Source organism: Globicephala melas, chromosome X, assembly GCF_963455315.2.
Source record: "Globicephala melas chromosome X, mGloMel1.2, whole genome shotgun sequence".
NCBI lineage: Eukaryota > Metazoa > Chordata > Mammalia > Artiodactyla > Delphinidae > Globicephala > Globicephala melas.
The window spans coordinates 124,847,478-124,919,566 of record NC_083335.1 but is presented as its reverse complement, the minus strand read 5'-3'; positions in this window follow the sequence as shown (position 1 = coordinate 124,919,566).

Sequence of the window (72,089 nt, the reverse complement as noted above, 5' to 3'; positions counted from 1 at the left end):
CCCTCAATGTGACTGAATGCACAGCCTGAACCAGCACACACACATACAAAAACTCACACATGGTTGTGACTCAATGTACAATCCACACCAGCACATACACACACACGACACCTGTGTGAGTCAATGCTCAGTTTATACCAGCACAACAACACGGCTCACTGTGACTCAGTGCACAGCGTATGACATCACACACACACACACACACATACACCTCACTGTGACTCAATGCACAGCCTGTAGCTGCACATAAACACACACACACATCACTGTGATGCGATATGCAGCTTATACCAGCACACACACATACACACCAAAGTGTGACTAAATGGTCAGCCTATATGAGAACACACAGACACACACATCCCTCACTGTGACACAATGCACAGTCTATACCAGCCTGCACACACTCACACGACACTGTGACTCAATGCAAAATCTGTAATAGCTCACACACGCACACATACACACCTTATTGTGAATCAATGCACAGCCTATATGTGAACACACACACATACTAACATGCACTCACACATGTCTCACGGTGACTCAATCGCCTATACAAGCACACACACATGGCTCACTGTGAGTCAGGCCCACTCCATACCAGCACCAAACACACAACACAGCTCACTGTGACTCAAGGCACAGTGTATGGCAGCACACACACACACAGACACACTCATACCCACATCTCATTGTGCTTCTAAGCCTGTGAAAGCACACGCACAACGAAACAAACACCCCTCACTGTGACTCACTGCACATCCTATACCAGTGCACTCACACACACACACACATGGATGACTGTGAATCAATGCACACTCTATACCAGGACACACACACACACACACATGGCTCCCTGTGACTCAGTACACAGGATATGCTAGCAGACATACACACACAGAGAAGCACATACGGCAAACTGTGAGTCAATCCACAGCCCATACCTCCACACACGCACACATAGTGACACTCAAAAACACAGCTCAGTGTGATTCAATGCAAATCCTATACCAGAAAATGCACACACACACACACACACACAAACCTCCCCATGAATCAGTGCATAGCACATAACATCACACACATACACCTCACTGTGACTCAATGTGTTGCCTCTACCTGCACATACACACAAACAACTCAATATGACTCAATGTGCAGGCTGTACCAGCACACACACACACACATGTGCACACACACCTCAGTTTGCCTCAATTGACAGCCTATACCAGAACACACAGATACACACACCTCTCACTCTGACTCAATGCACAACCTATACCAGCATGCACACACACTCACATGGCACAGTGAATCAAGGCACAATTTTACCAGCACATGCACACACACCTGAGAGGGACTCAAAGCTCAGCCTATACCAGAACACACACACACACACACACACACGTACAGATGCAGACCTCACTGCGACTCTATGCACAGCCTATACCAGTACACACACACACACCAACACGCACTCACACGTGGCTCACTGGTACTCAATCAATCGCCTATACCAGCACACACACACACAGCTTGCTGTGACTCAATGCAGTCTGTATCACCACACACTCACACACACATCCATGTGTCAATAAAGCCCATACCAGCACACAAACTCACATGCACACACACACACACCTGACTGTGACTGAAAATGCTTCCTGTACCAGCACACACACACACAAACACCTCACTGTGACTCAATGCACAGCCTATATGAGCACACACATACACACACAGCTCACAGTGACTCAATACAGAGTCTATACCAGCACACACACAGACACACACACACACAGCCCACTCTGTCTCAATGGTCATCCAGTGACAGCACACACACACACACACACACACACACAGACACACACTCGTTCAGGTAAAAGTGGATAAAACCACAGTCCACACCATCACAGACACACACACACTGCACTACTCACTGTGACACAATGCACAGTCTACACCAGGAAATAAACACACACACATACACACACACCTCCCACACATTTAATTCTGACTCAGTGCTGTGACTATACCAGCTCCCCACACACACATGGTTCACTGTGACTCAATGAACGGCCAATAACTGTACAGAAACATACACATACACACACATATGGCTGAGTTTGACCTAAAGAACAGTCTGTAGCACCACATACACACATGCACACCTCAGTGACTCAATGTTTAGCCTATACCATCACACACACACACATTTACACAAATACACATACACACACAAATACAGCTCGCTGTGATTCAATGCACAGCCTATAACACAACACAGAGACACCCGTCTCCGTGACTCGAACCGCATTCTGTACCTGCACATACACACAAAAAGACCCACGTTCTCTGACTCAATTCACAGCCTAATGCAGCACACACACACACACACAAACACAACCATCACTGTGACTCAATGCACCTCCTATACCAGCATAAACACATGGCTCACTGTGAATCAATGCACAACCTATACAAGAACACACACACACTCACTCACACATACCTGACTGTGACTCATTGAACCACCTACTGCAGCACCCAAACACACACAAACATACACGGCTCACTTAGACTTAATGCACTGCCTATACCAGTACACACAAACACACACACACACATATATGACTCACTGACTCAATGCACAGCCTGTACTGGCACACACACAAGGCTTACTGTGACTCAATGCAGAGTCTACACCATCTATACAAAAACATGGCTCACTGTGACTCAATGTAATGCCTATGCCAGCACACACACACAGAGACACATGCATGTCTCTCTCTGATTCAATGCATGTCCTATACCATCACATACACACAACCACACACACACGCACAGTCACTGTGACAAAATGCACAGCCTATACCACAACACCCATGCAAAGACACATATGCACGGCTCATTGTGACTCCATGCACACCCTATACTATCACATACACACATTCACACATGGCTCATTGTGAATCAGTGCACAGTCTGTAGTTCCAGGTGTACACACACAGACACACACCTCAGTGGCTCTATGTAAAGACCATACCATCACACACACACATACACACACAGCTCACTGTGAATCAGTGTACACTGTTCAGCTCCATGTACATACACACACAACACACCTTAGTGAATCAATGCAGAGACCATACCAGCATACACACACACATACACACACCTGAGACACAATGCTCTGCCTATTCCAGCACAGACACACACACATGCACTCACACGGCTCACAGTGATTCAATACCAGCCTGTACCTGCACACACACACACTCTCACACACACCGCCGTGTGACTCAATGCAGTTTATACCACCACACAGACACACACACACACCTCATTGTGACTCAATGCCAAGCCCATACAAGTAAACAGACACACACAACCATGGCTCACTGACATTCAATGAACAGTGTATACTAGCACATACAAACACATGACTCATTGTGAGTCAATGCATAGCCTATACCCACACACACACACACAGAAACACACCTTAATGTGGCTCAGTGCACAGCCTATTGCAGTACACAGACACACACACACACACACACTGCTCAGTGATTCAATGCAAATCCCATATCAGTATACACATACACATACACTCACCTAGGTGTGACTCAATTCTCAGCCTATAGCAGCACACACACACACCTTACTGTGACTCATGCAGACTCTACAGCACCAAATACACAAACACTAACACAGGGCTGGGATTCAATGCACAGTCCATCCCAGCAAAGTCAAACACACCACACCACACTGTGACTCAATGCTCAGATTATACCAGCACTCACACACGGCTCACTGTGTCCTAGTGCACAGCATATAACATCACACACACACACACCACACACTGTGACTCAATGCGCAGCCTGTACCTGCACATTCACACACACACACGTGTCACTGTGAAAAAGTGCAGCCTATTCCAGCACACACACACACATCCCTCAATGTGACTGAATGCACAGCCTGAACCAGCACACACACATACAAAAACTCACACATGGTTGTGACTCAATGTACAATCCACACCAGCACATACACACACACGACACCTGTGTGAGTCAATGCTCAGTTTATACCAGCACAACAACACGGCTCACTGTGACTCAGTGCACAGCGTATGACATCACACACACACACACACACATACACCTCACTGTGACTCAATGCACAGCCTGTAGCTGCACATAAACACACACACACATCACTGTGATGCGATATGCAGCTTATACCAGCACACACACATACACACCAAAGTGTGACTAAATGGTCAGCCTATATGAGAACACACAGACACACACATCCCTCACTGTGACACAATGCACAGTCTATACCAGCCTGCACACACTCACACGACACTGTGACTCAATGCAAAATCTGTAATAGCTCACACACGCACACATACACACCTTATTGTGAATCAATGCACAGCCTATATGTGAACACACACACATACTAACATGCACTCACACATGTCTCACGGTGACTCAATCGCCTATACAAGCACACACACATGGCTCACTGTGAGTCAGGCCCACTCCATACCAGCACCAAACACACAACACAGCTCACTGTGACTCAAGGCACAGTGTATGGCAGCACACACACACACACTCATACCCACATCTCATTGTGCCTCTAAGCCTGTGAAAGCACACGCACAACGAAACAAACACCCGTAACTGTGACTCACTGCACATCCTATACCAGTGCACTCACACACACACACACGGCTGACTGTGAATCAATGCACACTCTATACCAGGACACACACACACACACACACGGCTCCCTGTGACTCAGTGCACAGGATATGCTAGCAGACATACACACACAGAGAAGCACATACGGCAAACTGTGAGTCAATCCACAGCCCATACCTCGACACACGCACACATACTGAAACTCAAAAACATAGCTCAGTGTGATTCAATGCAAATCCTATACAAGAAAATGCACACACACACACACACAAACCTCCCAATGAATCGGTGCATAGCACATAACATCACACACATACACCTCACTGTGACTCAATGTGTTGCCTCTACCTGCACATACACACACAAACAACTCAATATGACTCAATGTGCAGGCTGTACCAGCACACACACACACACATGTGCACACACACCACAGTTTGCCTCAATTGTCAGCCTATACCAGAACACACAGACACACACACCTCTCACTCTGACTCAATGCACAACCTATACCAGCATGCACACACACTCACATGGCACAGTGAATCAAGGCACAATTTTACCAGCACATGCACACACACCTCAGAGGGACTCAAAGCTCAGCCTATAACAGAACACACACACACACACACACACGTACAGATGCAGACCTCACTGCGACTCTATGCACAGCCTATACCAGTACACACACACACACCAACACGCACTCACACGTGGCTCACTGGTACTCAATCAATCGCCTATACCAGCACACACACACACAGCTCGCTGTGACTCAATGCAGTCTGTATCACCACACACTCACACACACATCCATGTGTCAATAAAGCCCATACCAGCACACAAACTCACATGCACACACACACACACGAGACTGTGACTGAAAACGCTTCCTGTACCAGCACACACACACACAAACACCTCACTGTGACTCAATGTACAGCCTATATGAGCACACACATACACACACAGCTCACAGTGACTCAATACAGAGTCTATACCAGCACACACACAGACACACACACACACAGCCCACTCTGTCTCAATGGTCATCCAGTGCCAGCACACACACACACACACACACACACAGACACACACTCGTTCAGGTAAAAGTGGATAAAACCACAGTCCACACCATCACAGACACACACACACTGCACTACTCACTGTGACACAATGCACAGTCTACACCAGGAAATAAACACACACACATACACACACACCTCCCACACATTTAATTCTGACTCAGTGCTGTGACTATACCAGCTCCCCACACACACATGGTTCACTGTGACTCAATGAACGGCCAATAACTGTACAGAAACATACACATACACACACATATGGCTGAGTTTGACCTAAAGAACAGTCTGTAGCACCACATACACACATGCACACCTCAGTGACTCAATGTTTAGCCTATACCATCACACACACACACGTTTACACAAATACACATACACACACAAATACGGCTCGCTGTGATTCAATGCACAGCCTATAACACAACACAGAGACACCCGTCTCCGTGACTCGAACCGCATTCTGTACCTGCACATACACACAAAAAGACCCACGTTCTCTGACTCAATTCACAGCCTAATGCAGCACACACACACACACACAAACACAACCATCACTGTGACTCAATGCACCTCCTATACCAGCATAAACACATGGCTCACTGTGAATCAATGCACAACCTATACAAGAACACACACACACTCACTCACACATACCTGACTGTGACTCATTGAACCACCTACTGCAGCACCCAAACACACACAAACATACACGGCTCACTTAGACTTAATGCACTGCCTATACCAGTACACACAAACACACACACACACATATATGACTCACTGACTCAATGCACAGCCTGTACTGGCACACACACAAGGCTTACTGTGACTCAATGCAGAGTCTACACCATCTATACAAAAACATGGCTCACTGTGACTCAATGTAATGCCTATGCCAGCACACACACACAGAGACACATGCATGTCTCTCTCTGATTCAATGCATGTCCTATACCATCACATACACACAACCACACACACACGCACAGTCACTGTGACAAAATGCACAGCCTATACCACAACACCCATGCAAAGACACATATGCACGGCTCATTGTGACTCCATGCACACCCTATACTATCACATACACACATTCACACATGGCTCATTGTGAATCAGTGCACAGTCTGTAGTTCCAGGTGTACACACACAGACACACACCTCAGTGGCTCTATGTAAAGACCATACCATCACACACACACATACACACACAGCTCACTGTGAATCAGTGTACACTGTTCAGCTCCATGTACATACACACACAACACACCTTAGTGAATCAATGCAGAGACCATACCAGCATACACACACACATACACACACCTGAGACACAATGCTCTGCCTATTCCAGCACAGACACACACACATGCACTCACACGGCTCACAGTGATTCAATACCAGCCTGTACCTGCACACACACACACTCTCACACACACCGCCGTGTGACTCAATGCAGTTTATACCACCACACAGACACACACACACACCTCATTGTGACTCAATGCCAAGCCCATACAAGTAAACAGACACACACAACCATGGCTCACTGACATTCAATGAACAGTGTATACTAGCACATACAAACACATGACTCATTGTGAGTCAATGCATAGCCTATACCCACACACACACACACAGAAACACACCTTAATGTGGCTCAGTGCACAGCCTATTGCAGTACACAGACACACACACACACACACACTGCTCAGTGATTCAATGCAAATCCCATATCAGTATACACATACACATACACTCACCTAGGTGTGACTCAATTCTCAGCCTATAGCAGCACACACACACACCTTACTGTGACTCATGCAGACTCTACAGCACCAAATACACAAACACTAACACAGGGCTGGGATTCAATGCACAGTCCATCCCAGCAAAGTCAAACACACCACACCACACTGTGACTCAATGCTCAGATTATACCAGCACTCACACACGGCTCACTGTGTCCTAGTGCACAGCATATAACATCACACACACACACACCACACACTGTGACTCAATGCGCAGCCTGTACCTGCACATTCACACACACACACGTGTCACTGTGAAAAAGTGCAGCCTATTCCAGCACACACACACACATCCCTCAATGTGACTGAATGCACAGCCTGAACCAGCACACACACATACAAAAACTCACACATGGTTGTGACTCAATGTACAATCCACACCAGCACATACACACACACGACACCTGTGTGAGTCAATGCTCAGTTTATACCAGCACAACAACACGGCTCACTGTGACTCAGTGCACAGCGTATGACATCACACACACACACACACACATACACCTCACTGTGACTCAATGCACAGCCTGTAGCTGCACATAAACACACACACACATCACTGTGATGCGATATGCAGCTTATACCAGCACACACACATACACACCAAAGTGTGACTAAATGGTCAGCCTATATGAGAACACACAGACACACACATCCCTCACTGTGACACAATGCACAGTCTATACCAGCCTGCACACACTCACACGACACTGTGACTCAATGCAAAATCTGTAATAGCTCACACACGCACACATACACACCTTATTGTGAATCAATGCACAGCCTATATGTGAACACACACACATACTAACATGCACTCACACATGTCTCACGGTGACTCAATCGCCTATACAAGCACACACACATGGCTCACTGTGAGTCAGGCCCACTCCATACCAGCACCAAACACACAACACAGCTCACTGTGACTCAAGGCACAGTGTATGGCAGCACACACACACACAGACACACTCATACCCACATCTCATTGTGCTTCTAAGCCTGTGAAAGCACACGCACAACGAAACAAACACCCCTCACTGTGACTCACTGCACATCCTATACCAGTGCACTCACACACACACACACATGGATGACTGTGAATCAATGCACACTCTATACCAGGACACACACACACACACACATGGCTCCCTGTGACTCAGTACACAGGATATGCTAGCAGACATACACACACAGAGAAGCACATACGGCAAACTGTGAGTCAATCCACAGCCCATACCTCCACACACGCACACATAGTGACACTCAAAAACACAGCTCAGTGTGATTCAATGCAAATCCTATACCAGAAAATGCACACACACACACACACACAAACCTCCCCATGAATCAGTGCATAGCGTATAACATCACACACAAACACCTCACTGTGACTCAATGTGTTGCCTCTACCTGCACATACACAAAAACAACTCAATATGACTCAATGTGCAGGCTGTACCAGCACACACACACACACATGTGCACACACACCTCAGTTTGCCTCAATTGACAGCCTATACCAGAACACACAGATACACACACCTCTCACTCTGACTCAATGCACAACCTGTAGCAGCATGCACACACACTCACATGGCACAGTGAATCAAGGAACAATTTTACCAGCACATGCACACACACCTCAGAGGGACTCAAAGCTCAGCCTATACCAGAACACACACACACACACACACACATGCACAGATGCAGACCTCACTGTGACTCTATGCACAGCCTATACCAGTACACACACACATACCAACATGCACTCACACGTGGCTCACTGGTACTCAATCAATCGCCTATACCAGCACACACACACACAGCTCGCTGTGACTCAATGCAGTCTGTATCACCACAAACTCACACACACAACCATGTGTCAATAAAGCCCATACCAGCACACAAACTCACATGCACACACACACTTGACTGTGACTGAAAACGCTTCCTGTACCAGCACACACACACACAAACACCTCACTGTGACTCAATGCACAGCCTATATGAGCACACACATACACACACAGCTCACAGTGACTCAATACAGAGTCTATACCAGCACACACACAGATACACACAGCCCACTCTGTCTCAATGGTCATCCAGTGCCAGCACACACACACACACACACACACACTCACACACACTCGTTCAAGTCAAAGTGGATAAAACCACAGTCACACCATCAAAGACACACACACACCGCACTACTCACTGTGACACAATGCACAGTCTACACCAGCAAATACACACACACACATACACACACACCTCCCACACATTTAACTCTGACTCAGTGCTGTGACTATAACAGCTCCACACACACACATGGTTCACTGTGACTCAATGCACAGCCAATAACTGTACACAAACACACATATACACACACATATGGCTGAGTTTGACCTAAAGAACAGTCTGTAGCACCACATACACACATGCACACCTCAGTGACTCAATGTTCAGCCTGTACCATCACATACACACACGCATACACAAATACACATACACACACAAATACGGCTCGCTGTGATTCAATGCACAGCCTATAACACAACACAGAGACACCCGTCACTGTGACTCAAACCGCATTCTGTACCTGCACATACACACAAAAAGACCCACGTTCTCCGACTCAATTCACAGCCTAATGCAGCACACACACACACAAACACAACCATCACTGTGACTCAATGCACCTCCTATACCAGCATAAACACATGGCTCACTGTGAATCAGTGCACAACCTACACAAGAACACACACACACTCACTCACACATACCTGACTGTGACTCATTGAACCACCTACTGCAGCACACAAACACACACAAACATACACGGCTCACTTAGACTTAATGCACTGCCTATACCAGCACACACACACACACACACACACTCATATATGACTCACTGACTCAATGCACAGCCTGTACTGACACGCACACAAGGTTTACTGTGACTCAATGCAGAGTCTACACCATCTATACAAAAACATGGCTCACTGTGGCTCAATGTAATGCCTATACCAGAAGACACACACAGAGACACATGCATGGCTCTCTCTGATTCAATGCATGTCCTATACCATCACATACACACACACACACACGCACAGTCACTGTGACACAATGCACAGCCTATACTACAACACCCATGCAAAGACACATATGCACGGCTCATTGTGACTCCATGCACACCCTATACTATCACATACACACATTCACACATGGCTCATTGTGAATCAGTGCACAGTCTGTAGTTCCAGGTGTACACACACAGACACACACCTCAGTGCCTCTATGCAAAGCCCATACCATCACACACACACACATACACACACAGCTCACTGTGAATCAGTGTACAGTCTTCAGCTCCATGTACATACACACACAACACACCTTAGTGAATCAATGCAGAGACCATACCAGCATACACACACACATACACACACCTGAGACACAATACTCTGCCTATTCCAGCACAGACACACACACATGCACTCACACGGCTCACAGTGATTCAATACCAGCCTGTACCTGCACACACACACACTCTCACACACACCGCCGTGTGACTCAATGCAGTTTATACCACCACACAGACACACACACACACCTCATTGTGACTCAATGCCAAGCCCATACAAGTAAACAGACACACACAACCATGGCTCACTGACACTCAATGAACAGTGTATACTAGCACATACAAACACATGACTCATTGTGAGTCAATGCATAGCCTATACCCACACACACACACACAGAAACACACCTTAATGTGGCTCAGTGCACAGCCTATTGCAGTACACAGACACACACACACACACACACTGCTCAGTGATTCAATGCAAATCCCATATCAGTATACACATACACATACACTCACCTAGGGGTGACTCAATTCTCAGCCTATAGCAGCACACACACACACCTTACTGTGACTCATGCAGACTCTACAGCACCAAATACACAAACAGTAACACAGGGCTGGGGTTCAATGCACAGTCCATACCAGCAAAGGCACACACACCACACCACACTGTGACTCAATGCTCAGATTATACCAGCACACACACACGGCTCACTGTGTCCTTGTGCACAGCATATAACATCACACACAAACACACACCACACACTGTGACTCAATTCGCAGCCTGTACATGCACATACACACACACACACCTCACTGTGACAAAAAGTGCAGCCTATACCAGCACACACACACACACACACACACACACCTCAATGTGACTGAATGCACAGTCTGTACCAGCACACACACATACAAAAACTCACACATGGTTGTGACTCAATGTACAATCCACACCAGCACATACACACACACGACACCTCAGTGGGAGTCAATGCTCAGTTTATACCATCACAACCACACGGCTCACTGTGACTCAGTGCACAGCGTATGACATCACACACACACACACACATACACCTCGCTGTGACTCAATGCACAGCCTGTACCTGCACATAAACACACACACACATCACTGTGATTCGATATGCAGCCTATACCAGCACACACACACACACCAAAGTGTGACTAAATGGTCATCCTATATGAGAACACACAGACACACACATCTCTCACTGTGACACAATGCACAGTCTATACCAGCCTGCACACACTCACACGACACTGTGACTCAATGCACAATCTGTAATAGCCCACACACGCACACATACACACCTTATTGTGAATCAATGCACAGCCTATATGTGAACACACACACATACTAACATGCACTCACACATGTCTCACGGTGACTCAATCGCCTATACAAGCACACACACATGGCTCACTGTGCGTCAGTGCCCACTCCATACCAGCACCAAACACACAACACAGCTCACTGTGACTCAAGGCACAGTGTATGGCAGCACACACACACACAGACACACTCATACCCACATCTCATTGTGCCTCTAAGCCTGTGAGAGCGCACGCACAACGAAACAAACACCCGTAACTGTGACTCACTGCACATCCTATACCAGGGCACTCACACACACACACACATGGCTGACTGTGAATCAATGCACACTCTATACCAGGACACACATACACACACACACACACACACACACCTCCCTGTGACTCAGTGCACAGGATATGCTAGAAGACATACACACACAGAGAAGCATATATGGCAAACTGTGAGTCAATCCACAGCCCATATCTCCACACACGCTCACATACTGACACTGAAAAACACAGCTCAGTGTGATTCAATGCAAATCCTATACCAGAAAGTACACACACACACACACACAAACCTCTCTATGAATCAGTGCATAACGTATAACATCACACACATACACCTCACTGTGACTCAATGTGCTGCCTCTACCTGCACATACACACACAAACAACTCAATATGACTCAATGTGCAGGCTGTACCAGCACACACACAACACATGTGCACACACACTTCGGTGTGCCTCAATTGTCAGCCTATACCAGAACACACAGACACACACACCTCTCATTGTGATTCAATGCACAACCTATACCAGCGTGCACACACACTCACATGGCACAGTGAATCAAGGCACCATTTTACCAGCACATGCACACACACCTCAGAGTGACTCAAAGCTCAGCCTATACCAGCGCACACACACACACACACACACATGCACAGATGCAGGCCTCACTGTGACTCTATGCACTGCCTATACCAGAACACAAACACACACCAATCGCACTCACACATGGTTCACTGGTACTCAGTCAATCGCCTATACAAGCACACACAGCTCACTGTGACTCAATGCAGTCTGTATCACCACACACTCACACACACACCCATGAGTCAATAAAGCCCATACCAGAACACAAACTCACATGCACACACACACACACGAGACAGTGACTGAAAACGCTTCCTGTACCAGGTCACACACACACAAACACCTCACTGTGACTCAGTGCACTGCCTATACGAGCACACACATACACACACAGCTCACAGTGACTCAATACAGAATCTATACCAGCCTACACACAGACACACACACACATAGCCCACTCTGTCTCAATGGTCATCCAGTGCCAGCACACACACACACACACACTTGTTCAGATCAAAGTGGATAAAACCACAGTCCACACCATCACAGACATACACACACCGCACTACTCACTGTGACTCAATGCACTGTCTACACCAGCAAATACACACTCACACATACACACACACCTCCCACACATTTAACTGTGAGTCAGTGCTGTGACTATTCCAGCTCCCCACACACACATGGCTCACTGTGACTCAATGCACAGCCAATAACTGTACACACACACACATATACACACACATATGGCTCAGTTTGACCTAACGAGCAGTCTGGAGCACCACATACACACATGCACACCTCAGTGACTCAATATGCAGCCTGTATCATAACAGACACACAGGCATACCCAAATACACATACATAAACAAATACGGCTCGCTGTGATTCAATGCACAGCCTATAACACCACCCAGAGACACCCATCACTGTGACTGAAACCGCAGCCTGTACCTGCACATACACACACAAAGACCCACCTTCTGTGACTCAATTCACAGCCTATTGCAGTACACACACACACACTCACACAAAACAAACATCACTGTGACTCAATGCACCTCCTATACCAGCATACACACATGGCTCACTGTGAATCAATGCACAGCCTATACAAGAACACACACACACTCACTCACACATACCTGACTGTGACTCAGTGAACCACCTGTAGCAGCACACACACACACACATATATACATGGCTCACTTGGACTCAATGTACTGCCTATACCATCACACACACACACACACACACACATATATGACTCACTGACCCAATGCACAGCCTGTACTGGCACACACACAAGGCTTACTGTGACTCAATGCAGAGTCTAAACCAGCATACAAACACATGGCTCACTGTGACTTAATGTAATGCCTATGCCAGCACACAGACACAGAGACACATGCATGGCTCTCTCTGATTCAATGCACGTCCTATACCATCACACACACACACACAACACAGTCACTGTGACACAATTCACAGCCTATACCACAACACCCATGCAAAGACACATATGCACGGCTCATTGTGACTCCATGCACACCCTATACTATCACATACACACATTCACACATGGCTCATTGTGAATCAGTGCACAGTCTGTAGTTCCAGGTATACACACACAGACACACACCTCAGTGACTCTATGCAAAGCCCATACCATCACACACACACACACATACACACACAGCTCACTGTGAATCAGTGTGCACTCTTCAGCTCCATGTACATACACACAAAACACACCTTAGTGAATCAATGCAGAGACCATACCAGCATACACACACACATACACACACCTGAGACTCAATGCTCTGCCTATTCCAGCACACACACGCACACACACGGATCACTGTGATTCAATACCAGCCTGTATGTGCACACACACACACTCTCACACACACCGCCGTGTGAATCAATGCAGTTTGTACCACCACACAGACACACACACACACCTCACTGTGTCTCAGTGCCAAGCCCATACAAGTAAACAGACACACAGAACCATGGCTCACTGAGACTCAATGAACAGTGTATACTAGCACATACAAACACAAGGCTCAATTTGAGTCAATGCATAGCCTATACCCGCACACACACACACAGAAACACCCCTTAATGTGGCTCAGTGCACAGCCTATTGCAGTACACAGACACACACACACCGCTCAGTGATTCAATGCAAATCCCATATCAGCATACACATTCACATACACTCACCTAGGTTTGACTCAATTCTCAGCCTATAGCAGCACACACACACACCTTACTGTGACTCATGCAGACTCTACAGCACCAAATACACAAACAAACACTAACACAGGGCTGTGATTGAATGCACAGTCCATACCAACAAAGGCACACACACCAAACCACACTGTGACTCAATTCTCAGGTTATACCAGCACACACACATGGCTCACTGTGTCCTAGTGCACAGCATATAACATCACACACACACACCCCACACTGTGACTCAATGTGCAGTCTGTACCCGCTCATACACACACACACCCCTCAATGTGAAAAAAAGTGCAGACTATACCAGCACACACACACACACACACCTCAGTGTGACACAATGGTCAGCCTATACCAGAACACACACACACACATGCACAGATACAGGGCTCAGTGTGACTCAATGCACAGCCTATACGAGAATACACACACATACCAACATGCACACACACATGGCTCACTGTGACTCAATCATTCACCTATACCAGCACACACACACATGGCTCACTGTGACTAAATGCAGTCGGTAGCACAACACACACACACGCACACACCCCAGTGAGTCAATGAAAGCCCACCAGCGCACACTCTCTCATACACACACATACTTGCTCACTGTGACTCAACGAACACACACATACACCTCAGTGACTCAGTGAAAGACCATGTGAGCACACACACACACACACATAACTGATTAAATCCTCCACCCATACCACTGTACACACACACACACACGAACACAGACATGCTCACTGTGACTCAGTGCACAATCTATACGAGTACATTAACACACAAACAACTCTTTCTGACTCAATGCTCAGTCTATACCAGCACACACACACACACACACACACACCTCACTGTGACTGAATCAGCTCACAGACACACACAATGCTCACTGTGACACAATGAAATATGTAGCACCGCACACACACATACACACACAAACACACACATACACCTCCGTGACTCAATGCAAAGCCCATACCAGCACATACACACACACGATTCAATGCTCAGCCTCTACCAGCACACACACACACACACACACACAACTACAGCTCACTGTGCCTCAACGCCTATACAAGCACACGCACAAAGACAAAATAACCCCTCACAGTGACTCACTGCACAGCCTATACCAGTGCGCAGAGACACACACACACACACACAGAGCTGATTGTGAATCAATATACAGTCTATACCTGGACACACACACATGGCTCCCTGAGACTCAGTGCACAGTCTATGCTTGCAGACATACACACCCACAGAGGCACACATGGCTCATCGCCTATACCACCACACACCAACATGGCTCACTGTGACTCAATGCAGTCTCTAGCACCACACACACACACACACACACACACGGCTCACTGTGACCCAGTGTACAGCCTATACCTGCAGACAAACACACAAATACACATACATAGCTCACTGACTTCAGTCTGTACTTGCACACACACAAGGCTTACTGTGAATCAATGCACAGCCTATACCTACACACACACACACACATACAGACACTCACACACATAGCTCAGTGTGAGTCAATGGAAAGCCTATAGCAGCACATTTACCCCCACACACACACATCTCCCTGTGACTCAGCTCATAGCGTATTGTATCACACACACACACATACACCTCACTGTGACTCAATGCACAGCCTGTACCTGCACACACACACACACACACCTCACTGTGACTCTGTGCAGCCTATACCAGCACACACATACACACACACACAGAGCTCACTGTAACTCAATGGTCAGCTAATAACATTGCACACACACAAACACACTCACTCTGTTCAATGTGGATAAAACCAAATCCATACCAGCACAGACACACACACCACACAACACACTGTGACTCAATTCACAGTCTATACCAACATACACACACACACACACACACACACACACAAATCTGTGACTCAGTGCTCAGATGATCCCAGCCCCCCACATACGCACTGCTCACTGTGACTCAATGCACAGCCAATACCAGTACACACACACACACATACACACACATACGGCTCAGTTTGACCTAACGAACAGTCTGTAGCACCACACACACACATGCACACCTCAGTGACACAATTTTCAGCCTGTACCATCACACACACGTACACAAATACGCATACAAACACAAATATGGCTCACTGTGATTCAATGCACAGCCTATAGCAGCACACACTCACAGGCAACTGTCACTGTGACTCAAAGCGTAGCCTATACCAGCACATACACACACAAAGACCTACCTTCTGTGACTCAATGCACAGCCTATTGCAGCACACACACACACACACACACACACAATGGTCACTGTGACTCAATACACCTCCTATAGCAGCATACACACTAGGTTCACTGTGACTCAATGCACAGCCTGTACAAGAACACACAAACACGCACTGACACATGCCTCACTGTGACTCAGTGAACCACCTATAGCAGCACACATACACACACAAGCATACACGGCTCACTGGGACTCAGTGCACTGCCTATATCACACACACACACACACACATACATAGCTCACTGACGCAACACACAGCCTGTACTAGCACACACACAAGGCTCACTGTGACTCAATGTACAGCCTGTAACTCCACACACACACACATACAAACACTCACACACAGCTTAGTGTGACTCAATGCAAAGCATATACCAGCACGTGCACTCACACACACACTCACCACCCTGTGACTCAGTGCATAGCATATAACATTCCACACACACACACACACACCTCACTGTGACTGAATGCACAGCCTGGACCAGCACACACACATGCAAAAACTCACACATGGTTGTGACTCAATGTACAATCCACACCAGCACATACACACACACGACACCTGTGTGAATCAATGCTCAGTTTATACCAGCACAACCACACGGCTCACTGTGACTCAGTGCACAGTGTATGACATCACACACACACACACACACATACACCTCGCTGTGACTCAATGCACAGCCTATACCTGCACATAAACACATACACACATCACTGGGATGCGATATGCAGCCTATACCAGCACACACACACACACCAAAGTGTGACAAAATGGTCAGCCTATAAGAGAACACACAGACACACACATCCCTCACTGTGACACAATGCACAGTCTATACTAGCCTGCACACACTCACACGACACTGTGACTCAATGCACAATCTGTAATAACCCACACTCGCACACATACACACCTTATTGTGAATCAATGCACAGCCTATATGTGAACACACACACATACTAACATGCACTCACACATGTCTCATGGTGACTCAATCGCCTATACAAGCACACACACATGGCTCACTGTGAGTCAGGCCCACTCCATACCAGCACCAAACACACAACACAGCTCACTGTGACTCAAGGCACAGTGTATGGCAGCACACACACACACACTCATACCCACATCTCATTGTGCCTCTAAGCCTGTGAAAGCACACGCACAACGAAACAAACACCCGTAACTGTGACTCACTGCACATCCTATACCAGTGCACTCACACACACACACACGGCTGACTGTGAATCAATGCACACTCTATACCAGGACACACACACACACACACACGGCTCCCTGTGACTCAGTGCACAGGATATGCTAGCAGACATACACACACAGAGAAGCACATACGGCAAACTGTGAGTCAATCCACAGCCCATACCTCGACACACGCACATATACTGAAACTCAAAAACATAGCTCAGTGTGATTCAATGCAAATCCTATACAAGAAAATGCACACACACACACACACAAACCTCCCAATGAATCGGTGCATAGCACATAACATCACACACATACACCTCACTGTGACTCAATGTGTTGCCTCTACCTGCACATACACACATAAACAACTCAATATGACTCAATGTGCAGGCTGTACCAGCACACACACACACACATGTGCACACACACCACAGTTTGCCTCAATTGTCAGCCTATACCAGAACACACAGACACACACACCTCTCACTCTGACTCAATGCACAACCTATACCAGCATGCACACACACTCACATGGCACAGTGAATCAAGGCACAATTTTACCAGCACATGCACACACACCTCAGAGGGACTCAAAGCTCAGCCTATACCAGAACACACACACACACACACACACGTACAGATGCAGACCTCACTGCGACTCTATGCACAGCCTATACCAGTACACACACACACACCAACACGCACTCACACGTGGCTCACTGGTACTCAATCAATCGCCTATACCAGCACACACACACACAGCTCGCTGTGACTCAATGCAGTCTGTATCACCACACACTCACACACACATCCATGTGTCAATAAAGCCCATACCAGCACACAAACTCACATGCACACACACACACACGAGACTGTGACTGAAAACGCTTCCTGTACCAGCACACACACACACAAACACCTCACTGTGACTCAATGTACAGCCTATATGAGCACACACATACACACACAGCTCACAGTGACTCAATACAGAGTCTATACCAGCACACACACAGACACACACACACACAGCCCACTCTGTCTCAATGGTCATCCAGTGCCAGCACACACACACACACACACACACACACAGACACACACTCGTTCAGGTAAAAGTGGATAAAACCACAGTCCACACCATCACAGACACACACACACTGCACTACTCACTGTGACACAATGCACAGTCTACACCAGGAAATAAACACACACACATACACACACACCTCCCACACATTTAATTCTGACTCAGTGCTGTGACTATACCAGCTCCCCACACACACATGGTTCACTGTGACTCAATGAACGGCCAATAACTGTACAGAAACATACACATACACACACATATGGCTGAGTTTGACCTAAAGAACAGTCTGTAGCACCACATACACACATGCACACCTCAGTGACTCAATGTTTAGCCTATACCATCACACACACACACGTTTACACAAATACACATACACACACAAATACGGCTCGCTGTGATTCAATGCACAGCCTATAACACAACACAGAGACACCCGTCTCCGTGACTCGAACCGCATTCTGTACCTGCACATACACACAAAAAGACCCATGTTCTCTGACTCAATTCACAGCCTAATGCAGCACACACACACACACACAAACACAACCATCACTGTGACTCAATGCACCTCCTATACCAGCATAAACACATGGCTCACTGTGAATCAATGCACAGCCTATACAAGAACACACACACACTCACTCACACATACCTGACTGTGACTCATTGAACCACCTACTGCAGCACCCAAACACACACAAACATACACAGCTCACTTAGACTTAATGCACTGCCTATACCAGTACACACAAACACACACACACACATATATGACTCACTGACTCAATGCACAGCCTGTACTGGCACACACACAAGGCTTACTGTGACTCAATGCAGAGTCTACACCATCTATACAAAAACATGGCTCACTGTGACTCAATGTAATGCCTATGCCAGCACACACACACAGAGACACATGCATGTCTCTCTCTGATTCAATGCATGTCCTATACCATCACATACACACAACCACACACACACGCACAGTCACTGTGACAAAATGCACAGCCTATACCACAACACCCATGCAAAGACACATATGCACGGCTCATTGTGACTCCATGCACACCCTATACTATCACATACACACATTCACACATGGCTCATTGTGAATCAGTGCACAGTCTGTAGTTCCAGGTATACACACACAGACACACACCTCAGTGGCTCTATGTAAAGACCATACCATCACACACACACATACACACACAGCTCACTGTGAATCAGTGTACACTGTTCAGCTCCATGTACATACACACACAACACACCTTAGTGAATCAATGCAGAGACCATACCAGCATACACACACACATACACACACCTGAGACACAATACTCTGCCTATTCCAGCACAGACACACACACATGCACTCACACGGCTCACAGTGATTCAATACCAGCCTGTACCTGCACACACACACACTCTCACACACACCGCCGTGTGACTCAATGCAGTTTATACCACCACACAGACACACACACACACCTCATTGTGACTCAATGCCAAGCCCATACAAGTAAACAGACACACACAACCATGGCTCACTGACATTCAATGAACAGTGTATACTAGCACATACAAACACATGACTCATTGTGAGTCAATGCATAGCCTATACCCACACACACACACACAGAAACACACCTTAATGTGGCTCAGTGCACAGCCTATTGCAGTACACAGACACACACACACACACACTGCTCAGTGATTCAATGCAAATCCCATATCAGTATACACATACACATACACTCACCTAGGTGTGACTCAATTCTCAGCCTATAGCAGCACACACACACACCTTACTGTGACTCATGCAGACTCTACAGCACCAAATACACAAACACTAACACAGGGCTGGGATTCAATGCACAGTCCATCCCAGCAAAGTCAAACACACCACACCACACTGTGACTCAATGCTCAGATTATACCAGCACTCACACACGGCTCACTGTGTCCTAGTGCACAGCATATAACATCACACACACACACACCACACACTGTGACTCAATGCACAGCCTGTACCTGCACATTCACACACACACACGTGTCACTGTGAAAAAGTGCAGCCTATTCCAGCACACACACACACATCCCTCAATGTGACTGAATGCACAGCCTGAACCAGCACACACACATACAAAAACTCACACATGGTTGTGACTCAATGTACAATCCACACCAGCACATACACACACACGACACCTGTGTGAGTCAATGCTCAGTTTATACCAGCACAACAACACGGCTCACTGTGACTCAGTGCACAGCGTATGACATCACACACACACACACACACATACACCTCACTGTGACTCAATGCACAGCCTGTAGCTGCACATAAACACACACACACATCACTGTGATGCGATATGCAGCTTATACCAGCACACACACATACACACCAAAGTGTGACTAAATGGTCAGCCTATATGAGAACACACAGACACACACATCCCTCACTGTGACACAATGCACAGTCTATACCAGCCTGCACACACTCACACGACACTGTGACTCAATGCAAAATCTGTAATAGCTCACACACGCACACATACACACCTTATTGTGAATCAATGCACAGCCTATATGTGAACACACACACATACTAACATGCACTCACACATGTCTCACGGTGACTCAATCGCCTATACAAGCACACACACATGGCTCACTGTGAGTCAGGCCCACTCCATACCAGCACCAAACACACAACACAGCTCACTGTGACTCAAGGCACAGTGTATGGCAGCACACACACACACAGACACACTCATACCCACATCTCATTGTGCTTCTAAGCCTGTGAAAGCACACGCACAACGAAACAAACACCCCTCACTGTGACTCACTGCACATCCTATACCAGTGCACTCACACACACACACACATGGATGACTGTGAATCAATGCACACTCTATACCAGGACACACACACACACACACATGGCTCCCTGTGACTCAGTACACAGGATATGCTAGCAGACATACACACACAGAGAAGCACATACGGCAAACTGTGAGTCAATCCACAGCCCATACCTCCACACACGCACACATAGTGACACTCAAAAACACAGCTCAGTGTGATTCAATGCAAATCCTATACCAGAAAATGCACACACACACACACACACAAACCTCCCCATGAATCAGTGCATAGCGTATAACATCACACACAAACACCTCACTGTGACTCAATGTGTTGCCTCTACCTGCACATACACACAAACAACTCAATATGACTCAATGTGCAGGCTGTACCAGCACACACACACACACATGTGCACACACACCTCAGTTTGCCTCAATTGACAGCCTATACCAGAACACACAGATACACACACCTCTCACTCTGACTCAATGCACAACCTGTAGCAGCATGCACACACACTCACATGGCACAGTGAATCAAGGAACAATTTTACCAGCACATGCACACACACCTCAGAGGGACTCAAAGCTCAGCCTATACCAGAACACACACACACACACACACACATGCACAGATGCAGACCTCACTGTGACTCTATGCACAGCCTATACCAGTACACACACACATACCAACATGCACTCACACGTGGCTCACTGGTACTCAATCAATCGCCTATACCAGCACACACACACACAGCTCGCTGTGACTCAATGCAGTCTGTATCACCACAAACTCACACACACAACCATGTGTCAATAAAGCCCATACCAACACACAAACTCACATGCACACACACACTTGACTGTGACTGAAAACGCTTCCTGTACCAGCACACACACACACAAACACCTCACTGTGACTCAATGCACAGCCTATATGAGCACACACATACACACACAGCTCACAGTGACTCAATACAGAGTCTATACCAGCACACACACAGATACACACAGCCCACTCTGTCTCAATGGTCATCCAGTGCCAGCACACACACACACACACACACACTCACACACACTCGTTCAAGTCAAAGTGGATAAAACCACAGTCACACCATCAAAGACACACACACACCGCACTACTCACTGTGACACAATGCACAGTCTACACCAGCAAATACACACACACACATACACACACACCTCCCACACATTTAACTGGGACTCAGTGCTGTGACTATAACAGCTCCACACACACACATGGTTCACTGTGACTCAATGCACAGCCAATAACTGTACACAAACACACATATACACACACATATGGCTGAGTTTGACCTAAAGAACAGTCTGTAGCACCACATACACACATGCACACCTCAGTGACTCAATGTTCAGCCTGTACCATCACATACACACACGCATACACAAATACACATACACACACAAATACGGCTCGCTGTGATTCAATGCACAGCCTATAACACAACACAGAGACACCCGTCACTGTGACTCAAATCGCATTCTGTACCTGCACATACACACAAAAAGACCCACGTTCTCTGACTCAATTCACAGCCTAATGCAGCACACACACACACAAACACAACCATCACTGTGACTCAATGCACCTCCTATACCAGCATAAACACATGGCTCACTGTGAATCAGTGCACAACCTACATAAGAACACACACACACTCACTCACACATACCTGACTGTGACTCATTGAACCACCTACTGCAGCACACAAACACACACAAACATACACGGCTCACTTAGACTTAATGCACTGCCTATACCAGCACACACACACACACACACACTCATATATGACTCACTGACTCAATGCACAGCCTGTACTGACACGCACACAAGGCTTACTGTGACTCAATGCAGAGTCTACACCATCTATACAAAAACATGGCTCACTGTGGCTCAATGTAATGCCTATACCAGAAGACACACACAGAGACACATGCATGGCTCTCTCTGATTCAATGCATGTCCTATACCATCACATACACACACACACACATGCACAGTCACTGTGACACAATGCACAGCCTATACTACAACACCCATGCAAAGACACATATGCACGGCTCATTGTGACTCCATGCACACCCTATACTATCACATACACACATTCACACATGGCTCATTGTGAATCAGTGCACAGTCTGTAGTTCCAGGTGTACACACACAGACACACACCTCAGTGCCTCTATGCAAAGCCCATACCATCACACACACACACATACACACACAGCTCACTGTGAATCAGTGTACAGTCTTCAGCTCCATGTACATACACACACAACACACCTTAGTGAATCAATGCAGAGACCATACCAGCATACACACACACATACACACACCTGAGACACAATACTCTGCCTATTCCAGCACAGACACACACACATGCACTCACACGGCTCACAGTGATTCAATACCAGCCTGTACCTGCACACACACACACTCTCACACACACCACCGTGTGACTCAATGCAGTTTATACCACCACACAGACACACACACACACCTCATTGTGACTCAATGCCAAGCCCATACAAGTAAACAGACACACACAACCATGGCTCACTGACACTCAATGAACAGTGTATACTAGCACATACAAACACATGACTCATTGTGAGTCAATGCATAGCTTATACCCACACACACACACACAGAAACACACCTTAATGTGGCTCAGTGCACAGCCTATTGCAGTACACAGACACACACACACACACACACTGCTCAGTGATTCAATGCAAATCCCATATCAGTATACACATACACATACACTCACCTAGGGGTGACTCAATTCTCAGCCTATAGCAGCACACACACACACCTTACTGTGACTCATGCAGACTCTACAGCACCAAATACACAAACAGTAACACAGGGCTGGGGTTCAATGCACAGTCCATACCAGCAAAGGCACACACACCACACCACACTGTGACTCAATGCTCAGATTATACCAGCACACACACACGGCTCACTGTGTCCTTGTGCACAGCATATAACATCACACACACACACACACCACACACTGTGACTCAATTCGCAGCCTGTACATGCACATACACACACACACACCTCACTGTGACAAAAAGTGCAGCCTATACCAGCACACACACACACACACACACCTCAATGTGACACAATTGTCAGCCTATACCAGAACACGCAGACACACACACACATCACTGTGACTCAATGCACAGACTATCCCTGCGTGCACACAAACACACAGCACTCTGACTCAATGTACAATGTATACCAAAACACACAAGCATACACACACACCTCAGTGTGACTCAATGCACAGCCTATACCAGCACACACACATACACACCTGCACAGATACAGGATTCACTGCGACTCAATGCACAGCCTATAGAAGAACACACACTCATACCAACATGCACACACACATGGCTGACTGTGACTCAATCAATCGCCTATACCAGCACACACACACATGACTCACTGTGACTCAATGCAGTCTTTAGCACAACAAACACAGACACACACACCCCATTGAATCAATGAAAGCGCACCAACACACACACTCTCATACACACACACACATGGCTCACTGTGACTGAATGCACAGTTTGTATCACCACACACACACATACACCTCAGTTGCTCAATGCAAAGACCATACGAGCACACACACACACACACACATAACTGATTAAATGCTCCACACAAACTAGTGCACACACACACAGATATGCTCACTGTGATTCAAGGCACAGTCTATATGATCACATTTACACACAAACAACTCATTTTCACACAATGCGCAGTCTACAGCAGCACACAGACACACATAACTCACTGTGACTCAATCCACAGCCTATATTATCACACAGACACACACAAGGCTCACTGTGACTCAATGACGTTTGTAGCACCACACACACACACACAAACACACACATACACCTCAGTGGCTCAATGCAAACGCATACACTCACAGACACATACCTAACTGTGATTCAGTGCTCAACCTCTACCAGCACACACACGCACACACAGACACACACACACATGTATGGCTCATTCTGACATAATGTACAGTTCTTACCAGCACAAACACAAGCAACATATCTCACTGTAACTCAATGCTCAGACTGTACTTGCACACACACAAGGCTCCCTGTGAGTCAATGCACAGCCTATACCAGCAGAGACACACACACACTGCTCTCTATGACACAGTGCACATCCTGTACCATCACACACACACACAGCTTATTGTGATGCAATACAGACTCTACACAACCAAATACACACACACATGCACAGCTCACTGTGATTCCATGCAGACTCCATACCAGTGCACAAAAACACACAGCACACAACTCAGTGTGATTCAATGCTCACTTTATAATAAAACACACATAGACACACACACGGTTCTCTGTGACTCAGTGCACAGTCCATACCAGCACCGCACACATACTCACAGCTCACCTTGAATCAATGCACAGCCTGCCCCAGCAAACACACACACACAGTTCACTGTGACTCAATGCACAGGCTATACCAGCACACACACATATACACACACAGCTTACTGCGACACAATACAGTCTCTACACCACCAAATACACACACACACATGCACAGCTCCATGTGATTCCATGCACATTCCATGCCAGTGCATACAGACACACAGAACACACCTCAGTTTGACTCAATGCTTACAGTATGCCAAAACATATATAGACACACACACACGGCTCCCTGTTACTCAGTGCACAGTGTATGCTAGCAGAGTTACACACACAAAGAAACACACATGGCTCACTGTGAATCAATACACAGCCTGTACCTCCACACACACACACATACAAACACTCACACACAGCTTACTGTGACTCAATGCAAAGCATATACCAGCACGTGCACTCACACACACACTCACCTCCCTGTGACTCAGTGCATAGCATATAACATTACACACACACAGACACACACACACCTCATTGTGACTGAATGCACAGTCTGTACCAGCACACACACATACAAAAACTCACACATGGTTGTGACTCAATGTACAATCCACACCAGCACATACACACACACGACACCTCAGTGGGAGTCAATGCTCAGTTTATACCATCACAACCACACGGCTCACTGTGACTCAGTGCACAGCGTATGACATCACACACACACACACACATACACCTCGCTGTGACTCAATGCACAGCCTGTACCTGCACATAAACACACACACACATCACTGTGATTCGATATGCAGCCTATACCAGCACACACACACACACCAAAGTGTGACTAAATGGTCATCCTATATGAGAACACACAGACACACACATCTCTCACTGTGACACAATGCACAGTCTATACCAGCCTGCACACACTCACACGACACTGTGACTCAATGCACAATCTGTAATAGCCCACACACGCACTCATACACACCTTATTGTGAATCAATGCACAGCCTATATGTGAACACACACACATACTAACATGCACTCACACATGTCTCACGGTGACTCAATCGCCTATACAAGCACACACACATGGCTCACTGTGCGTCAGTGCCCACTCCATACCAGCACCAAACACACAACACAGCTCACTGTGACTCAAGGCACAGTGTATGGCAGCACACACACACACAGACACACTCATACCCACATCTCATTGTGCCTCTAAGCCTGTGAAAGCACACGCACAACGAAACAAACACCCGTAACTGTGACTCACTGCACATCCTATACCAGGGCACTCACACACACACACATGGCTGACTGTGAATCAATGCACACTCTATACCAGGACACACATACACACACACACACACACCTCCCTGTGACTCAGTGCACAGGATATGCTAGAAGACATACACACACAGAGAAGCATATATGGCAAACTGTGAGTCAATCCACAGCCCATATCTCCACACACGCTCACATACTGACACTGAAAAACACAGCTCAGTGTGATTCAATGCAAATCCTATACCAGAAAGTACACACACACACACACACAAACCTCTCTATGAATCAGTGCATAACGTATAACATCACACACATACACCTCACTGTGACTCAATGTGCTGCCTCTACCTGCACATACACACACAAACAACTCAATATGACTCAATGTGCAGGCTGTACCAGCACACACACAACACATGTGCACACACACTTCGGTGTGCCTCAATTGTCAGCCTATACCAGAACACACAGACACACACACCTCTCACTGTGACTCAATGCACAACCTATACCAGCGTGCACACACACTCACATGGCACAGTGAATCAAGGCACCATTTTACCAGCACATGCACACACACCTCAGAGTGACTCAAAGCTCAGCCTATACCAGCGCACACACACACACACACACATGCACAGATGCAGGCCTCACTGTGACTCTATGCACTGCCTATACCAGAACACAAACACACACCAATCGCACTCACACATGGCTCACTGGTACTCAGTCAATCGCCTATACAAGCACACACAGCTCACTGTGACTCAATGCAGTCTGTATCACCACACACTCACACACACACCCATGAGTCAATAAAGCCCATACCAGAACACAAACTCACATGCACACACACACACACGAGACAGTGACTGAAAACGCTTCCTGTACCAGGTCACACACACACAAACACCTCACTGTGACTCAGTGCACTGCCTATACGAGCACACACATACACACGCAGCTCACAGTGACTCAATACAGAATCTATACCAGCCTACACACAGACACACACACACATAGCCCACTCTGTCTCAATGGTCATCCAGTGCCAGCACACACACACACACACACACACACACTTGTTCAGATCAAAGTGGATAAAACCACAGTCCACACCATCACAGACATACACACACCGCACTACTCACTGTGACTCAATGCACAGTCTACACCAGCAAATACACACTCACACATACACACACACCTCCCACACATTTAACTGTGAGTCAGTGCTGTGACTATTCCAGCTCCCCACACACACATGGCTCACTGTGACTCAATGCACAGCCAATAACTGTACACACACACACATATACACACACATATGGCTCAGTTTGACCTAACGAGCAGTCTGGAGCACCACATACACACATGCACACCTCAGTGACTCAATATGCAGCCTGTATCATAACAGACACACAGGCATACCCAAATACACATACATAAACAAATACGGCTCGCTGTGATTCAATGCACAGCCTATAACACCACCCAGAGACACCCATCACTGTGACTGAAACCGCAGCCTGTACCTGCACATACACACACAAAGACCCACCTTCTGTGACTCAATTCACAGCCTATTGCAGCACACACACACACACACTCACACAAAACAAACATCACTGTGACTCAATGCACCTCCTATACCAGCATACACACATGGCTCACTGTGAATCAATGCACAGCCTATACAAGAACACACACACACTCACTCACACATACCTGACTGTGACTCAGTGAACCACCTGTAGCAGCACACACACACACATATATACATGGCTCACTTGGACTCAATGTACTGCCTATACCATCACACACACACACACACACACACATATATGACTCACTGACTCAATGCACAGCCTGTACTGGCACACACACAAGGCTTACTGTGACTCAATGCAGAGTCTAAACCAGCATACAAACACATGGCTCACTGTGACTTAATGTAATGCCTATGCCAGCACACAGACACAGAGACACATGCATGGCTCTCTCTGATTCAATGCACGTCCTATACCATCACACACACACACACAACACAGTCACTGTGACACAATTCACAGCCTATACCACAACACCCATGCAAAGACACATATGCACGGCTCATTGTGACTCCATGCACACCCTATACTATCACATACACACATTCACACATGGCTCATTGTGAATCAGTGCACAGTCTGTAGTTCCAGGTATACACACACAGACACACACCTCAGTGACTCTATGCAAAGCCCATACCATCACACACACACACACATACACACACAGCTCACTGTGAATCAGTGTACACTCTTCAGCTCCATGTACATACACACAAAACACACCTTAGTGAATCAATGCAGAGACCATACCAGCATACACACACACATACACACACCTGAGACTCAATGCTCTGCCTATTCCAGCACACACACGCACACACACGGATCACTGTGATTCAATACCAGCCTGTATGTGCACACACACACACTCTCACACACACCGCCGTGTGAATCAATGCAGTTTGTACCACCACACAGACACACACACACACCTCACTGTGTCTCAGTGCCAAGCCCATACAAGTAAACAGACACACAGAACCATGGCTCACTGAGACTCAATGAACAGTGTATACTAGCACATACAAACACAAGGCTCAATTTGAGTCAATGCATAGCCTATACCCGCACACACACACACAGAAACACCCCTTAATGTGGCTCAGTGCACAGCCTATTGCAGTACACAGACACACACACACCGCTCAGTGATTCAATGCAAATCCCATATCAGCATACACATTCACATACACTCACCTAGGTTTGACTCAATTCTCAGCCTATAGCAGCACACACACACACCTTACTGTGACTCATGCAGACTCTACAGCACCAAATACACAAACAAACACTAACACAGGGCTGTGATTGAATGCACCGTCCATACCAACAAAGGCACACACACCAAACCACACTGTGACTCAATGCTCAGGTTATACCAGCACACACACATGGCTCACTGTGTCCTAGTGCACAGCATATAACATCACACACACACACCCCACACTGTGACTCAATGTGCAGTCTGTACCCGCTCATACACACACACACCCCTCAATGTGAAAAAAAGTGCAGACTATACCAGCACACACACACACACACACACCTCAGTGTGACACAATGGTCAGCCTATACCAGAACACACACACACACATGCACAGATACAGGGCTCAGTGTGACTCAATGCACAGCCTATACGAGAATACACACACATACCAACATGCACACACACATGGCTCACTGTGACTCAATCATTCACCTATACCAGCACACACACACATGGCTCACTGTGACTAAATGCAGTCGGTAGCACAACACACACACACGCACACACCCCAGTGAGTCAATGAAAGCCCACCAGCGCACACTCTCTCATACACACACATACTTGCTCACTGTGACTCAACGAACACACACATACACCTCAGTGACTCAGTGAAAGACCATGTGAGCACACACACACACACACATAACTGATTAAATCCTCCACCCATACCACTGTACACACACACACACACGAACACAGACATGCTCACTGTGACTCAGTGCACAATCTATACGAGTACATTAACACACAAACAACTCTTTCTGACTCAATGCTCAGTCTATACCAGCACACACACACACACACACACACACACCTCACTGTGACTGAATCAGCTCACAGACACACACAATGCTCACTGTGACACAATGAAATATGTAGCACCGCACACACACATACACACACAAACACACACATACACCTCCGTGACTCAATGCAAAGCCCATACCAGCACATACACACACACGATTCAATGCTCAGCCTCTACCAGCACACACACACACACACACACACACAACTACAGCTCACTGTGCCTCAACGCCTATACAAGCACACGCACAAAGACAAAATAACCCCTCACAGTGACTCACTGCACAGCCTATACCAGTGCGCAGACACACACACACACACACACAGAGCTGATTGTGAATCAATATACAGTCTATACCTGGACACACACACATGGCTCCCTGAGACTCAGTGCACAGTCTATGCTTGCAGACATACACACCCACAGAGGCACACATGGCTCATCGCCTATACCACCACACACCAACATGGCTCACTGTGACTCAATGCAGTCTCTAGCACCACACACACACACACACACACACGGCTCACTGTGACCCAGTGTACAGCCTATACCTGCAGACAAACACACAAACACACATACATAGCTCACTGACTTCAGTCTGTACTTGCACACACACAAGGCTTACTGTGAATCAATGCACAGCCTATACCTACACACACACACACACATACAGACACTCACACACATAGCTCAGTGTGAGTCAATGGAAAGCCTATAGCAGCACATTTACCCCCCCACACACACATCTCCCTGTGACTCAGCTCATAGCGTATTGTATCACACACACACACATACACCTCACTGTGACTCAATGCACAGCCTGTACCTGCACACACACACACACACACCTCACTGTGACTCTGTGCAGCCTATACCAGCACACACATACACACACACACAGAGCTCACTGTAACTCAATGGTCAGCTAATAACATTGCACACACACAAACACACTCACTCTGTTCAATGTGGATAAAACCAAATCCATACCAGCACAGACACACACACCACACAACACACTGTGACTCAATTCACAGTCTATACCAACATACACACACACACACACACACACACACAAATCTGTGACTCAGTGCTCAGATGATCCCAGCCCCCCACATACGCACTGCTCACTGTGACTCAATGCACAGCCAATACCAGTACACACACACACACATACACACACATACGGCTCAGTTTGACCTAACGAACAGTCTGTAGCACCACACACACACATGCACACCTCAGTGACACAATTTTCAGCCTGTACCATCACACACACGTACACAAATACGCATACAAACACAAATATGGCTCACTGTGATTCAATGCACAGCCTATAGCAGCACACACTCACAGGCAACTGTCACTGTGACTCAAAGCGTAGCCTATACCAGCACATACACACACAAAGACCTACCTTCTGTGACTCAATGCACAGCCTATTGCAGCACACACACACACACACACACAATGGTCACTGTGACTCAATACACCTCCTATAGCAGCATACACACTAGGTTCACTGTGACTCAATGCACAGCCTGTACAAGAACACACAAACACGCACTGACACATGCCTCACTGTGACTCAGTGAACCACCTATAGCAGCACACATACACACACAAGCATACACGGCTCACTGGGACTCAGTGCACTGCCTATATCACACACACACACACACACACACATACATAGCTCACTGACGCAACACACAGCCTGTACTAGCACACACACAAGGCTCACTGTGACTCAATGTACAGCCTGTAACTCCACACACACACACATACAAACACTCACACACAGCTTAGTGTGACTCAATGCAAAGCATATACCAGCACGTGCACTCACACACACACTCACCACCCTGTGACTCAGTGCATAACATATAACATTCCACACACACACACACACCTCACTGTGACTGAATGCACAGCCTGGACCAGCACACACACATGCAAAAACTCACACATGGTTGTGACTCAATGTACAATCCACACCAGCACATACACACACACGACACCTGTGTGAATCAATGCTCAGTTTATACCAGCACAACCACACGGCTCACTGTGACTCAGTGCACAGTGTATGACATCACACACACACACACACATACACCTTGCTGTGACTCAATGCACAGCCTATACCTGCACATAAACACATACACACATCACTGGGATGCGATATGCAGCCTATACCAGCACACACACACACACCAAAGTGTGACAAAATGGTCAGCCTATAAGAGAACACACAGACACACACATCCCTCACTGTGACACAATGCACAGTCTATACTAGCCTGCACACACTCACACGACACTGTGACTCAATGCACAATCTGTAATAACCCACACTCGCACACATACACACCTTATTGTGAATCAATGCACAGCCTATATGTGAACACACACACATACTAACATGCACTCACACATGTCTCATGGTGACTCAATCGCCTATACAAGCACACACACATGGCTCACTGTGAGTCAGGCCCACTCCATACCAGCACCAAACACACAACACAGCTCACTGTGACTCAAGGCACAGTGTATGGCAGCACACACACACACACTCATACCCACATCTCATTGTGCCTCTAAGCCTGTGAAAGCACACGCACAACGAAACAAACACCCGTAACTGTGACTCACTGCACATCCTATACCAGTGCACTCACACACACACACACGGCTGACTGTGAATCAATGCACACTCTATACCAGGACACACACACACACACACACGGCTCCCTGTGACTCAGTGCACAGGATATGCTAGCAGACATACACACACAGAGAAGCACATACGGCAAACTGTGAGTCAATCCACAGCCCATACCTCGACACACGCACATATACTGAAACTCAAAAACATAGCTCAGTGTGATTCAATGCAAATCCTATACAAGAAAATGCACACACACACACACACAAACCTCCCAATGAATCGGTGCATAGCACATAACATCACACACATACACCTCACTGTGACTCAATGTGTTGCCTCTACCTGCACATACACACACAAACAACTCAATATGACTCAATGTGCAGGCTGTACCAGCACACACACACACACATGTGCACACACACCACAGTTTGCCTCAATTGTCAGCCTATACCAGAACACACAGACACACACACCTCTCACTCTGACTCAATGCACAACCTATACCAGCATGCACACACACTCACATGGCACAGTGAATCAAGGCACAATTTTACCAGCACATGCACACACACCTCAGAGGGACTCAAAGCTCAGCCTATACCAGAACACACACACACACACACACACGTACAGATGCAGACCTCACTGCGACTCTATGCACAGCCTATACCAGTACACACACACACACCAACACGCACTCACACGTGGCTCACTGGTACTCAATCAATCGCCTATACCAGCACACACACACACAGCTCGCTGTGACTCAATGCAGTCTGTATCACCACACACTCACACACACATCCATGTGTCAATAAAGCCCATACCAGCACACAAACTCACATGCACACACACACACACGAGACTGTGACTGAAAACGCTTCCTGTACCAGCACACACACACACAAACACCTCACTGTGACTCAATGCACAGCCTATATGAGCACACACATACACACACAGCTCACAGTGACTCAATACAGAGTCTATACCAGCACACACACAGACACACACACACACAGCCCACTCTGTCTCAATGGTCATCCAGTGCCAGCACACACACACACACACACACACAGACACACACTCGTTCAGGTAAAAGTGGATAAAACCACAGTCCACACCATCACAGACACACACACACTGCACTACTCACTGTGACACAATGCACAGTCTACACCAGGAAATAAACACACACACATACACACACACCTCCCACACATTTAATTCTGACTCAGTGCTGTGACTATACCAGCTCCCCACACACACATGGTTCACTGTGACTCAATGAACGGCCAATAACTGTACAGAAACATACACATACACACACATATGGCTGAGTTTGACCTAAAGAACAGTCTGTAGCACCACATACACACATGCACACCTCAGTGACTCAATGTTTAGCCTATACCATCACACACACACACGTTTACACAAATACACATACACACACAAATACGGCTCGCTGTGATTCAATGCACAGCCTATAACACAACACAGAGACACCCGTCTCCGTGACTCGAACCGCATTCTGTACCTGCACATACACACAAAAAGACCCACGTTCTCTGACTCAATTCACAGCCTAATGCAGCACACACACACACACACAAACACAACCATCACTGTGACTCAATGCACCTCCTATACCAGCATAAACACATGGCTCACTGTGAATCAATGCACAACCTATACAAGAACACACACACACTCACTCACACATACCTGACTGTGACTCATTGAACCACCTACTGCAGCACCCAAACACACACAAACATACACAGCTCACTTAGACTTAATGCACTGCCTATACCAGTACACACAAACACACACACACACATATATGACTCACTGACTCAATGCACAGCCTGTACTGGCACACACACAAGGCTTACTGTGACTCAATGCAGAGTCTACACCATCTATACAAAAACATGGCTCACTGTGACTCAATGTAATGCCTATGCCAGCACACACACACAGAGACACATGCATGTCTCTCTCTGATTCAATGCATGTCCTATACCATCACATACACACAACCACACACACACGCACAGTCACTGTGACAAAATGCACAGCCTATACCACAACACCCATGCAAAGACACATATGCACGGCTCATTGTGACTCCATGCACACCCTATACTATCACATACACACATTCACACATGGCTCATTGTGAATCAGTGCACAGTCTGTAGTTCCAGGTATACACACACAGACACACACCTCAGTGGCTCTATGTAAAGACCATACCATCACACACACACATACACACACAGCTCACTGTGAATCAGTGTACACTGTTCAGCTCCATGTACATACACACACAACACACCTTAGTGAATCAATGCAGAGTCCATACCAGCATACACACACACATACACACACCTGAGACACAATGCTCTGCCTATTCCAGCACAGACACACACACATGCACTCACACGGCTCACAGTGATTCAATACCAGCCTGTACCTGCACACACACACACTCTCACACACACCGCCGTGTGACTCAATGCAGTTTATACCACCACACAGACACACACACACACCTCATTGTGACTCAATGCCAAGCCCATACAAGTAAACAGACACACACAACCATGGCTCACTGACATTCAATGAACAGTGTATACTAGCACATACAAACACATGACTCATTGTGAGTCAATGCATAGCCTATACCCCCCCACACACACACAGAAACACACCTTAATGTGGCTCAGTGCACAGCCTATTGCAGTACACAGACACACACACACACACACACTGCTCAGTGATTCAATGCAAATCCCATATCAGTATACACATACACATACACTCACCTAGGTGTGACTCAATTCTCAGCCTATAGCAGCACACACACACACCTTACTGTGACTCATGCAGACTCTACAGCACCAAATACACAAACACTAACACAGGGCTGGGATTCAATGCACAGTCCATCCCAGCAAAGTCAAACACACCACACCACACTGTGACTCAATGCTCAGATTATACCAGCACTCACACACGGCTCACTGTGTCCTAGTGCACAGCATATAACATCACACACACACACACCACACACTGTGACTCAATGCGCAGCCTGTACCTGCACATTCACACACACACACGTGTCACTGTGAAAAAGTGCAGCCTATTCCAGCACACACACACACATCCCTCAATGTGACTGAATGCACAGCCTGAACCAGCACACACACATACAAAAACTCACACATGGTTGTGACTCAATGTACAATCCACACCAGCACATACACACACACGACACCTGTGTGAGTCAATGCTCAGTTTATACCAGCACAACAACACGGCTCACTGTGACTCAGTGCACAGCGTATGACATCACACACACACACACACACATACACCTCACTGTGACTCAATGCACAGCCTGTAGCTGCACATAAACACACACACACATCACTGTGATGCGATATGCAGCTTATACCAGCACACACACATACACACCAAAGTGTGACTAAATGGTCAGCCTATATGAGAACACACAGACACACACATCCCTCACTGTGACACAATGCACAGTCTATACCAGCCTGCACACACTCACACGACACTGTGACTCAATGCAAAATCTGTAATAGCTCACACACACACACATACACACCTTATTGTGAATCAATGCACAGCCTATATGTGAACACACACACATACTAACATGCACTCACACATGTCTCACGGTGACTCAATCGCCTATACAAGCACACACACATGGCTCACTGTGAGTCAGGCCCACTCCATACCAGCACCAAACACACAACACAGCTCACTGTGACTCAAGGCACAGTGTATGGCAGCACACACACACACAGACACACTCATACCCACATCTCATTGTGCTTCTAAGCCTGTGAAAGCACACGCACAACGAAACAAACACCCCTCACTGTGACTCACTGCACATCCTATACCAGTGCACTCACACACACACACACATGGATGACTGTGAATCAATGCACACTCTATACCAGGACACACACACACACACACGGCTCCCTGTGACTCAGTACACAGGATATGCTAGCAGACATACACACACAGAGAAGCACATACGGCAAACTGTGAGTCAATCCACAGCCCATACCTCCACACACGCACACATAGTGACACTCAAAAACACAGCTCAGTGTGATTCAATGCAAATCCTATACCAGAAAATGCACACACACACACACACACAAACCTCCCCATGAATCAGTGCATAGCGTATAACATCACACACAAACACCTCACTGTGACTCAATGTGTTGCCTCTACCTGCACATACACACAAACAACTCAATATGACTCAATGTGCAGGCTGTACCAGCACACACACACACACATGTGCACACACACCTCAGTTTGCCTCAATTGACAGCCTATACCAGAACACACAGATACACACACCTCTCACTCTGACTCAATGCACAACCTATAGCAGCATGCACACACACTCACATGGCACAGTGAATCAAGGAACAATTTTACCAGCACATGCACACACACCTCAGAGGGACTCAAAGCTCAGCCTATACCAGAACACACACACACACACACACACATGCACAGATGCAGACCTCACTGTGACTCTATGCACAGCCTATACCAGTACACTCACACATACCAACATGCACTCACACGTGGCTCACTGGTACTCAATCAATCGCCTATACCAGCACACACACACACAGCTCGCTGTGACTCAATGCAGTCTGTATCACCACAAACTCACACACACAACCATGTGTCAATAAAGCCCATACCAGCACACAAACTCACAACACACACACACACACCTGACTGTGACTGAAAACGCTTCCTGTACCAGCACACACACACACAAACACCTCACTGTGACTCAATGCACAGCCTATATGAGCACACACATACACACACAGCTCACAGTGACTCAATACAGAGTCTATACCAGCACACACACAGATACACACAGCCCACTCTGTCTCAATGGTCATCCAGTGCCAGCACACACACACACACACACACACTCACACACACTCGTTCAAGTCAAAGTGGATAAAACCACAGTCACACCATCAAAGACACACACACACCGCACTACTCACTGTGACACAATGCACAGTCTACACCAGCAAATACACACACACACATACACACACACCTCCCACACATTTAACTCTGACTCAGTGCTGTGACTATAACAGCTCCACACACACACATGGTTCACTGTGACTCAATGCACAGCCAATAACTGTACACAAACACACATATACACACACATATGGCTGAGTTTGACCTAAAGAACAGTCTGTAGCACCACATACACACATGCACACCTCAGTGACTCAATGTTCAGCCTGTACCATCACATACACACACGCATACACAAATACACATACACACACAAATACGGCTCGCTGTGATTCAATGCACAGCCTATAACACAACACAGAGACACCCGTCACTGTGACTCAAACCGCATTCTGTACCTGCACATACACACAAAAAGACCCACGTTCTCTGACTCAATTCACAGCCTAATGCAGCACACACACACACAAACACAACCATCACTGTGACTCAATGCACCTCCTATACCAGCATAAACACATGGCTCACTGTGAATCAGTGCACAACCTACACAAGAACACACACACACTCACTCACACATACCTGACTGTGACTCATTGAACCACCTACTGCAGCACACAAACACACACAAACATACACGGCTCACTTAGACTTAATGCACTGCCTATACCAGCACACACACACACACACACACTCATATATGACTCACTGACTCAATGCACAGCCTGTACTGACACGCACACAAGGCTTACTGTGACTCAATGCAGAGTCTACACCATCTATACAAAAACATGGCTCACTGTGGCTCAATGTAATGCCTATACCAGAAGACACACACAGAGACACATGCATGGCTCTCTCTGATTCAATGCATGTCCTATACCATCACATACACACACACACACACGCACAGTCACTGTGACACAATGCACAGCCTATACTACAACACCCATGCAAAGACACATATGCACGGCTCATTGTGACTCCATGCACACCCTATACTATCACATACACACATTCACACATGGCTCATTGTGAATCAGTGCACAGTCTGTAGTTCCAGGTGTACACACACAGACACACACCTCAGTGCCTCTATGCAAAGCCCATACCATCACACACACACACATACACACACAGCTCACTGTGAATCAGTGTACAGTCTTCAGCTCCATGTACATACACACACAACACACCTTAGTGAATCAATGCAGAGACCATACCAGCATACACACACACATACACACACCTGAGACACAATACTCTGCCTATTCCAGCACAGACACACACACATGCACTCACACGGCTCACAGTGATTCAATACCAGCCTGTACCTGCACACACACACACTCTCACACACACCGCCGTGTGACTCAATGCAGTTTATACCACCACACAGACACACACACACACCTCATTGTGACTCAATGCCAAGCCCATACAAGTAAACAGACACACACAACCATGGCTCACTGACACTCAATGAACAGTGTATACTAGCACATACAAACACATGACTCATTGTGAGTCAATGCATAGCCTATACCCACACACACACACACAGAAACACACCTTAATGTGGCTCAGTGCACAGCCTATTGCAGTACACAGACACACACACACACACACACTGCTCAGTGATTCAATGCAAATCCCATATCAGTATACACATACACATACACTCACCTAGGGGTGACTCAATTCTCAGCCTATAGCAGCACACACACACACCTTACTGTGACTCATGCAGACTCTACAGCACCAAATACACAAACAGTAACACAGGGCTGGGGTTCAATGCACAGTCCATACCAGCAAAGGCACACACACCACACCACACTGTGACTCAATGCTCAGATTATACCAGCACACACACACGGCTCACTGTGTCCTTGTGCACAGCATATAACATCACACACAAACACACACCACACACTGTGACTCAATTCGCAGCCTGTACATGCACATACACACACACACACCTCACTGTGACAAAAAGTGCAGCCTATACCAGCACACACACACACACACACACACACACCTCAATGTGACTGAATGCACAGTCTGTACCAGCACACACACATACAAAAACTCACACATGGTTGTGACTCAATGTACAATCCACACCAGCACATACACACACACGACACCTCAGTGGGAGTCAATGCTCAGTTTATACCATCACAACCACACGGCTCACTGTGACTCAGTGCACAGCGTATGACATCACACACACACACACACATACACCTCGCTGTGACTCAATGCACAGCCTGTACCTGCACATAAACACACACACACATCACTGTGATTCGATATGCAGCCTATACCAGCACACACACACACACCAAAGTGTGACTAAATGGTCATCCTATATGAGAACACACAGACACACACATCTCTCACTGTGACACAATGCACAGTCTATACCAGCCTGCACACACTCACACGACACTGTGACTCAATGCACAATCTGTAATAGCCCACACACGCACACATACACACCTTATTGTGAATCAATGCACAGCCTATATGTGAACACACACACATACTAACATGCACTCACACATGTCTCACGGTGACTCAATCGCCTATACAAGCACACACACATGGCTCACTGTGCGTCAGTGCCCACTCCATACCAGCACCAAACACACAACACAGCTCACTGTGACTCAAGGCACAGTGTATGGCAGCACACACACACACAGACACACTCATACCCACATCTCATTGTGCCTCTAAGCCTGTGAGAGCGCACGCACAACGAAACAAACACCCGTAACTGTGACTCACTGCACATCCTATACCAGGGCACTCACACACACACACACATGGCTGACTGTGAATCAATGCACACTCTATACCAGGACACACATACACACACACACACACACACACACCTCCCTGTGACTCAGTGCACAGGATATGCTAGAAGACATACACACACAGAGAAGCATATATGGCAAACTGTGAGTCAATCCACAGCCCATATCTCCACACACGCTCACATACTGACACTGAAAAACACAGCTCAGTGTGATTCAATGCAAATCCTATACCAGAAAGTACACACACACACACACACAAACCTCTCTATGAATCAGTGCATAACGTATAACATCACACACATACACCTCACTGTGACTCAATGTGCTGCCTCTACCTGCACATACACACACAAACAACTCAATATGACTCAATGTGCAGGCTGTACCAGCACACACACAACACATGTGCACACACACTTCGGTGTGCCTCAATTGTCAGCCTATACCAGAACACACAGACACACACACCTCTCATTGTGATTCAATGCACAACCTATACCAGCGTGCACACACACTCACATGGCACAGTGAATCAAGGCACCATTTTACCAGCACATGCACACACACCTCAGAGTGACTCAAAGCTCAGCCTATACCAGCGCACACACACACACACACACACACATGCACAGATGCAGGCCTCACTGTGACTCTATGCACTGCCTATACCAGAACACAAACACACACCAATCGCACTCACACATGGTTCACTGGTACTCAGTCAATCGCCTATACAAGCACACACAGCTCACTGTGACTCAATGCAGTCTGTATCACCACACACTCACACACACACCCATGAGTCAATAAAGCCCATACCAGAACACAAACTCACATGCACACACACACACACGAGACAGTGACTGAAAACGCTTCCTGTACCAGGTCACACACACACAAACACCTCACTGTGACTCAGTGCACTGCCTATACGAGCACACACATACACACACAGCTCACAGTGACTCAATACAGAATCTATACCAGCCTACACACAGACACACACACACATAGCCCACTCTGTCTCAATGGTCATCCAGTGCCAGCACACACACACACACACACACACACTTGTTCAGATCAAAGTGGATAAAACCACAGTCCACACCATCACAGACATACACACACCGCACTACTCACTGTGACTCAATGCACTGTCTACACCAGCAAATACACACTCACACATACACACACACCTCCCACACATTTAACTGTGAGTCAGTGCTGTGACTATTCCAGCTCCCCACACACACATGGCTCACTGTGACTCAATGCACAGCCAATAACTGTACACACACACACATATACACACACATATGGCTCAGTTTGACCTAACGAGCAGTCTGGAGCACCACATACACACATGCACACCTCAGTGACTCAATATGCAGCCTGTATCATAACAGACACACAGGCATACCCAAATACACATACATAAACAAATACGGCTCGCTGTGATTCAATGCACAGCCTATAACACCACCCAGAGACACCCATCACTGTGACTGAAACCGCAGCCTGTACCTGCACATACACACACAAAGACCCACCTTCTGTGACTCAATTCACAGCCTATTGCAGTACACACACACACACTCACACAAAACAAACATCACTGTGACTCAATGCACCTCCTATACCAGCATACACACATGGCTCACTGTGAATCAATGCACAGCCTATACAAGAACACACACACACTCACTCACACATACCTGACTGTGACTCAGTGAACCACCTGTAACAGCACACACACACACACATATATACATGGCTCACTTGGACTCAATGTACTGCCTATACCATCACACACACACACACACACACATATATGACTCACTGACCCAATGCACAGCCTGTACTGGCACACACACAAGGCTTACTGTGACTCAATGCAGAGTCTAAACCAGCATACAAACACATGGCTCACTGTGACTTAATGTAATGCCTATGCCAGCACACAGACACAGAGACACATGCATGGCTCTCTCTGATTCAATGCACGTCCTATACCATCACACACACACACACACACAACACAGTCACTGTGACACAATTCACAGCCTATACCACAACACCCATGCAAAGACACATATGCACGGCTCATTGTGACTCCATGCACACCCTATACTATCACATACACACATTCACACATGGCTCATTGTGAATCAGTGCACAGTCTGTAGTTCCAGGTATACACACACAGACACACACCTCAGTGACTCTATGCAAAGCCCATACCATCACACACACACACACATACACACACAGCTCACTGTGAATCAGTGTACACTCTTCAGCTCCATGTACATACACACAAAACACACCTTAGTGAATCAATGCAGAGACCATACCAGCATACACACACACATACACACACCTGAGACTCAATGCTCTGCCTATTCCAGCACACACACGCACACACACGGATCACTGTGATTCAATACCAGCCTGTATGTGCACACACACACACTCTCACACACACCGCCGTGTGAATCAATGCAGTTTGTACCACCACACAGACACACACACACACCTCACTGTGTCTCAGTGCCAAGCCCATACAAGTAAACAGACACACAGAACCATGGCTCACTGAGACTCAATGAACAGTGTATACTAGCACATACAAACACAAGGCTCAATTTGAGTCAATGCATAGCCTATACCCGCACACACACACACAGAAACACCCCTTAATGTGGCTCAGTGCACAGCCTATTGCAGTACACAGACACACACACACCGCTCAGTGATTCAATGCAAATCCCATATCAGCATACACATTCACATACACTCACCTAGGTTTGACTCAATTCTCAGCCTATAGCAGCACACACACACACCTTACTGTGACTCATGCAGACTCTACAGCACCAAATACACAAACAAACACTAACACAGGGCTGTGATTGAATGCACAGTCCATACCAACAAAGGCACACACACCAAACCACACTGTGACTCAATTCTCAGGTTATACCAGCACACACACATGGCTCACTGTGTCCTAGTGCACAGCATATAACATCACACACACACACCCCACACTGTGACTCAATGTGCAGTCTGTACCCGCTCATACACACACACACCCCTCAATGTGAAAAAAAGTGCAGACTATACCAGCACACACACACACACACACCTCAGTGTGACACAATGGTCAGCCTATACCAGAACACACACACACACATGCACAGATACAGGGCTCAGTGTGACTCAATGCACAGCCTATACGAGAATACACACACATACCAACATGCACACACACATGGCTCACTGTGACTCAATCATTCACCTATACCAGCACACACACACATGGCTCACTGTGACTAAATGCAGTCGGTAGCACAACACACACACACGCACACACCCCAGTGAGTCAATGAAAGCCCACCAGCGCACACTCTCTCATACACACACATACTTGCTCACTGTGACTCAACGAACACACACATACACCTCAGTGACTCAGTGAAAGACCATGTGAGCACACACACACACACACATAACTGATTAAATCCTCCACCCATACCACTGTACACACACACACACACGAACACAGACATGCTCACTGTGACTCAGTGCACAATCTATACGAGTACATTAACACACAAACAACTCTTTCTGACTCAATGCTCAGTCTATACCAGCACACACACACACACACACACACACCTCACTGTGACTGAATCAGCTCACAGACACACACAATGCTCACTGTGACACAATGAAATATGTAGCACCGCACACACACATACACACACAAACACACACATACACCTCCGTGACTCAATGCAAAGCCCATACCAGCACATACACACACACGATTCAATGCTCAGCCTCTACCAGCACACACACACACACACACACACAACTACAGCTCACTGTGCCTCAACGCCTATACAAGCACACGCACAAAGACAAAATAACCCCTCACAGTGACTCACTGCACAGCCTATACCAGTGCGCAGAGACACACACACACACACACAGAGCTGATTGTGAATCAATATACAGTCTATACCTGGACACACACACATGGCTCCCTGAGACTCAGTGCACAGTCTATGCTTGCAGACATACACACCCACAGAGGCACACATGGCTCATCGCCTATACCACCACACACCAACATGGCTCACTGTGACTCAATGCAGTCTCTAGCACCACACACACACACACACACACACGGCTCACTGTGACCCAGTGTACAGCCTATACCTGCAGACAAACACACAAATACACATACATAGCTCACTGACTTCAGTCTGTACTTGCACACACACAAGGCTTACTGTGAATCAATGCACAGCCTATACCTACACACACACACACACATACAGACACTCACACACATAGCTCAGTGTGAGTCAATGGAAAGCCTATAGCAGCACATTTACCCCCACACACACACATCTCCCTGTGACTCAGCTCATAGCGTATTGTATCACACACACACACATACACCTCACTGTGACTCAATGCACAGCCTGTACCTGCACACACACACACACACACCTCACTGTGACTCTGTGCAGCCTATACCAGCACACACATACACACACACACAGAGCTCACTGTAACTCAATGGTCAGCTAATAACATTGCACACACACAAACACACTCACTCTGTTCAATGTGGATAAAACCAAATCCATACCAGCACAGACACACACACCACACAACACACTGTGACTCAATTCACAGTCTATACCAACATACACACACACACACACACACACACACACAAATCTGTGACTCAGTGCTCAGATGATCCCAGCCCCCCACATACGCACTGCTCACTGTGACTCAATGCACAGCCAATACCAGTACACACACACACACATACACACACATACGGCTCAGTTTGACCTAACGAACAGTCTGTAGCACCACACACACACATGCACACCTCAGTGACACAATTTTCAGCCTGTACCATCACACACACGTACACAAATACGCATACAAACACAAATATGGCTCACTGTGATTCAATGCACAGCCTATAGCAGCACACACTCACAGGCAACTGTCACTGTGACTCAAAGCGTAGCCTATACCAGCACATACACACACAAAGACCTACCTTCTGTGACTCAATGCACAGCCTATTGCAGCACACACACACACACACACACACACAATGGTCACTGTGACTCAATACACCTCCTATAGCAGCATACACACTAGGTTCACTGTGACTCAATGCACAGCCTGTACAAGAACACACAAACACGCACTGACACATGCCTCACTGTGACTCAGTGAACCACCTATAGCAGCACACATACACACACAAGCATACACGGCTCACTGGGACTCAGTGCACTGCCTATATCACACACACACACACACACATACATAGCTCACTGACGCAACACACAGCCTGTACTAGCACACACACAAGGCTCACTGTGACTCAATGTACAGCCTGTAACTCCACACACACACACATACAAACACTCACACACAGCTTAGTGTGACTCAATGCAAAGCATATACCAGCACGTGCACTCACACACACACTCACCACCCTGTGACTCAGTGCATAGCATATAACATTCCACACACACACACACACACCTCACTGTGACTGAATGCACAGCCTGGACCAGCACACACACATGCAAAAACTCACACATGGTTGTGACTCAATGTACAATCCACACCAGCACATACACACACACGACACCTGTGTGAATCAATGCTCAGTTTATACCAGCACAACCACACGGCTCACTGTGACTCAGTGCACAGTGTATGACATCACACACACACACACACACATACACCTCGCTGTGACTCAATGCACAGCCTATACCTGCACATAAACACATACACACATCACTGGGATGCGATATGCAGCCTATACCAGCACACACACACACACCAAAGTGTGACAAAATGGTCAGCCTATAAGAGAACACACAGACACACACATCCCTCACTGTGACACAATGCACAGTCTATACTAGCCTGCACACACTCACACGACACTGTGACTCAATGCACAATCTGTAATAACCCACACTCGCACACATACACACCTTATTGTGAATCAATGCACAGCCTATATGTGAACACACACACATACTAACATGCACTCACACATGTCTCATGGTGACTCAATCGCCTATACAAGCACACACACATGGCTCACTGTGAGTCAGGCCCACTCCATACCAGCACCAAACACACAACACAGCTCACTGTGACTCAAGGCACAGTGTATGGCAGCACACACACACACACTCATACCCACATCTCATTGTGCCTCTAAGCCTGTGAAAGCACACGCACAACGAAACAAACACCCGTAACTGTGACTCACTGCACATCCTATACCAGTGCACTCACACACACACACACGGCTGACTGTGAATCAATGCACACTCTATACCAGGACACACACACACACACACACGGCTCCCTGTGACTCAGTGCACAGGATATGCTAGCAGACATACACACACAGAGAAGCACATACGGCAAACTGTGAGTCAATCCACAGCCCATACCTCGACACACGCACATATACTGAAACTCAAAAACATAGCTCAGTGTGATTCAATGCAAATCCTATACAAGAAAATGCACACACACACACACACAAACCTCCCAATGAATCGGTGCATAGCACATAACATCACACACATACACCTCACTGTGACTCAATGTGTTGCCTCTACCTGCACATACACACACAAACAACTCAATATGACTCAATGTGCAGGCTGTACCAGCACACACACACACACATGTGCACACACACCACAGTTTGCCTCAATTGTCAGCCTATACCAGAACACACAGACACACACACCTCTCACTCTGACTCAATGCACAACCTATACCAGCATGCACACACACTCACATGGCACAGTGAATCAAGGCACAATTTTACCAGCACATGCACACACACCTCAGAGGGACTCAAAGCTCAGCCTATACCAGAACACACACACACACACACACACGTACAGATGCAGACCTCACTGCGACTCTATGCACAGCCTATACCAGTACACACACACACACCAACACGCACTCACACGTGGCTCACTGGTACTCAATCAATCGCCTATACCAGCACACACACACACAGCTCGCTGTGACTCAATGCAGTCTGTATCACCACACACTCACACACACATCCATGTGTCAATAAAGCCCATACCAGCACACAAACTCACATGCACACACACACACACGAGACTGTGACTGAAAACGCTTCCTGTACCAGCACACACACACACAAACACCTCACTGTGACTCAATGTACAGCCTATATGAGCACACACATACACACACAGCTCACAGTGACTCAATACAGAGTCTATACCAGCACACACACAGACACACACACACACAGCCCACTCTGTCTCAATGGTCATCCAGTGCCAGCACACACACACACACACACACACACACAGACACACACTCGTTCAGGTAAAAGTGGATAAAACCACAGTCCACACCATCACAGACACACACACACTGCACTACTCACTGTGACACAATGCACAGTCTACACCAGGAAATAAACACACACACATACACACACACCTCCCACACATTTAATTCTGACTCAGTGCTGTGACTATACCAGCTCCCCACACACACATGGTTCACTGTGACTCAATGAACGGCCAATAACTGTACAGAAACATACACATACACACACATATGGCTGAGTTTGACCTAAAGAACAGTCTGTAGCACCACATACACACATGCACACCTCAGTGACTCAATGTTTAGCCTATACCATCACACACACACACGTTTACACAAATACACATACACACACAAATACGGCTCGCTGTGATTCAATGCACAGCCTATAACACAACACAGAGACACCCGTCTCCGTGACTCGAACCGCATTCTGTACCTGCACATACACACAAAAAGACCCACGTTCTCTGACTCAATTCACAGCCTAATGCAGCACACACACACACACACAAACACAACCATCACTGTGACTCAATGCACCTCCTATACCAGCATAAACACATGGCTCACTGTGAATCAATGCACAGCCTATACAAGAACACACACACACTCACTCACACATACCTGACTGTGACTCATTGAACCACCTACTGCAGCACCCAAACACACACAAACATACACAGCTCACTTAGACTTAATGCACTGCCTATACCAGTACACACAAACACACACACACACATATATGACTCACTGACTCAATGCACAGCCTGTACTGGCACACACACAAGGCTTACTGTGACTCAATGCAGAGTCTACACCATCTATACAAAAACATGGCTCACTGTGACTCAATGTAATGCCTATGCCAGCACACACACACAGAGACACATGCATGTCTCTCTCTGATTCAATGCATGTCCTATACCATCACATACACACAACCACACACACACGCACAGTCACTGTGACAAAATGCACAGCCTATACCACAACACCCATGCAAAGACACATATGCACGGCTCATTGTGACTCCATGCACACCCTATACTATCACATACACACATTCACACATGGCTCATTGTGAATCAGTGCACAGTCTGTAGTTCCAGGTATACACACACAGACACACACCTCAGTGGCTCTATGTAAAGACCATACCATCACACACACACATACACACACAGCTCACTGTGAATCAGTGTACACTGTTCAGCTCCATGTACATACACACACAACACACCTTAGTGAATCAATGCAGAGACCATACCAGCATACACACACACATACACACACCTGAGACACAATGCTCTGCCTATTCCAGCACAGACACACACACATGCACTCACACGGCTCACAGTGATTCAATACCAGCCTGTACCTGCACACACACACACTCTCACACACACCGCCGTGTGACTCAATGCAGTTTATACCACCACACAGACACACACACACACCTCATTGTGACTCAATGCCAAGCCCATACAAGTAAACAGACACACACAACCATGGCTCACTGACATTCAATGAACAGTGTATACTAGCACATACAAACACATGACTCATTGTGAGTCAATGCATAGCCTATACCCACACACACACACACAGAAACACACCTTAATGTGGCTCAGTGCACAGCCTATTGCAGTACACAGACACACACACACACACACACTGCTCAGTGATTCAATGCAAATCCCATATCAGTATACACATACACATACACTCACCTAGGTGTGACTCAATTCTCAGCCTATAGCAGCACACACACACACCTTACTGTGACTCATGCAGACTCTACAGCACCAAATACACAAACACTAACACAGGGCTGGGATTCAATGCACAGTCCATCCCAGCAAAGTCAAACACACCACACCACACTGTGACTCAATGCTCAGATTATACCAGCACTCACACACGGCTCACTGTGTCCTAGTGCACAGCATATAACATCACACACACACACACCACACACTGTGACTCAATGCACAGCCTGTACCTGCACATTCACACACACACACGTGTCACTGTGAAAAAGTGCAGCCTATTCCAGCACACACACACACATCCCTCAATGTGACTGAATGCACAGCCTGAACCAGCACACACACATACAAAAACTCACACATGGTTGTGACTCAATGTACAATCCACACCAGCACATACACACACACGACACCTGTGTGAGTCAATGCTCAGTTTATACCAGCACAACAACACGGCTCACTGTGACTCAGTGCACAGCGTATGACATCACACACACACACACACACATACACCTCACTGTGACTCAATGCACAGCCTGTACCTGCACATAAACACACACACACATCACTGTGATGCGATATGCAGCTTATACCAGCACACACACATACACACCAAAGTGTGACTAAATGGTCAGCCTATATGAGAACACACAGACACACACATCCCTCACTGTGACACAATGCACAGTCTATACCAGCCTGCACACACTCACACGACACTGTGACTCAATGCAAAATCTGTAATAGCTCACACACGCACACATACACACCTTATTGTGAATCAATGCACAGCCTATATGTGAACACACACACATACTAACATGCACTCACACATGTCTCACGGTGACTCAATCGCCTATACAAGCACACACACATGGCTCACTGTGAGTCAGGCCCACTCCATACCAGCACCAAACACACAACACAGCTCACTGTGACTCAAGGCACAGTGTATGGCAGCACACACACACACAGACACACTCATACCCACATCTCATTGTGCTTCTAAGCCTGTGAAAGCACACGCACAACGAAACAAACACCCCTCACTGTGACTCACTGCACATCCTATACCAGTGCACTCACACACACACACACATGGATGACTGTGAATCAATGCACACTCTATACCAGGACACACACACACACACACATGGCTCCCTGTGACTCAGTACACAGGATATGCTAGCAGACATACACACACAGAGAAGCACATACGGCAAACTGTGAGTCAATCCACAGCCCATACCTCCACACACGCACACATAGTGACACTCAAAAACACAGGTCAGTGTGATTCAATGCAAATCCTATACCAGAAAATGCACACACACACACACACACAAACCTCCCCATGAATCAGTGCATAGCGTATAACATCACACACAAACACCTCACTGTGACTCAATGTGTTGCCTCTACCTGCACATACACACAAACAACTCAATATGACTCAATGTGCAGGCTGTACCAGCACACACACACACACATGTGCACACACACCTCAGTTTGCCTCAATTGACAGCCTATACCAGAACACACAGATACACACACCTCTCACTCTGACTCAATGCACAACCTGTAGCAGCATGCACACACACTCACATGGCACAGTGAATCAAGGAACAATTTTACCAGCACATGCACACACACCTCAGAGGGACTCAAAGCTCAGCCTATACCAGAACACACACACACACACACACACACATGCACAGATGCAGACCTCACTGTGACTCTATGCACAGCCTATACCAGTACACACACACATACCAACATGCACTCACACGTGGCTCACTGGTACTCAATCAATCGCCTATACCAGCACACACACACACAGCTCGCTGTGACTCAATGCAGTCTGTATCACCACAAACTCACACACACAACCATGTGTCAATAAAGCCCATACCAGCACACAAACTCACATGCACACACACACTTGACTGTGACTGAAAACGCTTCCTGTACCAGCACACACACACACAAACACCTCACTGTGACTCAATGCACAGCCTATATGAGCACACACATACACACACAGCTCACAGTGACTCAATACAGAGTCTATACCAGCACACACACAGATACACACAGCCCACTCTGTCTCAATGGTCATCCAGTGCCAGCACACACACACACACACACACACTCACACACACTCGTTCAAGTCAAAGTGGATAAAACCACAGTCACACCATCAAAGACACACACACACCGCACTACTCACTGTGACACAATGCACAGTCTACACCAGCAAATACACACACACACATACACACACACCTCCCACACATTTAACTGGGACTCAGTGCTGTGACTATAACAGCTCCACACACACACATGGTTCACTGTGACTCAATGCACAGCCAATAACTGTACACAAACACACATATACACACACATATGGCTGAGTTTGACCTAAAGAACAGTCTGTAGCACCACATACACACATGCACACCTCAGTGACTCAATGTTCAGCCTGTACCATCACATACACACACGCATACACAAATACACATACACACACAAATACGGCTCGCTGTGATTCAATGCACAGCCTATAACACAACACAGAGACACCCGTCACTGTGACTCAAATCGCATTCTGTACCTGCACATACACACAAAAAGACCCACGTTCTCTGACTCAATTCACAGCCTAATGCAGCACACACACACACAAACACAACCATCACTGTGACTCAATGCACCTCCTATACCAGCATAAACACATGGCTCACTGTGAATCAGTGCACAACCTACATAAGAACACACACACACTCACTCACACATACCTGACTGTGACTCATTGAACCACCTACTGCAGCACACAAACACACACAAACATACACGGCTCACTTAGACTTAATGCACTGCCTATACCAGCACACACACACACACACACACACTCATATATGACTCACTGACTCAATGCACAGCCTGTACTGACACGCACACAAGGCTTACTGTGACTCAATGCAGAGTCTACACCATCTATACAAAAACATGGCTCACTGTGGCTCAATGTAATGCCTATACCAGAAGACACACACAGAGACACATGCATGGCTCTCTCTGATTCAATGCATGTCCTATACCATCACATACACACACACACACACGCACAGTCACTGTGACACAATGCACAGCCTATACTACAACACCCATGCAAAGACACATATGCACGGCTCATTGTGACTCCATGCACACCCTATACTATCACATACACACATTCACACATGGCTCATTGTGAATCAGTGCACAGTCTGTAGTTCCAGGTGTACACACACAGACACACACCTCAGTGCCTCTATGCAAAGCCCATACCATCACACACACACACATACACACACAGCTCACTGTGAATCAGTGTACAGTCTTCAGCTCCATGTACATACACACACAACACACCTTAGTGAATCAATGCAGAGACCATACCAGCATACACACACACATACACACACCTGAGACACAATACTCTGCCTATTCCAGCACAGACACACACACATGCACTCACACGGCTCACAGTGATTCAATACCAGCCTGTACCTGCACACACACACACTCTCACACACACCACCGTGTGACTCAATGCAGTTTATACCACCACACAGACACACACACACACCTCATTGTGACTCAATGCCAAGCCCATACAAGTAAACAGACACACACAACCATGGCTCACTGACACTCAATGAACAGTGTATACTAGCACATACAAACACATGACTCATTGTGAGTCAATGCATAGCTTATACCCACACACACACACACAGAAACACACCTTAATGTGGCTCAGTGCACAGCCTATTGCAGTACACAGACACACACACACACACACACTGCTCAGTGATTCAATGCAAATCCCATATCAGTATACACATACACATACACTCACCTAGGGGTGACTCAATTCTCAGCCTATAGCAGCACACACACACACCTTACTGTGACTCATGCAGACTCTACAGCACCAAATACACAAACAGTAACACAGGGCTGGGGTTCAATGCACAGTCCATACCAGCAAAGGCACACACACCACACCACACTGTGACTCAATGCTCAGATTATACCAGCACACACACACGGCTCACTGTGTCCTTGTGCACAGCATATAACATCACACACACACACACACCACACACTGTGACTCAATTCGCAGCCTGTACATGCACATACACACACACACACCTCACTGTGACAAAAAGTGCAGCCTATACCAGCACACACACACACACACACACCTCAATGTGACACAATTGTCAGCCTATACCAGAACACGCAGACACACACACACATCACTGTGACTCAATGCACAGACTATCCCTGCGTGCACACAAACACACAGCACTCTGACTCAATGTACAATGTATACCAAAACACACAAGCATACACACACACCTCAGTGTGACTCAATGCACAGCCTATACCAGCACACACACATACACACCTGCACAGATACAGGATTCACTGCGACTCAATGCACAGCCTATAGAAGAACACACACTCATACCAACATGCACACACACATGGCTGACTGTGACTCAATCAATCGCCTATACCAGCACACACACACATGACTCACTGTGACTCAATGCAGTCTTTAGCACAACAAACACAGACACACACACCCCATTGAATCAATGAAAGCGCACCAACACACACACTCTCATACACACACACACATGGCTCACTGTGACTGAATGCACAGTTTGTATCACCACACACACACATACACCTCAGTTGCTCAATGCAAAGACCATACGAGCACACACACACACACACACATAACTGATTAAATGCTCCACACAAACTAGTGCACACACACACAGATATGCTCACTGTGATTCAAGGCACAGTCTATATGATCACATTTACACACAAACAACTCATTTTCACACAATGCGCAGTCTACAGCAGCACACAGACACACATAACTCACTGTGACTCAATCCACAGCCTATATTATCACACAGACACACACAAGGCTCACTGTGACTCAATGACGTTTGTAGCACCACACACACACACACAAACACACACATACACCTCAGTGGCTCAATGCAAACGCATACACTCACAGACACATACCTAACTGTGATTCAGTGCTCAACCTCTACCAGCACACACACGCACACACAGACACACACACACATGTATGGCTCATTCTGACATAATGTACAGTTCTTACCAGCACAAACACAAGCAACATATCTCACTGTAACTCAATGCTCAGACTGTACTTGCACACACACAAGGCTCCCTGTGAGTCAATGCACAGCCTATACCAGCAGAGACACACACACACTGCTCTCTATGACACAGTGCACATCCTGTACCATCACACACACACACAGCTTATTGTGATGCAATACAGACTCTACACAACCAAATACACACACACATGCACAGCTCACTGTGATTCCATGCAGACTCCATACCAGTGCACAAAAACACACAGCACACAACTCAGTGTGATTCAATGCTCACTTTATAATAAAACACACATAGACACACACACGGTTCTCTGTGACTCAGTGCACAGTCCATACCAGCACCGCACACATACTCACAGCTCACCTTGAATCAATGCACAGCCTGCCCCAGCAAACACACACACACAGTTCACTGTGACTCAATGCACAGGCTATACCAGCACACACACATATACACACACAGCTTACTGCGACACAATACAGTCTCTACACCACCAAATACACACACACACATGCACAGCTCCATGTGATTCCATGCACATTCCATGCCAGTGCATACAGACACACAGAACACACCTCAGTTTGACTCAATGCTTACAGTATGCCAAAACATATATAGACACACACACACGGCTCCCTGTTACTCAGTGCACAGTGTATGCTAGCAGAGTTACACACACAAAGAAACACACATGGCTCACTGTGAATCAATACACAGCCTGTACCTCCACACACACACACATACAAACACTCACACACAGCTTACTGTGACTCAATGCAAAGCATATACCAGCACGTGCACTCACACACACACTCACCTCCCTGTGACTCAGTGCATAGCATATAACATTACACACACACAGACACACACACACCTCATTGTGACTGAATGCACAGTCTGTACCAGCACACACACATACAAAAACTCACACATGGTTGTGACTCAATGTACAATCCACACCAGCACATACACACACACGACACCTCAGTGGGAGTCAATGCTCAGTTTATACCATCACAACCACACGGCTCACTGTGACTCAGTGCACAGCGTATGACATCACACACACACACACACATACACCTCGCTGTGACTCAATGCACAGCCTGTACCTGCACATAAACACACACACACATCACTGTGATTCGATATGCAGCCTATACCAGCACACACACACACACCAAAGTGTGACTAAATGGTCATCCTATATGAGAACACACAGACACACACATCTCTCACTGTGACACAATGCACAGTCTATACCAGCCTGCACACACTCACACGACACTGTGACTCAATGCACAATCTGTAATAGCCCACACACGCACTCATACACACCTTATTGTGAATCAATGCACAGCCTATATGTGAACACACACACATACTAACATGCACTCACACATGTCTCACGGTGACTCAATCGCCTATACAAGCACACACACATGGCTCACTGTGCGTCAGTGCCCACTCCATACCAGCACCAAACACACAACACAGCTCACTGTGACTCAAGGCACAGTGTATGGCAGCACACACACACACAGACACACTCATACCCACATCTCATTGTGCCTCTAAGCCTGTGAGAGCGCACGCACAACGAAACAAACACCCGTAACTGTGACTCACTGCACATCCTATACCAGGGCACTCACACACACACACATGGCTGACTGTGAATCAATGCACACTCTATACCAGGACACACATACACACACACACACACACCTCCCTGTGACTCAGTGCACAGGATATGCTAGAAGACATACACACACAGAGAAGCATATATGGCAAACTGTGAGTCAATCCACAGCCCATATCTCCACACACGCTCACATACTGACACTGAAAAACACAGCTCAGTGTGATTCAATGCAAATCCTGTACCAGAAAGTACACACACACACACACACAAACCTCTCTATGAATCAGTGCATAACGTATAACATCACACACATACACCTCACTGTGACTCAATGTGCTGCCTCTACCTGCACATACACACACAAACAACTCAATATGACTCAATGTGCAGGCTGTACCAGCACACACACAACACATGTGCACACACACTTCGGTGTGCCTCAATTGTCAGCCTATACCAGAACACACAGACACACACACCTCTCACTGTGACTCAATGCACAACCTATACCAGCGTGCACACACACTCACATGGCACAGTGAATCAAGGCACCATTTTACCAGCACATGCACACACACCTCAGAGTGACTCAAAGCTCAGCCTATACCAGCGCACACACACACACACACACATGCACAGATGCAGGCCTCACTGTGACTCTATGCACTGCCTATACCAGAACACAAACACACACCAATCGCACTCACACATGGCTCACTGGTACTCAGTCAATCGCCTATACAAGCACACACAGCTCACTGTGACTCAATGCAGTCTGTATCACCACACACTCACACACACACCCATGAGTCAATAAAGCCCATACCAGAACACAAACTCACATGCACACACACACACACGAGACAGTGACTGAAAACGCTTCCTGTACCAGGTCACACACACACAAACACCTCACTGTGACTCAGTGCACTGCCTATACGAGCACACACATACACACGCAGCTCACAGTGACTCAATACAGAATCTATACCAGCCTACACACAGACACACACACACATAGCCCACTCTGTCTCAATGGTCATCCAGTGCCAGCACACACACACACACACACACACACACTTGTTCAGATCAAAGTGGATAAAACCACAGTCCACACCATCACAGACATACACACACCGCACTACTCACTGTGACTCAATGCACAGTCTACACCAGCAAATACACACTCACACATACACACACACCTCCCACACATTTAACTGTGAGTCAGTGCTGTGACTATTCCAGCTCCCCACACACACATGGCTCACTGTGACTCAATGCACAGCCAATAACTGTACACACACACACATATACACACACATATGGCTCAGTTTGACCTAACGAGCAGTCTGGAGCACCACATACACACATGCACACCTCAGTGACTCAATATGCAGCCTGTATCATAACAGACACACAGGCATACCCAAATACACATACATAAACAAATACGGCTCGCTGTGATTCAATGCACAGCCTATAACACCACCCAGAGACACCCATCACTGTGACTGAAACCGCAGCCTGTACCTGCACATACACACACAAAGACCCACCTTCTGTGACTCAATTCACAGCCTATTGCAGCACACACACACACACACTCACACAAAACAAACATCACTGTGACTCAATGCACCTCCTATACCAGCATACACACATGGCTCACTGTGAATCAATGCACAGCCTATACAAGAACACACACACACTCACTCACACATACCTGACTGTGACTCAGTGAACCACCTGTAGCAGCACACACACACACATATATACATGGCTCACTTGGACTCAATGTACTGCCTATACCATCACACACACACACACACACACACATATATGACTCACTGACTCAATGCACAGCCTGTACTGGCACACACACAAGGCTTACTGTGACTCAATGCAGAGTCTAAACCAGCATACAAACACATGGCTCACTGTGACTTAATGTAATGCCTATGCCAGCACACAGACACAGAGACACATGCATGGCTCTCTCTGATTCAATGCACGTCCTATACCATCACACACACACACACAACACAGTCACTGTGACACAATTCACAGCCTATACCACAACACCCATGCAAAGACACATATGCACGGCTCATTGTGACTCCATGCACACCCTATACTATCACATACACACATTCACACATGGCTCATTGTGAATCAGTGCACAGTCTGTAGTTCCAGGTATACACACACAGACACACACCTCAGTGACTCTATGCAAAGCCCATACCATCACACACACACACACATACACACACAGCTCACTGTGAATCAGTGTACACTCTTCAGCTCCATGTACATACACACAAAACACACCTTAGTGAATCAATGCAGAGACCATACCAGCATACACACACACATACACACACCTGAGACTCAATGCTCTGCCTATTCCAGCACACACACGCACACACACGGATCACTGTGATTCAATACCAGCCTGTATGTGCACACACACACACTCTCACACACACCGCCGTGTGAATCAATGCAGTTTGTACCACCACACAGACACACACACACACCTCACTGTGTCTCAGTGCCAAGCCCATACAAGTAAACAGACACACAGAACCATGGCTCACTGAGACTCAATGAACAGTGTATACTAGCACATACAAACACAAGGCTCAATTTGAGTCAATGCATAGCCTATACCCGCACACACACACACAGAAACACCCCTTAATGTGGCTCAGTGCACAGCCTATTGCAGTACACAGACACACACACACCGCTCAGTGATTCAATGCAAATCCCATATCAGCATACACATTCACATACACTCACCTAGGTTTGACTCAATTCTCAGCCTATAGCAGCACACACACACACCTTACTGTGACTCATGCAGACTCTACAGCACCAAATACACAAACAAACACTAACACAGGGCTGTGATTGAATGCACCGTCCATACCAACAAAGGCACACACACCAAACCACACTGTGACTCAATGCTCAGGTTATACCAGCACACACACATGGCTCACTGTGTCCTAGTGCACAGCATATAACATCACACACACACACCCCACACTGTGACTCAATGTGCAGTCTGTACCCGCTCATACACACACACACCCCTCAATGTGAAAAAAAGTGCAGACTATACCAGCACACACACACACACACACACCTCAGTGTGACACAATGGTCAGCCTATACCAGAACACACACACACACATGCACAGATACAGGGCTCAGTGTGACTCAATGCACAGCCTATACGAGAATACACACACATACCAACATGCACACACACATGGCTCACTGTGACTCAATCATTCACCTATACCAGCACACACACACATGGCTCACTGTGACTAAATGCAGTCGGTAGCACAACACACACACACGCACACACCCCAGTGAGTCAATGAAAGCCCACCAGCGCACACTCTCTCATACACACACATACTTGCTCACTGTGACTCAACGAACACACACATACACCTCAGTGACTCAGTGAAAGACCATGTGAGCACACACACACACACACATAACTGATTAAATCCTCCACCCATACCACTGTACACACACACACACACGAACACAGACATGCTCACTGTGACTCAGTGCACAATCTATACGAGTACATTAACACACAAACAACTCTTTCTGACTCAATGCTCAGTCTATACCAGCACACACACACACACACACACACACACCTCACTGTGACTGAATCAGCTCACAGACACACACAATGCTCACTGTGACACAATGAAATATGTAGCACCGCACACACACATACACACACAAACACACACATACACCTCCGTGACTCAATGCAAAGCCCATACCAGCACATACACACACACGATTCAATGCTCAGCCTCTACCAGCACACACACACACACACACACACACAACTACAGCTCACTGTGCCTCAACGCCTATACAAGCACACGCACAAAGACAAAATAACCCCTCACAGTGACTCACTGCACAGCCTATACCAGTGCGCAGACACACACACACACACACACAGAGCTGATTGTGAATCAATATACAGTCTATACCTGGACACACACACATGGCTCCCTGAGACTCAGTGCACAGTCTATGCTTGCAGACATACACACCCACAGAGGCACACATGGCTCATCGCCTATACCACCACACACCAACATGGCTCACTGTGACTCAATGCAGTCTCTAGCACCACACACACACACACACACACACGGCTCACTGTGACCCAGTGTACAGCCTATACCTGCAGACAAACACACAAACACACATACATAGCTCACTGACTTCAGTCTGTACTTGCACACACACAAGGCTTACTGTGAATCAATGCACAGCCTATACCTACACACACACACACACATACAGACACTCACACACATAGCTCAGTGTGAGTCAATGGAAAGCCTATAGCAGCACATTTACCCCCCCACACACACATCTCCCTGTGACTCAGCTCATAGCGTATTGTATCACACACACACACATACACCTCACTGTGACTCAATGCACAGCCTGTACCTGCACACACACACACACACACCTCACTGTGACTCTGTGCAGCCTATACCAGCACACACATACACACACACACAGAGCTCACTGTAACTCAATGGTCAGCTAATAACATTGCACACACACAAACACACTCACTCTGTTCAATGTGGATAAAACCAAATCCATACCAGCACAGACACACACACCACACAACACACTGTGACTCAATTCACAGTCTATACCAACATACACACACACACACACACACACACACAAATCTGTGACTCAGTGCTCAGATGATCCCAGCCCCCCACATACGCACTGCTCACTGTGACTCAATGCACAGCCAATACCAGTACACACACACACACATACACACACATACGGCTCAGTTTGACCTAACGAACAGTCTGTAGCACCACACACACACATGCACACCTCAGTGACACAATTTTCAGCCTGTACCATCACACACACGTACACAAATACGCATACAAACACAAATATGGCTCACTGTGATTCAATGCACAGCCTATAGCAGCACACACTCACAGGCAACTGTCACTGTGACTCAAAGCGTAGCCTATACCAGCACATACACACACAAAGACCTACCTTCTGTGACTCAATGCACAGCCTATTGCAGCACACACACACACACACACACAATGGTCACTGTGACTCAATACACCTCCTATAGCAGCATACACACTAGGTTCACTGTGACTCAATGCACAGCCTGTACAAGAACACACAAACACGCACTGACACATGCCTCACTGTGACTCAGTGAACCACCTATAGCAGCACACATACACACACAAGCATACACGGCTCACTGGGACTCAGTGCACTGCCTATATCACACACACACACACACACACACATACATAGCTCACTGACGCAACACACAGCCTGTACTAGCACACACACAAGGCTCACTGTGACTCAATGTACAGCCTGTAACTCCACACACACACACATACAAACACTCACACACAGCTTAGTGTGACTCAATGCAAAGCATATACCAGCACGTGCACTCACACACACACTCACCACCCTGTGACTCAGTGCATAACATATAACATTCCACACACACACACACACCTCACTGTGACTGAATGCACAGCCTGGACCAGCACACACACATGCAAAAACTCACACATGGTTGTGACTCAATGTACAATCCACACCAGCACATACACACACACGACACCTGTGTGAATCAATGCTCAGTTTATACCAGCACAACCACACGGCTCACTGTGACTCAGTGCACAGTGTATGACATCACACACACACACACACATACACCTTGCTGTGACTCAATGCACAGCCTATACCTGCACATAAACACATACACACATCACTGGGATGCGATATGCAGCCTATACCAGCACACACACACACACCAAAGTGTGACAAAATGGTCAGCCTATAAGAGAACACACAGACACACACATCCCTCACTGTGACACAATGCACAGTCTATACTAGCCTGCACACACTCACACGACACTGTGACTCAATGCACAATCTGTAATAACCCACACTCGCACACATACACACCTTATTGTGAATCAATGCACAGCCTATATGTGAACACACACACATACTAACATGCACTCACACATGTCTCATGGTGACTCAATCGCCTATACAAGCACACACACATGGCTCACTGTGAGTCAGGCCCACTCCATACCAGCACCAAACACACAACACAGCTCACTGTGACTCAAGGCACAGTGTATGGCAGCACACACACACACACTCATACCCACATCTCATTGTGCCTCTAAGCCTGTGAAAGCACACGCACAACGAAACAAACACCCGTAACTGTGACTCACTGCACATCCTATACCAGTGCACTCACACACACACACACGGCTGACTGTGAATCAATGCACACTCTATACCAGGACACACACACACACACACACGGCTCCCTGTGACTCAGTGCACAGGATATGCTAGCAGACATACACACACAGAGAAGCACATACGGCAAACTGTGAGTCAATCCACAGCCCATACCTCGACACACGCACATATACTGAAACTCAAAAACATAGCTCAGTGTGATTCAATGCAAATCCTATACAAGAAAATGCACACACACACACACACAAACCTCCCAATGAATCGGTGCATAGCACATAACATCACACACATACACCTCACTGTGACTCAATGTGTTGCCTCTACCTGCACATACACACACAAACAACTCAATATGACTCAATGTGCAGGCTGTACCAGCACACACACACACACATGTGCACACACACCACAGTTTGCCTCAATTGTCAGCCTATACCAGAACACACAGACACACACACCTCTCACTCTGACTCAATGCACAACCTATACCAGCATGCACACACACTCACATGGCACAGTGAATCAAGGCACAATTTTACCAGCACATGCACACACACCTCAGAGGGACTCAAAGCTCAGCCTATACCAGAACACACACACACACACACACACGTACAGATGCAGACCTCACTGCGACTCTATGCACAGCCTATACCAGTACACACACACACACCAACACGCACTCACACGTGGCTCACTGGTACTCAATCAATCGCCTATACCAGCACACACACACACAGCTCGCTGTGACTCAATGCAGTCTGTATCACCACACACTCACACACACATCCATGTGTCAATAAAGCCCATACCAGCACACAAACTCACATGCACACACACACACACGAGACTGTGACTGAAAACGCTTCCTGTACCAGCACACACACACACAAACACCTCACTGTGACTCAATGCACAGCCTATATGAGCACACACATACACACACAGCTCACAGTGACTCAATACAGAGTCTATACCAGCACACACACAAACACACACACACACAGCCCACTCTGTCTCAATGGTCATCCAGTGCCAGCACACACACACACACACACACACACACAGACACACACTCGTTCAGGTAAAAGTGGATAAAACCACAGTCCACACCATCACAGACACACACACACTGCACTACTCACTGTGACACAATGCACAGTCTACACCAGGAAATAAACACACACACATACACACACACCTCCCACACATTTAATTCTGACTCAGTGCTGTGACTATACCAGCTCCCCACACACACATGGTTCACTGTGACTCAATGAACGGCCAATAACTGTACAGAAACATACACATACACACACATATGGCTGAGTTTGACCTAAAGAACAGTCTGTAGCACCACATACACACATGCACACCTCAGTGACTCAATGTTTAGCCTATACCATCACACACACACACGTTTACACAAATACACATACACACACAAATACGGCTGGCTGTGATTCAATGCACAGCCTATAACACAACACAGAGACACCCGTCTCCGTGACTCGAACCGCATTCTGTACCTGCACATACACACAAAAAGACCCACGTTCTCTGACTCAATTCACAGCCTAATGCAGCACACACACACACACACAAACACAACCATCACTGTGACTCAATGCACCTCCTATACCAGCATAAACACATGGCTCACTGTGAATCAATGCACAACCTATACAAGAACACACACACACTCACTCACACATACCTGACTGTGACTCATTGAACCACCTACTGCAGCACCCAAACACACACAAACATACACAGCTCACTTAGACTTAATGCACTGCCTATACCAGTACACACAAACACACACACACACATATATGACTCACTGACTCAATGCACAGCCTGTACTGGCACACACACAAGGCTTACTGTGACTCAATGCAGAGTCTACACCATCTATACAAAAACATGGCTCACTGTGACTCAATGTAATGCCTATGCCAGCACACACACACAGAGACACATGCATGTCTCTCTCTGATTCAATGCATGTCCTATACCATCACATACACACAACCACACACACACGCACAGTCACTGTGACAAAATGCACAGCCTATACCACAACACCCATGCAAAGACACATATGCACGGCTCATTGTGACTCCATGCACACCCTATACTATCACATACACACATTCACACATGGCTCATTGTGAATCAGTGCACAGTCTGTAGTTCCAGGTATACACACACAGACACACACCTCAGTGGCTCTATGTAAAGACCATACCATCACACACACACATACACACACAGCTCACTGTGAATCAGTGTACACTGTTCAGCTCCATGTACATACACACACAACACACCTTAGTGAATCAATGCAGAGACCATACCAGCATACACACACACATACACACACCTGAGACACAATGCTCTGCCTATTCCAGCACAGACACACACACATGCACTCACACGGCTCACAGTGATTCAATACCAGCCTGTACCTGCACACACACACACTCTCACACACACCGCCGTGTGACTCAATGCAGTTTATACCACCACACAGACACACACACACACCTCATTGTGACTCAATGCCAAGCCCATACAAGTAAACAGACACACACAACCATGGCTCACTGACATTCAATGAACAGTGTATACTAGCACATACAAACACATGACTCATTGTGAGTCAATGCATAGCCTATACCCACACACACACACACAGAAACACACCTTAATGTGGCTCAGTGCACAGCCTATTGCAGTACACAGACACACACACACACACACACTGCTCAGTGATTCAATGCAAATCCCATATCAGTATACACATACACATACACTCACCTAGGTGTGACTCAATTCTCAGCCTATAGCAGCACACACACACACCTTACTGTGACTCATGCAGACTCTACAGCACCAAATACACAAACACTAACACAGGGCTGGGATTCAATGCACAGTCCATCCCAGCAAAGTCAAACACACCACACCACACTGTGACTCAATGCTCAGATTATACCAGCACTCACACACGGCTCACTGTGTCCTAGTGCACAGCATATAACATCACACACACACACACCACACACTGTGACTCAATGCGCAGCCTGTACCTGCACATTCACACACACACACGTGTCACTGTGAAAAAGTGCAGCCTATTCCAGCACACACACACACATCCCTCAATGTGACTGAATGCACAGCCTGAACCAGCACACACACATACAAAAACTCACACATGGTTGTGACTCAATGTACAATCCACACCAGCACATACACACACACGACACCTGTGTGAGTCAATGCTCAGTTTATACCAGCACAACAACACGGCTCACTGTGACTCAGTGCACAGCGTATGACATCACACACACACACACACACATACACCTCACTGTGACTCAATGCACAGCCTGTAGCTGCACATAAACACACACACACATCACTGTGATGCGATATGCAGCTTATACCAGCACACACACATACACACCAAAGTGTGACTAAATGGTCAGCCTATATGAGAACACACAGACACACACATCCCTCACTGTGACACAATGCACAGTCTATACCAGCCTGCACACACTCACACGACACTGTGACTCAATGCAAAATCTGTAATAGCTCACACACACACACATACACACCTTATTGTGAATCAATGCACAGCCTATATGTGAACACACACACATACTAACATGCACTCACACATGTCTCACGGTGACTCAATCGCCTATACAAGCACACACACATGGCTCACTGTGAGTCAGGCCCACTCCATACCAGCACCAAACACACAACACAGCTCACTGTGACTCAAGGCACAGTGTATGGCAGCACACACACACACAGACACACTCATACCCACATCTCATTGTGCTTCTAAGCCTGTGAAAGCACACGCACAACGAAACAAACACCCCTCACTGTGACTCACTGCACATCCTATACCAGTGCACTCACACACACACACACATGGATGACTGTGAATCAATGCACACTCTATACCAGGACACACACACACACACACGGCTCCCTGTGACTCAGTACACAGGATATGCTAGCAGACATACACACACAGAGAAGCACATACGGCAAACTGTGAGTCAATCCACAGCCCATACCTCCACACACGCACACATAGTGACACTCAAAAACACAGCTCAGTGTGATTCAATGCAAATCCTATACCAGAAAATGCACACACACACACACACACAAACCTCCCCATGAATCAGTGCATAGCGTATAACATCACACACAAACACCTCACTGTGACTCAATGTGTTGCCTCTACCTGCACATACACACAAACAACTCAATATGACTCAATGTGCAGGCTGTACCAGCACACACACACACACATGTGCACACACACCTCAGTTTGCCTCAATTGACAGCCTATACCAGAACACACAGATACACACACCTCTCACTCTGACTCAATGCACAACCTATAGCAGCATGCACACACACTCACATGGCACAGTGAATCAAGGAACAATTTTACCAGCACATGCACACACACCTCAGAGGGACTCAAAGCTCAGCCTATACCAGAACACACACACACACACACACACATGCACAGATGCAGACCTCACTGTGACTCTATGCACAGCCTATACCAGTACACTCACACATACCAACATGCACTCACACGTGGCTCACTGGTACTCAATCAATCACCTATACCAGCACACACACACACAGCTCGCTGTGACTCAATGCAGTCTGTATCACCACAAACTCACACACACAACCATGTGTCAATAAAGCCCATACCAGCACACAAACTCACAACACACACACACACACCTGACTGTGACTGAAAACGCTTCCTGTACCAGCACACACACACACAAACACCTCACTGTGACTCAATGCACAGCCTATATGAGCACACACATACACACACAGCTCACAGTGACTCAATACAGAGTCTATACCAGCACACACACAGATACACACAGCCCACTCTGTCTCAATGGTCATCCAGTGCCAGCACACACACACACACACACACACTCACACACACTCGTTCAAGTCAAAGTGGATAAAACCACAGTCACACCATCAAAGACACACACACACTGCACTACTCACTGTGACACAATGCACAGTCTACACCAGCAAATACACACACACACATACACACACACCTCCCACACATTTAACTCTGACTCAGTGCTGTGACTATAACAGCTCCACACACACACATGGTTCACTGTGACTCAATGCACAGCCAATAACTGTACACAAACACACATATACACACACATATGGCTGAGTTTGACCTAAAGAACAGTCTGTAGCACCACATACACACATGCACACCTCAGTGACTCAATGTTCAGCCTGTACCATCACATACACACACGCATACACAAATACACATACACACACAAATACGGCTCGCTGTGATTCAATGCACAGCCTATAACACAACACAGAGACACCCATCACTGTGACTCAAACCGCATTCTGTACCTGCACATACACACAAAAAGACCCACGTTCTCTGACTCAATTCACAGCCTAATGCAGCACACACACACACAAACACAACCATCACTGTGACTCAATGCACCTCCTATACCAGCATAAACACATGGCTCACTGTGAATCAGTGCACAACCTACACAAGAACACACACACACTCACTCACACATACCTGACTGTGACTCATTGAACCACCTACTGCAGCACACAAACACACACAAACATACACGGCTCACTTAGACTTAATGCACTGCCTATACCAGCACACACACACACACACACACTCATATATGACTCACTGACTCAATGCACAGCCTGTACTGACACGCACACAAGGCTTACTGTGACTCAATGCAGAGTCTACACCATCTATACAAAAACATGGCTCACTGTGGCTCAATGTAATGCCTATACCAGAAGACACACACAGAGACACATGCATGGCTCTCTCTGATTCAATGCATGTCCTATACCATCACATACACACACACACACACGCACAGTCACTGTGACACAATGCACAGCCTATACTACAACACCCATGCAAAGACACATATGCACGGCTCATTGTGACTCCATGCACACCCTATACTATCACATACACACATTCACACATGGCTCATTGTGAATCAGTGCACAGTCTGTAGTTCCAGGTGTACACACACAGACACACACCTCAGTGCCTCTATGCAAAGCCCATACCATCACACACACACACATACACACACAGCTCACTGTGAATCAGTGTACAGTCTTCAGCTCCATGTACATACACACACAACACACCTTAGTGAATCAATGCAGAGACCATACCAGCATACACACACACATACACACACCTGAGACACAATACTCTGCCTATTCCAGCACAGACACACACACATGCACTCACACGGCTCACAGTGATTCAATACCAGCCTGTACCTGCACACACACACACTCTCACACACACCGCCGTGTGACTCAATGCAGTTTATACCACCACACAGACACACACACACACCTCATTGTGACTCAATGCCAAGCCCATACAAGTAAACAGACACACACAACCATGGCTCACTGACACTCAATGAACA